The sequence below is a fragment of the Hyla sarda genome, chromosome 12 (genome assembly GCF_029499605.1).
Source record: "Hyla sarda isolate aHylSar1 chromosome 12, aHylSar1.hap1, whole genome shotgun sequence".
Lineage (NCBI taxonomy): Eukaryota > Metazoa > Chordata > Amphibia > Anura > Hylidae > Hyla > Hyla sarda.
The window spans coordinates 52,475,320-52,541,813 of record NC_079200.1 but is presented as its reverse complement, the minus strand read 5'-3'; the positions used below and the strand labels follow the sequence as shown (position 1 = coordinate 52,541,813).

The window sequence follows — 66,494 nt, the reverse complement described above, 5'->3', positions numbered from 1 at the left end:
ACCTTACTCCTATGCCTTCAGGGGGATCGGGGGTGTCTTAGACACCCCCGATCCTCCTTATTTTCCCGGTCACTGGAGACCCGTATGACCCGGAATCGTCGCATATCGCCGGTCTGAATTGAACTGATCGCTGACATGGGGGGGGGGGGGGGGGCATTCTCAGGACCCCCCAGGGGTTTGCACGTGATGCCTGCTGAGGCATGCTTTGGACACTTAAAAAAAAAAAAAATCACAATTTTTCACAGACAGAAATAAAATAAATGAGTCAAACAAGTCAAAGAACGGTTTAAAAACAGGGGAACTTTATTATTTATTAAAATGTTTGTGTAGGGATTTTTGTAACCTTCCATTACTCACAAAGAGCGTACAGTAACTAACTCAGGACAGGAAAAACCTCCAGAGGGGAGGAAACCTGTAGGGAATCCATGGCTACTGTATTGCCCTTCCTCTGGGCATACTAAAGGAGGTTACCTCTAGAATTTGGGCAAAGTGTCTGTGTATGTGCGTGATTCGAGGGTTTATGCCTTCATCCAACTTCTTGCTGTAAGTCCGGAAATATGTGCCTTATTACAACGTCTTGATAGTCCGGAAATGCTACTCCACATCCTGGAAATAGTGCATCTAAGATAGGAAAACAAAAGAGAGATTATTTACATGGTTATTATAGAAATGCACATGGAACTGCACTAAAGACCTTTTGGACACAACAATGTGACACTTACCAATCACAGTGATGTATTCAACTTCACATTCCCACGTGCCTACAGTGTCCAGCATCGGCCCCTCACTGATGAAGAATGAGCAGGAGCTGTGTTATTTCTGCTCAGTGCTGCTCTCTGGTGGACAATGGTTATGACATCACATGTGTGACACGCTGTTACCTCCTGGGAGTTCTATTTGAGCAGTGCTGCTCTCTGATTGGCTGAAACCTAAAAAGCTTTTTAACATATTCTGCATGACTGTTACCTAAGGGATTTTTTTTTTTAGCATTTTTTAAATAGAATGACACTACTCCCTGTGGGTGTGTTATATTTGTTTATAAACCCAGTGCGACAAATAGGATGCGACATAATAATAAATACCAGGGGAAAAATGCAGTCGGGTAAGAAAGCAAGATAGACTTACAACCCGATTTTCTAAGTAAATGAGGGCCAGTGTGTACCGCAGAGGTGGAGCGTACTATTACTAACTTTGTCCTCAGTCACTCGCAGGATACCACTTCCCCCGTGGTGAAGTGGGAGGCTGCCAAATGTGTCTTGTGCGGCGTTTTTATCAAACACGGCACTCGCCTTAAGAAAGAGAAAGCGTACACTCTGCGCCGCACGCTGCAGAAGGTTGCTGAGCTCGAACTGGCCCACAAGCCCGCACTCTCAGCCTCAACGTTGGGGGACCTCCTTGTTGCACATCAGGAGGCTCGGTGATTGCTTGATGCTTCCTCTAAACGTGTTTTACTGCTATGCCGTAGCAAGTTTTATGAGTTTGGGGACAAGAGTGGGCGAATGTTGGCCAGAGTGCTTAAGGAACACCTAGCGCGCTCGCACATACCATGCCTTAAGACCCCTACTGGCTCGGTGGCACACACTACTCCTGCCATAACTGATGTGCTTAGGGACTATTATACAACTTTGTACAATCTCCCCCCCGCCTCTTCCAGCCCTCACCCGGACTCCTTCCCCCGTTCTGATGTTCCTGGTATCCCAGAGGATGCGCAGGACTCTCTTGAGGCCCCTTTCTCCCTGAGTCAAATTCTGGGGGTTATTACCTCCCTTCCTGGGGGCAAAAGTCCAGGGCCAGATGGCTTTACCACGGCCTTCTACAAGGCGTTTGCGGAACGCCTCGCCCCTATGTTACTGTATTCCTTTAATGGGGTGTCTCTGGAAACTCCTTTCCCACAGCAATCTATCCTGGCCCATGTCACGGTCCTCCCTAAACCGGGCAAGGACCCGCAGGTCTGTGCCAGTTACAGACCTATTTCATTATTGAATGTGGATCTGAAGATATTTGCTAAATTGATTGCTCTTCAGTTGGGGCCTCTTTTACCAGGCCTTGTTCATCCGGATCAGGCGGGCTTTGTCCCGGGGAGGGAAGCCCGCGACAACACCCTTAAAACCCTGGACATTATTCATTATGCTAACTCACATAACAAAACCCCTTATGATTCTTTCCCTAGATGCCGAAAAGGCATTTGACCGCATATCCTGGTCTTCCCTGCAGCACACTCTGTCGGCCATTGGTCTTGGCCCAGTTCTCACTTTCAAGATTCTTTCACTCTACCAGACCCCCTTGGCGCGGCTAAAAATCAATGGTACCTTGTCCCGTCCTTTCAATATCCACAACGGGACTCGTCAGAGCTGTCCCCTGTCACCCCTACTGTATATATTGATTATGGAACATTTGTTATCTGCCATTCGCCAGAACCCTGATATCTCGGGCATAACTATTGGAGACCATGTGTATAAATGCTCAGCCTTTGTTGACGATCTGTTGGTGTATGTTGCCAACCCCCACGTGACTCTCCCGGTCCTGATGGCGGAGCTGGTTAAATTAAAAAATTAACATGGCCAAATCCGAGGTCTTAAATGTTTCCCTCCCTCACTCAGCAGTAGACCTTATTAAACATAACTTTTCCTTCGCCTGGCCCTCAAGAGGCCTTTCATACTTGGGCACGAAAATCCCGGCTAACCTGTCCCTCCTCTTTTATAGTAACTTCCCCCCTCTATTGTCTCAATTTGATGCCCTTTTACGGTCCTGGAACAGGAAACAGTTTTCCTGGTTTGGAAGGGTAAATATACTGAAAATGACCCTCCTACCTAAATTACTCTATCTTTTACAAACACTGCCGATTAGTATTCCTGCTCAGTTTTGGAGGGCCCTGCAGAGCCGTTTTGGGACTTTTGTCTGGGCCTCTGGCCGTCCTCGTATCCGGCGGGGCACGCTCATTTGCCCTAAGGGGGCTGGAGGTGTGGGCCTTCCTGACTGTCGCCTTTATTATATGGCGGCCATGCATGCTCGTTTACTGGATATTTTGCATAACTCAGCCTCTAAACTCTGGGTGCGCATTGCGCATGATGTTACCCCCCTCTCTTTAGTGGGGCTTCCTTGGTCTTGGCCCCCACCTCCATCCTCCTTGTCTCTCCTGTCGTTCACCTCCAGGCAAACCTTCTCTGCCCTCCATTGTTCTTCAGCTAGAGGGTCTTTGGTGGACCCCTCTGGTCCCTTACTGCCAATCACTGATCACCCGAAGTTTCCCCCGGGAGTTGCTTCCAGTGGATTCCTGGGTGGGGTTAAATCTGACCCACTCCGTTTTTTTCACGTGTTGTCTTCTGAGGGCTTATTGCCCCTTGCTGACATATGTCCAGTTGAATCTCCCCATCCCCGTAAGCCTTTTGAATACATACAACTAAAACATTTCTACTCTTCGGTGTCACGCTTGGCCCACCTGCATCGGGAGTTAACTCCCTTTGAGGGACTTTGCATGGCCCCCCCTTGCCCCCCCACACCATAGGGTTTCTGTACAGATTGTTGCTTTCTCAACACACCTCTTCTTTGCCCTCCTTCTGTAGCGCTTGGGAGGCGGACCTCGGCTCTCAGTTCTCCCCGGAGCAGTGGCAGAAATGCTTTCACCTTTCACATAAGTCAATCATACCTAACAGATCACAAGAGACGAACTACAAAATACTCTTCTGCTGGTATAGGACTCCGGAGCAGTTGCATCGATGGTACCCGTCAGTCTCTGACCTTTGTTGGCTTGCAGAGGTGAATTATTTTCAGCACATGGAGGAGTTAATTGCCTTGACCCCTGCAGAAAATGAAAGATGTACCAAAACTTGGTATGATTGGTCATCCTTCCAGTCTACCTCCGAGTACCATGACCTATTGGCCTTGGGATCCTCTGTGACGCCATGACCCTTTTGTGGCTACGCTTTCTCCCGTCTGTCTTGGTAACCTTCCCGCCCTACTTCCCTTGTTGTTTCTTGTCTGTCTGTAAGACCCTTGTCTCTGTATGTTGTCATGTTTGCCTGTTTCTGTGTTTTACATACCCTCTTATTTTTCTGTTCTTCACTTTTTATATATATCCCTCTATTCTTTCCCTTCTGAACCTTGCCGCTTTAGCATTGATGTGGTTATTACGGATTGCTTTGACATGATGTCCTTCCTGTCTGTTGCGCGAGTAACGGACTCCCTAGTGCTGACCGCACTTTCTGCCATGCACGGTCTTTATTACTTATTCTGTTTTTTTTATCTTGCATTGAGGCCATGCTTAACACCTTGTGCCTCTGTCACTGTCGTGCCTTGTTATTGTTTTTTTGTTTATTGAAAATTATTGAAAATTAATAAAGATTTTGAATAATAAAAAAATTTACTTTAGGGGTTAAGTAGCTGATCCATCTGCAGCCTCTCCCCCTGCCCCCTGTAACAGGAAGCCTCTGATTGGTTGATGCAGGTGCCTTTCCCAGGCTGCAGGACCAATGAGTGCTTCCTCTTAGCTCAGGGGAGATGACATGATAGAGCAGACACTCCATGATCTCCTGGGGCTTCGCTCTGTACTGTGAGTAGTGATCACACTGAGGCTCCGTGCATCACAGGAAATCACAGAAGCAGGACACGTCAGATCCGGGACGGTTGGGAGGTAAGTTTATTATCATAATAGTAATACACATTGGGGGACATGTATGAAAACTTGTGCAGAGGAAAATTGACCAGTGGCCCATAGCAACCAATCAGATCGCTTCTTTCACTTTTCATTTTTAAATGTGGTGTCCCGGTACAGGACTTGGTCCTGTCCCTGTCTAAAGTCCCCTCAGCCAGAGTTCCTTCACTCTCATAGGGCACTCTTGCAGGGCTTACCCCTGGTCGCCTCATGTAAATTGTGTTCATATATATATATTTAATGTATAGGAAATATTATTTATAGGACCTTAGCAGGTCACGTGCCTTTAATTATGATTGTACTATGGTTTAAGGACCTTACAGGGTCATGTGATGTACCCAGAGTTCACTGGGTCAGGACTTACAGGTTTGCCGGCCAATGAGCTTTGTCCAGCCTCCTTAATATATAAGGGGCTGTAGTCAATCAAATCACTCTCTTAGGTCTTGCCTCTCTTAGTTCCGGACTATCAAGCAGCACAAATCTCATCAGCATCAATTCAAGTCAGCTAGGCCAAAGCCTAAGATCCAGCAGCCACTAAAACGTGAGTTACCAAAGCTCAAACTACCTAATCCTGTGTGACTACTACCAGCTAAAATATTACAATTAGTAGCACAGTGGCTAGCATCAAAGCTCATTGCTTCAGAGTCCCAGCACAACCTGTGAGGAACCTGTATCCCGGTTCACTCTAGAGAGACTGTTATGTTTGAAGACTGTTGTATAAAATCCTCAAGTAAAGTTCTTCAGTTTATTCATAAAATCTGCTGTGGATATTCCGTTATTCTCCCTACCGTTTCTGGGACGGTTGGCGGTAGGACTATTAACACTAAGGAAACCTTGCCCTGGCATCATGACATCTGAGGGTTAATACCAACAGACCCTACACTACCACTACAACACCCTAGACACAATTACTCTCTCCTGCCCACCACATAAAAATGAAAGAAACTATCTGGTTGCTATGGGCAACCACTTTTCCTCTTTACAGGTTTTGATAAATTTCCTCCAGTGGTTTTGGCAAAAATTACACAAAGATGGCGTCTTGGGAGAATAGAAATGAGGACGCAGTTGTTGTGGTGTGTTTATTTTTATTTTTTACCAAATAAACCTCAAACAAAAATTGTGTCTGTTCCTAGACTTAGGCTGGGACTAAACACAATGTATCTGTGGCATTTTTCAAAGCCCACATTGCCTTATCATTGGTGGTCTCCCCCCCCCCCTTCCGACAGACGTCTGTCCAGCTGTTGCAAAACTACAACTCCAAGCATGCCCTGACAGCAAATGATATTACAAATACTGAGTATTAACAAATATAACACACCCACAGGGAGTAGTGTCATTTTATTTAAAAAATGCTAAAAAAAAAATCCCTTAGGTAACAGTCATGCAGAATATATTAAAAAGCTTTTTTAGGTTTCAGCCAATCAGAGAGCAGCACTGCTCAAATAGAACTCCCAGGAGGTAACAGCGTGTCACACATGTGATGTCATAACCATTGTCCACCAGAGAGCAGCACTGAGCAGAAATAACACAGCTCCTGCTCATTCTTCATCAGTGAGGGGCCGATGCTGGACACTGTAGGCACGCGGGAATGTGAAGTTGAATACATCACTGTGATTGGTAAGTGTCACATTGTTGTGTCCAAAAGGTCTTTAGTGCAGTTCCATGTGCATTTCTATACTAAACATGTAAATTATCTATCTTTTGTTTTCCTATCTTAGATGCACTATTTCCAGGATGTGGAGTAGCATTTCCGGACTATCAAGACGTTGTAATAAGGCACATATTTCCGGACTTACAGCAAGAAGTTGGATGAAGGCATAAACCCTCGAATCACGCACATACACAGACACTTTGCCCAAATTCTAGAGGTAACCTCCTTTAGTATGCCCAGAGGAAGGGCAATACAGTAGCCATGGATTCCCTACAGGTTTCCTCCCCTCTGGAGGTTTTTCCTGTCCTGAGTTAGTTACTGTTCGCTCTTTGTGAGTGATGGAAGGTTACAAAAATCCCTACACAAACATTTTAATAAATAATAAAGTTCCCCTGTTTTTGAACCGTTCTTTGACTTGTTTGACTAATTTATTTTATTTCTGTCTGTGAAAAATTGTGATTTTTTTTTTTAAGTGTCCAAAGCAGGCCTCAGCAGGCATCACGTGCAAACCCCTGGGGGGTCCTGAGAACCCCCCCCCCCATGTCAGCGATCAGTTCAATTCAGACCTGCGATCTGCGGCGATTCCGGGTCATACGGGTCTGCTATTCCTGCTATTGGTCGGTCAGAGACGACTGACCAATAGCAGTTTGGGGGTGGGGGAGTTAGAGTTCGGTTCCCCGCTCTGTCCACCGACTTTTGTCCTGGAAGAGTGAGGAAACTGGTGGTCATCGGCGCCAGAGGTCACTTACCGGGCGGGCAGCGATGAGATATGGCTCCCTGGTGCATCTCCCTGGTGCGCGATCCTATGGAAGCCAGTGAGTTGTTGCCTAGCAACATATGGAGGGCTACAGTTAGAAGACCACTATACAGTGGTCTCTAAACTGTAGCCCTTCAAATGTTGCAAAACTACAACTCCCAGCATGCCCAGACAGCTGTTTGGGCATGCTGGGATATGTAGTATTGCAAGATTTAGAGGGGTACAGTTTGGAGATCACTGTGCAGATCAGTACATGTTGAGAGTTGCAATTTTGCCACAGCTGGAGGCACACTGGTTGGAAAATACTGAGTTAGGTAACTGGAGGGGCAAGCTGTGCATAACTAGCTTGCCCCCTGACTGGTGAGCAGTTAAGGGGTTAAGAAATATACAGGCAAGGTTTTTAGCCCCCTCCCCCGCCTGTAAAAACTTGCTGGTAACTATAGTGGTATGTCCCATGGGTGGGGGGGAAGGAGTGCACCAATCAGGGGTGTAATAGTTTCCCGGGATTTCAGGCACCCTCCCCTGGGTATTTATAGCTGTGGTGCCTCCCTTCCCCCCTCAATCTGCCCAGGACCCGGAGTTTTGACTGCTGGCTGGTATGTGTCTTCCTTTTATTTGTGGCCCGGATGGAGCAGGAGGGTGAGGGCTGGCATGCTCCATTATGGCTGAGCTGGCCTCCCCTCCTGTTGCACCCGAGACGGGTTTGGGAGGCTGGCGGACCTCTCACAGTCCCGCTCTCCTACCCACTATAGTCCCTGTGAGCCCTGTCCCGCCCGTTCCTTTTGCCCTCTTCCCTGCCCGTGGCCAAAGCCCTCTCCCCTGCCTGTTCCTGTATCCCTCCCTATGGGCGTGCTCCTTATGAGCATGCTCTGCTGTTTTCCTTGTCCCCCCCCTGTCCCCCTCCGTCTCTTTTTCCTCTTTGCGGTCCCCTCCGTCTCTTCCCCCCTCCCCCCTGTTCCCCCCCCCCCCCTGGCTCTGGAGGCAGCGGCCCCTGGTGGGCTGCTGCTGTTTTAACTCCCTATGCGCAAATGGACGCTTATTAACGTCCATTTGCGCTCCTTCAGATATAATGCGCGCTCACAAGGTGAGCGCGCGTTATATCCGTGGGGTCCCGGTTGCTCTTAGCAACCAGGACCCATGCTACGCCAGACATCGCCGATCGGGCAGATGTCCGGCATTACATCTTTAGACGCGGCGATGAAGTTCATCGCCGCGTCTGAAGATGTACTTTCAAGCATCCCGGCTGCTCAGTCGGGCTGACCGGGACAATCGCGATCTAATCGCGTTGTCCTGATCAGCTGGGACGCAGCAGGAGGGTCACTTACCTGCCTCCTGCGCGTCCGCTCGTTGATTGATTGCTCCAAGCCTGAAATTCAGGCTTGAGCAATCAATCGTTGATGGCACCGATCATTGCCATGTTGATACATGGCAAGTGATCAGTGTTAGGAGCAGTGTGTGGAGGGTTATGGCTCCTATGGAGCTATAACATTGCAAAAAAAAAAAAAAAAAAAGAATTAAGTCAATAAAGGTCATTTAACCCTTCAATAATAAAAGTTTGGTTTGCCCCCTTTTTCCATCAAAAAAAATAAAAAATAAATAAATAAATTAATAATACAAAAAATATATATATATATATATATATATATATGTATATAAATAAATGAAAAAAAAATAAAAATAAAAAAATCGATAAATAAATAAATAAAAGTGTATATATGTGTATGTACGATATATAGGTATAACTAAAAAAATAAAAAAAAATAAAAAATAAAAAAAAAATATGTGTGTTGCAGACATGCATGTATGTGGTATCTCCTCATGCGTGCATGTCTGGGGTATAACAATATGTCGTCGTTTGAAGTGTTCCGTCTATGGCGTGCACGCAAATATAAATAAATTAATAATTCAAATAAAATAATTTTTAATTAGAAGAAATAAATAAATATTAAATTTCATTATACACGTGATATACATAATAAATAATATTGGTAATTTAATACACATATTGCATTTCTGTTTAGCATATTCGGTCAATTTTTCTACTGTATGTATTAATAAACGGCGTTCACAAAAAAAAAAATAAAAAAAATAAAAAAAAAACAATCCGAGAAAATGGCAAGGGTACTGCGGGCTCTTTCGGATTACGGCGCAAACTATTTGAGCTCTCCTATCGTCCCCTCTCATTTACCCAGCTTCTCACTCCGCCCACGCTGGCACCTCTCCCCTTACCACACCCCCCTGCCCACTGCATCTGCCCCCCCCATCACCTCTCCTGTTCCCAGATCTCACCCCCCCCCTTCTTCCTCCTGCCTCTCCAATGCCCCCCGTGGAGGGGTAGTGAGTGTGGTGGCGGAGTGCCCGCGACCCGGCGGTCTCCGACTTGCCTTGTCCCACGCCTGCGGCGGTGGTGAAGTGGATCTTCCAGCTGTTGGCTTCTCCATCTTCTGGAATTGGTGGGTGTTCTGATGCGGGGCTTGGCCCCTTCCCCGGTTAGTGTGCTTATGGCTGCGTTCTGTGCAGTGTTCGTCCTTTTGTTTCTGTGTGTATGTTGAGTTTGGTCTCTGGTTGGGAGTTGAGTACGTCTCTTCTTGGGTTCTGTTGGTAGGTCAGTGGTCTGAGCAGCCATCAGTTGAATGTGTATTGTGTGGGAGACCAGAGTTCTAATCCTGCTTTCCTCCTCTATTTCAGGGTGCTTTGGTAGGGTATCATAAAAAAGTAAAAAAATAAATAAAAATGTTTTCTGCGGTGAGTGCTCTTTTGGCCTTAAGCTCTGGGTGGCCGGGGTTTGGCAGACTTGGCTCCTGCGGCTTGTTCCTTTTCCTGATTCGGTGGGTGCCGCCCAGTTACGGTTTTGTTTCTTTTGGTTTTCTCCCCCTTTTTGTTTGGTTTATCTCTCCTTATTTTCCCAATCTCTGGTAGGCATGGGACTTCTGTGTTCGGTGGGTAGGTTTCGCTTGAGTCTCCGAGGGTAGGTTCGCTTGAGTCTCTGTTTGCCTTGCCTTGTGAGTTTTTCTGTTCATGGTGGTATTCCGGAGGGCGATTCTCCTGTGCTCTGCGCTTGTGGGGGTGTGGTTTGTTGTTGCAAGGCTGACATGCAAATTGTGAGGCGTTCCATATTTGGTGCTCGCTTCGGCAGCACATATGTTAAAATTGGAACAATACTGAGTAGATTAGCATGGGTTCCGCATGCCGCGTTGGCGTTGGTCTGCTGCTTTCCTGTGGTCAGGGTGTGATTGCGTTTTCTCTGTTTTGGTTTCTTCGGGGCTCGCTAGGTGCCCTGGTTACGGTCCTTGCTGGTTTCCTGATTGTTCCACGTGGAATATGGTTCCGGGCGGAGTTTTTTCCTCCAGGTTGTCTCTGGCCGGCGAGGGTGTGTGGTATCTGTCCCCCCACATATGTGCCCCGGGTGCACTAAGGGCTGACGTTTTGGCTGGTTGGGGTTTTTTCATGTGTCGTGCAGTGGGTGAGTCTGAGAGATGTGTTCGCACAAGAGTTATTAAAAAATTTTTACAAAAAAAAAGGGGCTGAAGGGGCCCCAGGTGTTGGCTATCCAGTATCTCTTGGGTGGGGGTCGGAGCCCAGTGTAGGGCTAGCTGGTCTCCTCCGTGGCGGTAAGAAGACGGTGAGAGCGGGGTCAACCCGGGGTAGACCTCCACACAGGACAGTGTGGCAGCACCTCTCGGGTTGGCAAGAAGCCAATCGGTGTCTTTGTTACAGTTAAATTGTTATTTATATTAGTAATTTTATAAATAAAGCTATGGCCGATCCCCACCCATAAAAAGTTGAATTGTTGTTGTGTCAGTTATTATTTAATTAATTATTGTAATAAGGGGGAGGGGTAGTTATAGCCTGCTAGAAGCTAATTGGGTCTCAACAGTCTGGAGGGGCAAGCTGTGCTTAACTAGCTTGCCCCCTGACTGGTGAGCAGTTAAGGGGTTAAGAAATATACAGGCATGGTTTTTAGCCCCCTCCTCCGTCTGTAAAAACTTGTTGGTAACTATAGTGGTATGTCCCATGGGTGGGGGGGAAGGAGTGCACCAATCAGGGGTGTAATAGTTTCCCGGGCTTTCAGGGGCCCTCCCCTGGGTATTTATAGCTGTGGTGCCTCCCTTCCCCCCTCAATCTGCCCAGGACCCGGAGTTTTGCCCTTCCTCCCTCCCTTTTTGTATCTCTGTTTATTGTAAGTCACAGCTTGGCGGTAAGAAGACGGTGAAAGCGGGGTCAACCCGGGGAAGACCTCCACACAGGACGGTGTGGCAGCACCTCTGGGGTTGGCAAGAAGCCAATCGGTGTCTTTGTTACAGTTAAATTGTTATTAATATAAGTAATTTTATAAATAAAGCTGTGGCCGATCCCCACCCATAAAAAGTTGAATTGTTGTTGTGTCAGTTATTATTTAATTAATTATTGTAATAAGGGGGAGTGGTAGTTATAGCCTGCTAGGAGCTAATTGGGTCTAAACAGTCAGAACCTAACTAAAGGTTTTCCAACCAGTGTGCCTCCAGATGTTGCAAAAGTACAACTCCCAGCATGCAATGTCTGTCAGTGCATGCTGGGAGTTGTAGTTTTGCAACAGCTGGAGGTTTGCCCCCCCCCCCCCCCCACACACACACACACACATGTTTTTCTCCTTTTACCCCTTATGAAAAGGAAAAGTTGGGGTCTACACCAGCCTGTATGTGTAAAAAATTTTACATTTTTACACTAACATGCTGGTGTTGCCCCATACTTTTTATTTTCACAAGAGGTAAAAGGAAAAAAAGACCCCCAAAATTTGTAACACAATTTCTCCTGAGAGGGCGTAAAATGCTCTGCCGACACACAACAAGGCTCAAGAGTTAAAGTGTACTATGTACATTTGAGGCCTAAATTGGTGATTTGCACAGGGGTGGCTGATTTTATAGTGGTTCTGACATAAACGCAAAATAAATAAATAAATACCCACGTGTGACCCCATTTTGGAAACTACACCCCTCACGGGTGCTTGACAGTTTTTCATTAAAGTTGGATAAGAAAATGAAAAAAAAAATTTTTTAACTAAAATGCTGGTGTTACCCTAAATTTTTCATTCCCACAATGGAAAATGGGAAAAAAAAGCCCCCCAAAATTTGTAACCCCATTTCTTCTGAGTAAGAGCATGCCCCATATGTGGATGTATAGTGCTCTGCGGGCGTACTACACTGCTCAGAAGGAAGGGAGCGCCATTGGGATTTTGGAGGGAAAATTTGTCCGGAATTGAAGGCCTCATGTGTCTACAAAGCCCCCATAGTGCCAGAACAATGGACCCCCCCACATGTGACTCCATTTTGGAAACTAAACCCCTCACGGAATGAAATAAAGGGAGCAGTGAGCATTTACGCCCCACAGGTGTCTGACAGATTTTTGGAACAGTGGTCCGTGAAAATGAAAAATTAAATACCCCTTTTAGGAATTAGGAAGTGAGTGTAGGCATGCGTTAATAGGGGATAAGATTTCTAGGGGCGGAGTACCCCTTTAACCCCTTCCCGACCCATGGCATACATGTATGCCATGGGTCAGCTCCCATTCTATAACGTGGGGCCACGGCATGGCCCCTCGTCATAGCGGGTCGGGCCTGGCACATAGCAATGACCAGGACCCGTGGCTAATAGCGCGCGGCAGTGATCGCGGTACCGCACGCTATTAACCCTTTAGACGCGGTGTTCAAATTTGAATGCTGCATCTAAAGTGAAAGTAAACTAATGCCGGTTAGCTCAGGGAGCTGCTCGAGATCGCCGCGGCAAAATCGTGGCATCCCGAACAGCTTACATGACAGTCGGAGGATCCCTACCTGCCTCCATGCTGTCCGATCGCCGAATGACTGCTCCGTGCCTGAGATCCAGGCAATAGCAGTCAAGCGGCAGAATCATTGATCACTGGTTTCCTATGAGAAACCAGTGATCAATGTGAAAGATCAGTGTGTGCAGTGTTGGATGCCACCCCACCACTTTTCCGCTCCTTATGCATTGTGATGTGTTAGTGCCTCCTGCCATTGCGGCCTCTGCTCCTATAACTCTGGCCGACCTACAGTCGTTGGTACAGTCTCTCCCAACTAAAGATGATATCTCTACACTGACCCGACAGGTGGTCCTCGAATGCAAACAAGAATTTGCACAACTACGTTCAGAACTTTCCTCTGTGTCCGCCAGGGTGGAGACCGTGGAGGCGGCACAGGACTCTACCTTTACCTCCCTTCAGGCTTTGCAGGCTGTAGTAAGTGGCCACACTGACCAATTGTTCCCCTGAGGCAGTCCTGCTCTTCATGTTTGACATTTCTGCTACTTCCTTCCGGAAATCTCTCTTACGCTATTTTCTGCAGGCTGCTAAGTCAGTTATTCCCCGTACATGGAGGTTTTCCACGCCCCCGACTGTTGGGGAATGGCTTGCAGAGGTGAATTATTTTCAGCACATGGAGGAGTTAATTGCCTTGACCCCTGCAGAAAATGAAAGATGTACCAAAACGTGGTATGATTGGTCATCCTTCCAGTCTACCTCCGAGTACCGTGACCTATTGGCCTTGGGATCCTCTATGACGCCATGACCCTTTTTGGCTACGCTTTCTCTCGTCTGTCTTGGTAACCTTCCCGCCCTACTTCCCTTGTTGTTTCTTGTCTGTCTGTAAGACCCTTGTCTCTGTATGTTGTCATGTCTGCCTGTTTCTGTGTTTTACATACCCTCTTATTTTTCTGTTCTTCACTTTTTATCTATATCCCTCTATTCTTTCCCTTCTGAACCTTGCCGCTTTAGCATTGATGTGGTTATTACATATTCTAAGTTGGTGTTCCTTGTTGAGTATACTGATTGCTTTGACATGATGTCCTTCCTGTCTGTTGCGCGAGTAACGGACTCCCTAGTGCTGACCGCACTTTCTGCCATGCACGGTCTTTATGACTTATTCTGTTTTTTTATCTTGCATTGAGGCCATGCTTAACACCTTGTGCCTCTGTCACTGTCGTGCCTTGTTATTGTTTTTTTGTTTATTGAAAATTATTGAAAATTAATAAAGATTTTGAATAAGAAAAAAATTTACTTTAGGGGTTAAGTAGCTGATCCATCTGCAGCATCTCCCCCTGCCCCCTGTAACAGGAAGCCTCTGATTGGTTGATGCAGGTGCCTTTCCCAGGCTGCAGGACCAATGAGTGCTTCCTCTTAGCTCAGGGGAGATGACATGATAGAGCAGACACTCCATGATCTCCTGGGGCTTCGCTCTGTACTGTGAGTAGTGATCACACTGAGGCTCCGTGCATCACAGGAAATCACAGAAGCAGGACACGTCAGATCCGGGACGGTTGGGAGGTAAGTCTATTATGATAATAGTAATACACATTGGGGGACATGTATGAAAACTTGTGCAGAGGAAAATTGACCAGTTGCCCATAGCAACCAATCAGATCGCTTCTTTCACTTTTCATTTTTAAATGTGGTGTCCCGGTACAGGACTTGGTCCTGTCCCTGTCTAAAGTCCCCTCAGCCAGGGTTCCTTCACTCTCATAGGGCACTCTTGCAGGGCTTACCCCTGGTCGCCTCATGTAAATTGTGTTCATATATATATATTTAATGTATAGGAAATATTATGTATAGGACCTTAGCAGGTCACGTGCCTTTAATTATGATTGTACTATGGTTTAAGGACCTTACAGGGTCATGTGATGTACCCAGAGTTCCCTGGGTCAGGACTTACAGGTTTGCTGTCCAATGAGCTTTGTCCAGCCTCCTTAATATATAAGGGGCTGTAGTCAATCAATTCACTCTCTTAGCTCTTGCCTCTAGGGACCTATAACACTGCACACACTGATCTTATACCCTGATCCCTGCAAAGCAATAGCTTTGCAGTGATCAGGGTTATCGGTGGTCGATTGCTCAAGCCTGAATCTCAGTCTTGGAGCAATCAATCGAAGAGGGGACTCACCGGAGGCAGGTAAGAGGACCTCCGCTCGTGTCCCAGCTGATCGGGACACCGCATTATCACTGCGATGGTCCCGATCAGCCCCGCTGAGCAGCCGGGCAGGTTTAATAGCGATCGCTGCTGCGCGCTATTAGCCCCGGGTCCCGGCTTCAGATACATGCCGGGACCGACCCGATATGACGCGGGGTCACCACGTGACGCCGCGTTATATTGCGGGAGCCAGCCAAGGATGTACATATACGTCCTTGGTCGTTAAGGAGTTAAATACAATTTTTATTTTTTGGGGGGGGGGGGTGGGGGGGTCTTCTCAAAGGGGTTTATTAAAACAATACATGACCATCCAATGAAAATAAAGACACAGACACAAAGATGTAAAAGGAAAAAAGGACTTTTTATTTATAGGAAGGGTATACTGGGGATACTGCGAGGCATAGAAATGTGTGTTATGTTCTATTTTGCTATGTGTGAAATATAAATGTATAGGTAAAGCATTTTTATATACTGTGTTGATCCAAAGGAAGACAAAAACCCCCTTGAGGAAAGAGCCAATTATCCTTATGTAAGGGGGGAAAATTTCTTCCTGACCCCAAATATGGCGATCGGAACAAGTCCCAGGATCAAAAGCCAGTACCTGACCTATCTAATATGGAAAACTATATGTTATAAATACTTTATATGCTATACCTTTTTTTTATAATTTATTTTTATATTATTTTATTTGTGGGAATATTTAGTAATAAATTAAAGATTTATCATACTTGACCTATTTATGGCTGAGAAGATCCCAAGGAAGGCAAAAAACTCTTGAGGAATAAGCCAATTGTCCTCAAAGGGGAAAAATTCCTTCCTGACCCCAAATATGGCGATCGGAACAAGTCCCAGGATCAGAGCCGATATCTACCCCTATCTGTTGTGTGTGTGTCTGTGTGTATGTGTCTATACTATCTATATATGTACCTGTGTGTATATTTCTATCTACCTGTATGTGTGTGATCCTAATGTATGTGTGATGATGTGTGATACTTACCGGCCTGTGCTGAGGTGTTACAAGCACAGGCCGCTCCTGGGTGCAGCACTCAGATGGTACAGAGCTCTGGGCCGTGGGCTGATCTTACCATTCCCAGCTTGGAGCTATGAAAGAGAATCCTTCCAAGGGATGAAGAGCTGTCTCTACCTCTGACCACCGCAGGTCTCCCTTCTTCAGAGCTGCCTCGAATGGTGTAAATGGCGGCTGTGCTCTCTTCTGCTCCAGTTCCTCCCAGTTGATGGTGGTGAAGAATGGATGGTCTCTGATGTTCCTGTTCACACCCAGCCGCTTCTCAGGATTCTTGTGCAGCAGTTGTTGGATCAGATGTTTCAGGTCAGCAGGGAGCCAAGATGGAATATTAGGCTTCTCTCTGGTGATGGAATCGTGAGCCATTTCTCTGTTGCAGCCAAAGTAGAATGGGGAACGTCCTGCTGACATCCGGGATACAACAATCCCCAGGCTCCACCAGTCAACCGCTGCATGGTAACTCTTCCTCTGGAGCACCTCTGGGGCCATGTAAAGTAATGTGCCCGTCACTCCTTGGATCTTGTTGGAGGAGGTGACGCCATCTTGGGCAAGTCCGAGGTCTATGATGCAGATGTGTCCATCTCGATCCAGCATGATGTTATCTGGCTTGATATCTCTGCAATTAAAGAAGAAAAAAGATTGATAAATAAAAAATAATAGTAAAATTATTCAAAATTCACTGATGGAAAGTTGGGTGGATTATTTACAATAAAGAAGGAAAAATGATTTTTTTACAGCTCACCACTTAGATGTAACCGGTTAATGGGATGTCCAAGGGAGGTCTTGTGGATATTAAAAATGGATACTAGAATTCCCAATGGTCTTAAACTAGTACTCCGGCCCTAAGACATCTTATCCCATATCCAAAGAATAGGGGATAAGATGTCTGATCGCGGGGGTCCCACCGCTGCGGGGGTCCCATCTCGCATGCACCTTTGGGAGCTGCATGTAGCGCTGCAGCCTCCGAGTCTGCTGGGTCACGACTATGGGGCCGGAGTATTGTAATGTCCCAACTCCGCCCCCATCTGATGTCCCGCCCCGCCCCCACAATGCAAGTCTGTGGGAGGGGGGCGTGACATAATGTATTTCTATTAAACCTCCTCGCTGGATCTCTCTTGTGTGATGCCTTTTTACTCCTGCCACTATACTACAGGATTTATAACATTAGTTCATATGGTGGGATTTATGTTATCTATGTATACTATTATTATCATTTAAATGATTATTAATATCATGGTATCCCATTATATTATACTTATCTATTGTTTATCTTTATTGTGTACACCCCTTGCAAAATGATGTTAGTCAATAAGGAGTTATTTTTTTGTATCTTTGAAAGTGTTGGTGATTACACAGGTGCACAAACAAAAAGGTTTTTCTTTTTTCTTATATACTATTTATATCGTGTCGAGGGCCATTACTTTAAAACGTACCTGTCATTGTGCCAAAAAAATAAAAAATGTTACTCAGTACCTAATCCTGATAATAAACATATATAAATTTTATGTGTCTAGGACCTATATATCCCTAACAAGTAGCATTCATATCTTGCTCACTTCCTTTGTCTTCTTGCCTCTCACTGTGGATGAGGCATCTGCTCTGAGTCTGGGAGCAGCCTGGCAGTAACCCTTTCCTCTCTGGTTTCATGCTGTACATGTTACACAGAGAGGAAGATTATTGGAGTTTGCCTGCAGTATTCCTAAGACATTATGGTGAGTATATACAATATTAAATGTGTAAATATAAAAATACATCTTTATAAATTAGTGCAAGAATTTCAACGATAAAAGCACAGTAGTTTTTATGCACATATGTTCTATCTGTTCCTAATAAAGCTGGATGCTAATCAACATAGCTGTTACTATATGTGTCATTCAGCTTTCACATACTCATGAATGTATGATCAGCCTCTTTGTCATTCAGGAGTCAGAAAAAAGCTTTGGGTGTTCAAGCATGCTGGGAGTCGTTGTTTTACAACAGCTGGAGCTTTAGTGTTTGTAAAGCACTGTGTTAGAGCAGTGGTGCCTTCAGCTGTTGCAAAACTACAAATTCGATCATGGGAGTTGTAGTTTCAGAACAGCTGAAGGCTGCAGTGGTGCAGCAGTGATCTCCTATACTGGATACCAACATGCTTTATGGTATTTAGTATGCTGCAAAATACAGAGTAGTCTGTCTGCATAAAGATAGATGACCTCTAGTAGCGGCTATGTTAATTTTTTATTTTTTAGTAAAATTTTTATTTTTTTTAAATAAATGTATTTTTAATAAAAGTCATTTTATCAGTAGTACTACAAAATATAAAAAGTTTTTTTAAATGACAGTGCCCCTTTAAGCCTTGAAAAAGACATCAGCGAATCGCGTTGGTTTTTATTTAATTTGTAGCCCACTGGACATTTCAATATATTCAAAATAAAGCTGGAAGATTTTTAACCCATACCTGAGTGCTGGATCTTCTCTGGTATTGGAGGCCTCTTTCCTATTCATTATTCACAACATGACAAGGAAGTTATACTTACCGGTGGACGACGTTCTGTCTGTGAAGGAAATGGAGGCCACATGCAATCTCTGCTGTGTAGAATCTTACTATTTCGATGTTTAGACTGCTGCACATTGTGAGTAAAGCCTCCAAGCTGCCGCCGGACAGGTACTCGGTGATGAAGTAGGCATGGTCCTGAGACTGCTGTGCAGCATACAGGTGACACAGGAACGGGCAGTCTCGGGCCAGCATGAGTATCCGTCGCTCTCTCTGTAGGATTCCTGCATTGTCCGCTGTTTTGGTGATACCTTTGATGGCGACGTAGTTGTTTCGGCCGGGGACTGATGCTAGGCCCACCTGAAAGAAAGCAAAGGGAGCAATTGAGCAAATGGAAGACTATGGGAAATATTATGTATTTCCAATACCACATAGGTTAATTTACAACGAGAATATCTATGGAATCTCCAACCTAGCATAAATGTACGCCCTACAGCGTTAAGTGACTTTGAAGCGAGCACAGGAGCTGCGCTCATTTTATAGTGTCGAGTGTCAGCTACTATGAGCACCAGACACTCAACACTAGTGACTCCGGGATCAAATAATTAAATCGTACATTCTGGCTAGTTCAGTTGGCTCTTCGGTCCGATCAGCTAAAATGGCAGAAGAGGGTCCCCTTACCTGCCTCCTGCCACATCACACTGCACAATGCTTTGCAATAGGCATAGCATTGTACATTGAAATCAGTCTAGTGATGGTAAATAAAAGTCATACCGATTTGGGTGAACTGGACCCCGTAATGCAAACTCGGTGTCCTGATGGTAGCCATGGCAACCAGAGAGAAAGTCCCCTAGTGGGACAGTTAAAAAGCTAAAAATGTAATAAACAAATAAATAAATACATGTTAAAATAAACTGCACATATAAATACAAAATACATAAACATACACAAGTTACATTCTGCCCAAAATGAATTATGTGTTTAGTAAAAAAATAATGAATAGATAGATAGATAGATAGATAGATAGATAGATAGATAGAGAGACACATTTAGTATGGCCACATTCGTAACAACCCAATAAATAAAATGTTCATGTTATTTAACACTAATGATGAACGCTATAAAAAATTGATTAAAAAAACTTGCCAAATGTACTGCTTTATGTTAATATCGCCTCTGTAAAACTAAAATAAAAAATCATCAAAATATGACATGTACCCAAAAGTAGTACCATAAAAATAAACCAATAAAAAAATGGCTCTCAGAAAATGGTGATTGGTAAACATAGTTTTTTTTGTAATCAAAAATTGTTTTTATAGTATAAATATAATAAAACATAAAATAAAGTTCGTAAATAAGGTATCACCATAATCGTATTGAGCTACAGAATCAAATAATCATGTAATTTATACTGCATGGTGAACACCGAAAAATAGTGGCTTTGAAAACCGCAACTTACCCTGCAAAAAACAAGCCCTCACACAACTGTATTGGGAAAAAAAAAGTTACAGTTACAGAATATAGTGACATACATGGGATAAACCATGAAAAAAGTATATAAATGAGGTATCACTGTAATCCTACAAACCACAGAATAAAGATAACATGCCTTTTATATTGTATTGGGAATGACAGTGAAAAACTAAATAAAAAAATAGTGTCAGAACAGATTTTTTTATTCATACCACCTAATAAAAAATTGCATAAAAGAGATCAGAGTGTTACGTGTACACCAAAATTGTACCAATGAAAACATCAATTTGTCTTGCAAAAATATTTTGGGACCCCAAGGCCTCTGTATCTTGATATGATGCCTATAAAATATCCCAAATAAAAGGAAAAAACTAAATCCAATAGGTGCTCAGTCATGTCTGAGGCCTGTGTGAGTCACGTAACGCTCTAGGGCCACATATGGGATATTTTTACCAGCTCAGGATGCAGGGCATACAGGTACGTTCCTTAACCCGAGTCCTTAAGGATTCAGGGCGTACATGTATGCCCTGAGTCCCTTTACCGGGGTTTAAAGCATTCTCATGAGCGGAGGACGCTTCAAACCCAGTGGGTCCCAACTGCTATCAGTTTTATTAATAAAAAGCGATCAAAAAGTCCCTTCAAAACAAAAATGGTACCAATAAAAATTACAGACCACGGCACAAAAATGAGCCCTCATATAGCCCCATATGCAGAAAAATAAAAAAGTTATAGGGGTCAAAATATGACAATTTTAAACATTCTAATTTTGGTGCATGTAGGTATAATTTTTTTTAAAGTAGTAAAATAAAATAAAACCTACATATATTGGGTATCCTTGTAACCGTATGGACCTATAGAATAAAGATTAGGTGTATTTTTACCGAAAAGTGCACTGCATAGAATTGGAAGCCCTAATAAGTTGCAAAATGGCATTTTTTTATTTCACCCCACTTATTTTTAAATAAAGTGTGTGTTTAACTTTTTTTTCTACTTTTTTTTTTTTTTTACATTTTTTAGGTAGTACTACTACTCCCAGCATGGAACAGACTGTTCAATGATGGGAGTAGTAGTACCTGTACTATAGACATATCGCCCCAGGTGTCAGTGCTGACACCCGATGCGATCGTCCATAATATAGCAGAGATGGAGCGGCTCTATACAGCGCTCGCATCTCTGTTCTGTACTCCGGCCAGTGATGTGAATAGAACATCATTCATATTTTCCCCCCAGAGTGGGGTTTGGCTGGATGATTGCAGCCAATCACAGGTCTCAGAGGGAAATATGAATGAGTGAGTGGCCGAGTATAGTGCAGAGATGCAAGCACTGTATACAGCCGCTCCATCTCTGCTATAGACAGGACGATCGCAGCGGGTGTCAGTAGTGATACCCGCTGTGATCTGTTCTTACCTGCAAGTACTACTACTCTCAACATGGAGCACACTCTTCTCCATGCTGGGAGCAGTAGTACTTGCATTAATAGACACATCGCAACGAGTGTAACTTCTGACACCCGCTGCGATCTGTCTATTAATGCAGGTACTACAGCTCCCAGCATTGAGCAGATTGTGCTTCATGTTGGGAGTAGTAGTACCTGCAGGTAAGGAAAGATCACAGCGGATGTCACTACTGACACCTGCTGTGATCCTCCTGTATAATGTATAGATGCGGCAGCTCTTCTATGGTCCCCTGCACTGACGTTTATATACACATGTTCCTATTTCCCATGGAGAGCTGTGATTGGCTGGAACCATCTGGCCAATCACAACTCTCTGCAGGAAATATGAATATGTGTATATATATGTCAGTGCAGGGGACCATAGAAAAGCGACTGCATCTATACATTATACACGAGGATCGCAACGGCGATCTGTCAATTAGTACAGGTACTACTAAGCCTATCGTGGAACAGTATGTTCCATGCTGGGAGTAGGAGTACTACCTAAAAAAATGGAAAAAATAAAGAAAAAAAGTGAAAAACACACACAGACTACAGTTTTATTATTGTCAGCTACATTTTTAGGTCCCCATCCGCCCACATAAATTGATCCCTGTTTAAAAAGTAATAAAAATGTTGTTATAAAAAAGATACATTTCATTAGATACAATTTTTTCCTTCACTACTGTATCTTTTTTTTTTGTGGTACCCTACGAAATTTTATTAAAAAAGGTATTTCCATCACTTTTTTGGATCGCTAAAGTCCAAAAAAGAATGAAAACTGCCTGCAAAAACGCCAAAGTTAAAACTAGTGTTGCTCGCGAATATTCGCAATGCGAATTTTATACGCGATTATCGCATATTCGCGAATTCACGAATATTCGCGAATATAGCACTATATATTCATAATTACGAATATATATATTTTTTTTCACAGTACACATCACAGTGATCATCCCTCTCTGCTTCCAGCTTGTGTGGTGTAAAGAAGGCTCTAATACTACTGTGTGAGACTGTTGTGCGAATTTTCGCTTATACTAATTTTGTATATGCTAATTTTCGCATATGTTAATTTTCGCATACGCGAATCTTCGCATATGCGGAAATAAAACTAGAATATTACGATTATGCGATTATTCGCGAATATATGACGAATATTCATCCATATATTTGCGAATATTCGCGAATTCGAATATGGCCTATGCCGCTCAACACTAGTTAAAACCCCCATATGGTTTTTCTTGGCGTTTTTTCACTCTCATAGACTTCTATGGGAGAAAAACGCCACGATTTTGACAAAAAAAATCGCCAGTGGCTCAACATGCTGCGAATACTGAGGATCTGAAAAACGCCAAAAAAGAGTGAAAAAACGCCAAAAGCATAAAAAAAAAACACCAAAGTGAAAAACACCAAGTGGAATAAGAATTTTGCGATTTCTCATTGATTTACAGCTAACATTTGGCTGCAGCGTTTTTTGGCCGAAAAAACGCCATGCGGCAGAATTGACGTTTTTCTTGGCGTTTTCACAAAAAAAAAGCAGAAACTTAGCCTTAGGCTGCGATCGTCCTGTCTATAGCAGAGATGCAGAGTGGCTGTATACAGCGCTCGCATCTCTGCTCTGTACTCCGGCCAGTGATATGAATAGAACATCATTCATATTTCCCTCAGAGCTGTGATTGGCTGCCACCATCCGGCTACAGCTCTTTGCGGAAAATATGAATGATGTTCTATTCACATCACTGGCCGGAGTACAGAGCAGAGATGTGAGCGCTGTATAGAGCCGCTCTGCATCTCTACTATATTATGGACGATCGTATCGGGTGTCAGGACTGACACCCGGGGCGATATGTCTATTAGTACAGGTACTACTACTCCCATAATGGAACAGTGTGTTCCATGCTGGGAGTAGTACTACCTAAAAAAAAAAAAAAAAAATAGAGAAAAAAGTGAAACACACACACACTATATTAAAAAATAATAAAAATATTGTTATAAAATATATACATTTCATTTAATAAAAATTTTCCATCACTGCTGCATCCTTTTTTTTTTTTCTTTTTTTTTTTTTTGTGCTGAACAAATTTTTGGTACCAGAAAAAACTGCCAAGGTGCAACTTCCACACAAATGAAAAAACGCAAGAAAAAACGCCAAAAAAACACCAGACGCAGGACATTGCACTGGCGCTTTTTCAGGCATTTTTTTCCAACCCAAAAGACGCAGCACAAAAAAACAAGAAGAAACTTAGTCTTAAGGTGTTAAATATGTCAGAACAAAATAGCATCTGTCAAAAAAAAATTATTACATTTTGAATTCCACTTCCACTTTGATTTAATTTCTGTGAAACAAACAGGGCTCGAGTCCTGCAGGAACGGCGTTCCTTTGTTTTTTCCACAGGAGGAATGCCGTCCCTGTTACTTTAGTCCTGCAGGACCGACCTCTCTGTTCTTACCCTCCCTCTGTCTCCTCCCCTGGCCCGGACTGCTAGATGCTGGAGGTGTAGGACCTGTGATGATGTCACCATCACATGTGGGGGCGGAGCTTAGCTGTGGAGGAGAGAAAAGATCATGGTTGAAGGACCTGTGTGATGCTGTGGAGGAGGCGGGGCTGAGCTGGAGGAGAGGTCACATGTCACATGTAATTACCTGGAAGGAGATTTGTTACAGTGTGCCACCCCAGTAGTAAGGAGATTACATGTGGAGGAGGTTTGTTGCAGTGTCTCACCCCAGTAGTAAGGAGATTACATGTGGAGGAGGTTTGTTACAGTGTGTCATCCCAGTAGTAAGGATGTTACATGATGAGGAGGTTTGTTACAGTGTGTCACCCCAGTAGTAAGGAGATTACATGATGAGGAGGTTTGTTACAGTGTGTCACCCCAGTAGTAAGGAGATTACATAAGGAGGAGGTTTGTTACAGTGTGTCACCCCAGTAGTAAGGAGATTACATGAGAAGGAGGTTTGTTACAGTGTGTCACCCCAGTAGTAAGGAGATTACATGAGGAGAGGGATTGTTTCAGTGTGTCACCCCAGTAGTAAGGAGATTACATGAGGAGGAGGTTTGTTACAGTATGTCACCCCAGTAGTAAGGAAATTACATGATGGGGAGGTTTGTTACAGTGTGTCACACCAGTAGTAAGGAGATTACATGAGGAGGAGGTTTGTTACAGTGTGTCACCCCAGTAGTAAGGTTATTACATGAGGAGGAGGTTTGTTACAGTGTGTTATCCTGATGATAGGGACATAAGGAGGTTTTTGTTACAGTGTATTATCAGAATGATAACCCCTTAAGAACATTGGGGGAGATGTATAAAGACCTGTGCAGAGGAAAAGTGGAGCAGTTGCCCATAGCAACCAATCAGATCGCTGCTTTCATTTAAAAAAATAAAATAAAGAAGCGATCTGATTGGTTGCTATGGGCAACTGGTCAACTTATCCTCTGCACAGGTTTTAATAAATCTCTCCCATTAGAGGTAAATATACATCTTGGTGCCCTGGTACTTAAAGGGGTACTCCTACCCTAGACATCTTATCCTCTATCCAAAGGGATAAGATGTCTGATCGCGGGGGTCCCGCTGCTGGGGACCCCCGCGATCTCGGCTGTGGCACCCCGCTGTCATCACTGCACAGAGCAAACTCGCTCTGTGCGTAATGACTGGCGATACAGGGGCCGGAGTATCATGACTTCACGGCTAATAGTCATTTTTATTACTTTGAGGGGTACAGTTCATATAATGAGTGGGTTCTAACACGTAGGCCCCTCAGATCCACTTCTGAACTGAATTGGTCTCTAAAAATATAAAATTTACAAAATTGTTGCCAAATTTCTAAACCCCGTCAATGTCCTAAAAAAGTAAAATAACATTTAACAAATGATGTCAACAAAGAGTAGACATAGATGCACATAAATACCTAATGTATGTGGCATAAATTATATATATAATCCTATATCTTTCTTACAAGTAAAGAATCTGGAATAAAAAAAAAATCCTAACTTTTCACACAATTATTTCAGAGTATTTCACACAAAACTGCAGAATGTAGTTGCCCATAGCAACCAATCATATCACTTCTTTCATTTTGAAAAGGCCTTTGCAAAATTAAAAAAAAGTGATCTGATGGACGGGTTTTTATCAATCTCCCCTAAGGGAAAAAGAAAAAAAACTTTTTTTTATATATCAAATGGATCCGGAAAGTTAAACAGATTTGTAAATTACTTCTATTAAAAAAAATCTTAATCCTTCCAATAGTTATTAGCTTCTGAAGTTGAGTTGCTGCTTTCTGTCTAACTGCTTTCTGATGACTCACGTCTCGGGAGCTGTCCAGCTCCTATGGGGATATTCTTCCATCATGCACAGCTCCCGGGACGTGACATCATCATTGAGCAGTATTATCTGAAGATAACTATTGGAAGGATTAAGGAACCAGTTGATATATAAAAAAAAAGTTTTTGCCTGGAATACCCCTTTAACCTCTTAAGGACCCAGGACGTACGGGGACGTCCCCGCACCCTGGGCTTTAAGGACCCAGGACGTCCCCATACGTCCTGGTGTTTTCCGGTCCCTGCCGCGTGCCGGGCAGAGATCGGAACCGGATGCCGAGGGGGGCCATGTAGGCCCCCCATGTCGGCGATCGCCGCAAATCGCGAGGGAAATCACCCTTGCGATCTGCGGCGATACCGGGCTGATCGTGTCTCTGGGACCCTACCGCCTGGTAATTTTGCATGATCCTGGCTGTCACAGACAGCCAGGACCATGCTAAAGTATAGGAGCGAGGTGGCAAGCCTGTCACCTCCTCCGATCCCCTGCGATCCGTTGGTTAGTTAACCGACCAATCGCAGGGGGAGGGGCGGTTACTTCCTCCCGCCATGCCCAGCCCCTTGAAGTCCGGAGAGGATGGGAGGAAGACCGGAGGATGCGGCGGGGGACAGGGGAGTGCTGGGGCCCGGCCTCGGTACTTACCTCATCCCTGAAGACCCGGATCCCGGCGATGAAGACGGCGGCGGCGGCGACAGTTGAGTTCCTCTTCAGCCGCGGTCGGGCCCTTTACAGCAATGCACATCGCCGTAAAGCGAGGTGCATTGCTGTATTGGGACCCTGTATACTACAACTCCCAGCATGCCCAGACAGCCCTTGGCGTCTGGGCATGCTGGGAGTTGCAGTTTTGCAACTTCTGGAGGTCCACAGTTTTGGGACCACTGTGCCCTTCCAGATGTTGCAAAACTACACATCCTCAGCATGCCCTTACTGTCCAGGCATGCTGGGAGTTGTAGTTCTGTAACATTTGGCCCTTCAGATGTTGCAGAACTACAAATCCCAGCATGCCTGGACAGTTTTGGCATACTGGGAGTTGTAGTTTTGCAACATCTGGAAGGGCACAGATTGGGAACCACTGTATTAGTGGTCTGCAAACTGCAGTCCTCCAGATGTTGCAAAACTACAACTCCAAGCATGCTGGGAGTTGTAGTTTGGCAACATCTGGCTCTAAAGATGTTGCCAAACTACTACTCCCAGCATGCCTGAGAACATTTTCTGTTTCCTAACTCAGTGTTTCCCAACCCGTGTGCCTCCAGCTGTTGCAAAACTATAACTACCAGCATGCACTGATAGACTGTGCATGCTGGGAGTTGTAGTTTTGCAACAGCTGGAGGTCCCCCCCCCCCCCTGTGACACATGGGCAGGGGGCTTACAGTGAGTATCAGGCTGCAAGTTTGCAATGCAGCAAATTTTGCGCGGCAGCTCAAACTCGCAGCGGGAAACTCGCTGTAATCCCCCGCCCATGTGACTGTACCCTAAAAACACTACACTACACTACACACAATAAAATAAAAAGTAAAAAACACTACATATACACATACCCCTACACAGCCCCCCTCCCCAATAAAAATGAAAAACGTCCGTTACGCCACTCTTTCCAAAATGGAGCCTCCAGCTGTTGCAAAACAACAACTCCCAGTATTGTCGGACAGCCGTTGACTGTCAAAGCATGCTGGGAGTTTTACAACAGCTGGAGGCACCCTGTTTGGGAATCACTGGCGTAGAATACCCCTATGTCCACCCCTATTCAAATCACTAATTCAGGCCTCAAATGCGCATGGCGCTCTCACTTCGGAGCCCTGTCGTATTTCAAGGCAACAGTATAGGGTCACATATGGGGTATCGCCGTACTCGGGAGAAATTGCCTAACAAATATTGGGGGTCTTTTTCTCCTTTCACCACTTATGAAAAGGTGAAGTTGGGGTCTACACCAGCATGTTAGTGTAAAAAAATAATTTGTTTACACTAACATGCTGGTGTTGCCCTATACTTTTCATTTTGACAAGAGGTAAAGGGGAAAAAAGCCCCCCAAAATTTGTAATGCAATTTCTCCTGACTACGGAGATACCCCATATGTGGGCACAAAGTGCTCTGGGGGCGCACAACAAGGCCCAGAAGGGAGAGTGCGCCATGTACATTTGAGGTGATTTGCACAGGGGTGGCCGATTGTTACAGCGGTTTTGACAAACGCAAAAAAACCAAAACCCCACATGTGACCCCATTTCGGAAACTACACCCCTCACGGAATGTAATGAGGGGTGCAGTGAAAATTTACACCCCACAGGTGTCTGACAGATCTTTGGAACAGTGGGCTGTGCAAATGAAAAATTTTCCACAGCCCACTGTTCCAAAGATCTGACAGACACCAGTGGGGGGTAAATGCTCACTTTACACCTTGTTATGTTCCTCAAGGGGTCTAGTTTCCAAAATGGTATGCCATGTGTGGGTTATTTTGCTGTCCTGGCACCATATGGGCTTCCTAAATGCGACATGCCCCCCCGAGCAAAATTTGCTCTCAAAAAGCCAAATATGACTCCTTCTCTTCTGAGCTTTGTAGTTCGCCCGTAGTGCACTTCAGGTCAACTTATGGGGTATCTCCATACTCAGAAGAGATGGGGTTACAAATTTTGGGGGGTATTTTCTGCTATTAACCCTTGCAAAAATGTGAAATTTGGGGGGGAAACACACCTTTTAGTGACTTTTTTTTTTTTTTTTTTTTACGTATGCAAAAGTCGTGAAACCCCTGTGGGGTATTAAAGCTCACTTTATTTCTTGTTATGTTCCTGAAGGGGTCTAGTTTCCAAAATGGTATGCCATGTGTTTTTTTTTGCTGTCCTGGCACCACAGGGGCTTCCTAAATGCGACATGCCCCCGAGCAAAATTTGCTCTCAAAAAGCCAAATATGACTCCTTCTCTTCTGAGAAATTGGGCTACAAATATAAGTATAAATTTTCTCCTTTTACCCTTTGTAAAATTGGGTCTACAAGAACATGGGAGTGTAAAAAATGGAGATTGTGAATTTTCTCCTTCACTTTGCTGCTATTCCTGTGAAACACCTAAAGGGTTAAAACGCTGACTGAATGTCATTTTGAATACTTTGGGGGGTGCAGTTTTTATAATGGGGTCATTTGTGGGGTATTTCCAATATGAAGACCCTTCAAATCCACTTCAAACCTGACCTGGTCCCTGAAAAATTGTGAGTTTGGAAATTGTGAAAAATTGGAAAATTGCTGCTGAACTTTGAAGCCCTCTGATGTCTTCCAAAAGTAAAAAAAAAACTTAAATTTTATGATGCAAACATAAAGTGGACATATTGTATATGTGAATAAAAAAAAAATAGCAGGACGCAGCAGGAGCCAGAAGTAGCGTGGACCTTGGCTCCCGGGAACAGGTAATTATAAAACCGGGGATGGGGGAGGCAATTGCCCAAAATCGTGATTATCTGCCGATAATATCGGCCAAACCAATAATCGGTCGATCCCTACTCGAGAATAATAGAATTTTTGAAGGTTTGCTCATCTCTAACTATAACCTGAACTTTGATCCTTTTTTCTTCACAGTTAGAAAAGGAGAAATTGATAAAAAGAAGTGAAATCCAGATTGACATGGTGACCTTGTATCTGCAGGAGGTGAGATCACATACATGACATTCACTAGAAGAGCAGCTGATAAGTACTAATAACGCTTGTCTATATATTATATTCGGAGTAAGGCTAGTTTTCTACACAGGTTTTACTGGCATTTTATATGGAGAACCGCCACTGCAGTTTTTGAGCCAAAGCCAGAAGTGGATTCAAAAGGAATAGGACATATAAAGGAAGGACTTACAGTGACCCCCCGACATACGATCATTTCAACATTTCAATTTTCCTCCGTCTGGAGAAAAAAAAGTTTAGTCTCAAGGGGCGACACGCCTTCTTTACCGTGAGGACTGTGAATTTATGGAACGGTCTACCTCAGGAACTGGTCACAGCAGGAACAATTAACAGCTTTAAAACAGGATTAGATACATTCCTGGAACAAAATAAGATTAATGCTTATGAAGAAATATAAAATCTCATCCCTTCCCCAATATCGCGCCACACCCCTACCCCTTAATTCCCTGGTTGAACTTGATGGACATATGTCTTTTTTCGACCGTACTAACTATGTAACATACGATGCTTTTCTATGTCGGGGCCATCGCACAAACGGCTATCCGGCAGCGCAGACTGCTTCAGCTGCCGCCGGATAGCCATTTACGGTGCCCCATGTGGTCCGCTGACGATCACTTACCTGTCCTCGGGGCTCCGGCACGTCCTGCATCGTCGGCACTCTCCATCGTCATCATCACGTCGCCGCGCACGTCGTCCCGTCATCCAATAGTCGACGTAGAGCAAGGATGACTGGGAAGCAGAGGCCTTGCCGGAGCGTCGGGGACACCCCGGGGATGCGGCGAAAGCGATGGAAGGCGACATCCAGGGCAGCGGTGACGTGCGATGACGATCCGGAGCGGTGGGGACAGGTGATTACAACTTCTTATACCAGTGGTCTTCAACCTGCGTTGGCTGTCCGGGCATGTTGGGTGTTGTAGTTTTGCAACATCTGGAGGTCTGCAGGTTGAAGACCACTGTCCTATACTTTACATTGCACGATGGTCCATTTGGAACGGATTACCATCGTATTTTGAGGGACCACTGTATACTTCTCTGTTTTACTGGATCCACTTCTAGCTGAAAAAATGCAGTGGAAGTTATCCAAAAAACGCCATAAAAAATCTGTGTAGAAACCAACCTTAAATGTGCTGTTATGCAACATTTTCCCACCTTGAGGTATAGCTAACACAATGAATTTCTGACTCCAGATCAGCCATATTAACCAACCTTTTCTTTGTAGTTGGGACAAGACTGTCAATCTTTCATTCTCTGTTGAACAAGATAATAAAGTCGAGGACCTGAAACCAGCCATAGTGAAAATCTACGATTACTATGAGACAGGTAAGATGGGATTAGAAAACTGTAAGACAGTGGTCTCAAACTGTGGCCCTCCAGATGTTGCAAAACTTCAACTTCCAGCATGCCCGGACAGCCAACGGACAGCTCTCTGCTGACACCTCTGTCCATGTCAGGAACTGTCCAAAGCAGGAGAGGTTTGCTATGGGGATTTGCTCCTACTCTGGACAGTTCCTAAAACGGACAGAGGTGTCAGCAGTGAGCACCTTGGTCAGACAAAAAAGAAATTCAAAGAAAAAAGAACTTCATCTGGAGTATACAGCAGTATTGTAAGGATTAAGATTTTTAAATAGAAGTAATTTACAAATCTGTTTAACTTTCTGGCACCAGTTGACTTAAAAAAAATATATATATTTTCCACTGGAGTGCCCCTTTAAGCCAAACCCTTATAGCAGCAAAAAGTTGAATGTCCAAATGGGCTTTATATGGGCACCTCATTAAAACCAGTCCCTGCTATTGCACTCCTTATGATGAATAAAAAATCTTTCTAAATCTTTTCTACATTGTTTTAAAAAAATGAAGTTTTCTATGTTTTATTTTGTGTTTAGAAAAGCTGCCACTAGGTGTCTCCATACTTGTCCAAAGCACATCCCCCCCCCCCCCCCTTCTCATGCACAAAGTTGGGACTTCTGTTGGCCTGACAGAAGTCCAAAATCAGAAAATGCCGTCTGGAATGCTGAGGGGGGTGTGTGTAGCCTTATCCAATCATAGCCCATCTCACACTGAACTGCTCTGGGCTGTGTGTAGCAGAGTGAGGGAGGAAGTTCTCCCCTGTATGGCTTCATATGATGTCACGCCTGCTGGGGAACACCCCTTCCCAGTCTGTGAATCTGACTGAGACTGAGCAGAAAATACAGAGGAATATCAAGGTGGAAAACTAACAAATAATAAAAATAAAGGCAGGGGGTGGTTTATCATGATGGGGGCAGAGAACTGGGGGGATTATAAAATTTAACAAGATCGTGGGACATACTCTATAACTCGTGAAGAACGTTCAGAAGAACCCTTCAATTTCTTCTATTCATCTTGTTGGTTCTTGTACATTTCATGTGGATCCTTACATGGATAAACACTTTCTAGGCTCACACTGACTGTTGTGCTCTGACTGGTTCAGGGTCTGCTCGGGTTTTTTTTATTTTATTTTTGCGTAAAATGGACCCTAAACGGGCCGGAGCACAACTGACACCACCAGGTCCACATTTATCCCATTAAGTAGAATGGGGTCCATCAGATGTACTGTATTTTAGGGGAGTTGAGCGGAATAAAAAGATTGGTCATGCAGTATTTTTTCTCCACTAAACCCCCGTCTTTCCAATGGAGCAACCCTTTAACTCCCTGTGAACCGAGTATACAGAAATATATGAGATCTATAGGTTTCCCAGCCTATGTGGCAAGTCACATTTAGCACAACCGCAGCAGGTTTCTCGCAGCCAAAATTCCACTTGCGTTTTTCCATGGAGGAAATTCTGCTTACGTAATTTCGCAAACAAAAAAATTTGCAAGCAAAATTTAAGCTACGGGAAACCTGCTGTGATGTGCTATGTGTGACCCTACCCTAAAGGAAAGCAAGCGTGTGTTATACAAAGTCCTACAGTGTCTTAGGCTATGTTCACACACTATGCCAGAAAAATGTCTGAAGGTTTCATACTCATTTTTGCCTGTAAAAATTTACTTTTCCAAAGCCAAACGAGTCTCAAAATACTGTGTGTGCACATAGCCTTAAAGGGCAGACATATGTATACATGATATTAAAAACAAATTCTAGTTTGGTTCATCTAAGGGACCAAGAAATGGCAGAATTGTTTATTTTCTCTGGATTGCCCTTATAGTAAAAGTTCATTTTAATGAAATACTTGTGTGTATTGAAAAATGTCAGCAAAACATTTAATAAAGTTTTATATTTATGTAAAAATAAAAGATAAAATATTGGCAGTGAAAGGGTTAAATTAGTGGTAGTCTCACTGGTTCCTTGCTTAAAATTGGAAGAATAACAGGAAAATATATGTAATTTTTACAAAGGTACAAGTATGCCATATGTGAACCTCAGTGGTGTACGGTAATCTATTAGGATTTGAATGTACTTGAGGCATAAAAGGGGCCTACACTGGTCATTGGGAATCCAAAGATGCCTTGTATATGTTGAGCATGAGCATCTTATAACCTCTGGGAAATCAGAGGGAGGAATCTTAACCCCTTAAGGACCAAGGACGTACCTGTACGTCATTGGTCCTGCTCTTCTGATATAACGCGGGGTTACACAGTAACCCCGCGTTATATCATGGCGGGCCCGGCGTCATAGTGAAGCCGGGACCCGCCTCTAATAGCGCGCAGCGCCGATCGCGGCGCCGCGCGCTATTAACCCTTTAGCCGCGCGCTCAAAGCTGAGCCGCGCGGCTAAAAGTGAAAGTGAAAGTTCCCGGCTAGCTCAGTCGGGCTGTTCGGGATAGCCGCGGCTAATCGCGGCATCCCGAACAGCTGACAGGACAGCGGGAGGGCCCCTACCTGCCTCCTCGCTGTCCGATCGCCGAATGACTGCTTAGTGCCTGAGATCCAGGCATGAGCAGTCATGCGGCAGAATCGTTGATCACTGGTTTCTTATGAGAAACCAGTGATCAACATAGAAGATCAGTGTGTGCAGTGTTATAGGTCCCTATGGGACCTATAACACTGCAAAAAAAAAAGTTTAAAAAAAAAGTGAATAAAGATCATTTAACTCCTCCCCTATTAAAAGTTTGAATCACCCCCCTTTTCCAATAAAAAAAAAAAACAGTGTAAATAAAAATAAAAATAAACATATGTGGTATCACCGCGTGCGGAAATGTCCGAATTATAAAAATATATCATTAATTAAACCGCTCGGTCAATGGCGTGCGCGCAAAAAAATTCCAAAGTCCAAAATAGTGCATTTTTGGTCACTTTTTATATCATTTAAAAATGAATAAAAAGTGATCAATAAGTCCTATCAATGCAAAAATGGTACCGTTAAAAACTTCAGATCACGGCGCAAAAAATGAGCCCTCATACCGCCCCATACACGGAAAAATAAAAAAGTTATAGGGGTCAGAAGATGACAATTTTAAACGTATAAATTTTCCTGCATGTAGTTATGATTTTTTCCAAAAGTCCGACAAAATCAAACCTATATAAGTAGGGTATCATTTTAATCGTATGGACCTACAGAATACATATCAGGTGTCATTTTTACCGAAAAATGTACTACGTAGAAACGGAAGCCCCCAAAAGTTACAAAACAGCGTTTTTTTTTCAATTTTGTCGCACAATGATTTTTTTTCCCGCTTCACCATAGATTTTTGGGCAAAATGACTGATGTCATTACAAAGTAGAATTGGTGGCGCAAAAAATAAGCCATCATATGGATTTTTAGGTGTAAATTTGAAAGAGTTATGATTTTTTAAAGGCAAGGAGCAAAAAACAAAAATGCAAAAACGGAAAAACTGAAGGGGTACTCCGGTGGAAAACTTTTTTTTTTTTTTTTTTTTTTTTTTTAAATCAACTGGTGCCAGAAAGTTAAACAGATTTATAAATTACTTCTATTAAAAAATATGAATCCTTCCAGTACTTATTAGCTGCTGAATACTACAGAGGAAATTATTTTCTTTTTGGAACACGGAGCTCTCTGCTGACATCATGACCACAGTACTCTCTGCTGACACCTCTGTCCATTTTAGGAACTGTCCAGAGCAGCATATGTTTTCTATGGGGATTTTCTCCTACTCTGGACAGTTCTTAAAATGGGCAGAGATGTCAGCAGAGAGCACTGTGCTAGTGATGTCAGCAGAGAACTCTGTGTTCCAAAAAGAAAATGATTTCCTCTGTAGTATTCAGCAGCTAATAAGAACTGGAAGGATTAAGATTTTTTAATAGAAGTAATTTAAAAATTTAAGAAGAAATGTGCAAAAAGACAGCGGTATGTAGAACTTCACCTTTATTGTATTCCTAGATAAAACCTCGACATGGAAACGTCTCAAATAACAATCGATAAAACCTCCTGGATAAGCAACATGATGCATTTCAGGTCCTGTCACCCTTCATCATGCATCTGATGAAGGGTCACATGACTTGAAACGCGTCATGTTGCTTGTCCAGGAGGTTTTATCGATTGTTATTTGAGACGTTTCCATGTCGAGGTTTTATCTTGGAATTCAATAAAGGGGAAGTTTTGCATACCGCTGGCTTTTTGCACATTTCTTCTTAAGTTGGAGGCTTCATATTGCCGTGCGGAGGATCGGGTGAGCTGACATCTCTCGGAATCACATAATTTACAAATCTGTTTAACTTTCTGGCACCAGTTGATCAAAAAAATTAAAAAAAGTTTTCCACCGGAGTACCCCTTTAACATTTGGCAATGACTCACTGACTACTTTATTAGGTACACCTTGCTAGTCCCGGGTTGGAGCCCCTTTTGCCTTCATTCTTTATGGCATACTTTCTACAAGGTACTGGAAACATTCCTCAGAGATTTAGCTTCACACAGACAAGATGACATCACACATTGCTACAGATTTGTCGGCTTTAAAGGGGTACTCCAGTGGAAACTAAATGTTTAAAATCAACTGGTGCCAAAACGTTAAACAGATTTGTAAATTACTTATATTTAAAAATCTTAATCCTTTCAGTATTTATCAGCTGCTGTATGCTCCACAGGAAGTTCTTTTCTTTTTGAATTTCCTTTCTGTCTGACCACAGTGCTCTCTGCTGACACCTCTGTCCATGTTGGGAACTGTTTAGAGCTGGAGAGATTTGCTATGGGGATTTGCTTGTACTCTGGACAGTTCCTGACATGGACAGAGGTGTCAGCAGAGAGCACAGTGGCCAGACATAAAACAACAATATAACTTCCTGTGGAGCATACAGCAGCTAATAAATAGAAGTCATTTACAAATCTGTTTATTTTTCTGGGACCAGTTGATTTAAAAAAAAAATTCGACCAAAGTGTACCCCTTTAATAAACGTAAGTTATTCATTTGTTTTCTTGTCTTTCAGATGAACATGCAGTTGCAGAATACAATTCCCCTTGCATTGGACATAACTAATACAAATCAAGGAAACAAAAACAATCAAAACTCATTATATGTGCACGTTTGTTAGCATTTTTACTGGGCCAGTGTATCTAGAAAGAAAACGATGCAAAAAAAACTATGTAACTCTGGACAGTTCCTGACTGGACAGAGGTGTCAGCAGAGAGCACTGTGGTCAGACAGAAAAGAAATTCAAAAAGAAAAGAACTTGCTGTGGAGCATACAGCAGCTGATAGGTACTGGAAGGATTAAGATGTTTAAATAGAAGTATGAATTCGGATAGAAAACAGACATGGTGCACATCTACAATCTTGTATAATGATCTGATTGCTTCTCAGCATAATATCAAAAACTAAAAGGTTGTTAGTATACATTTCTGATCAAAAAGTACAACCACTCGCCACGTCAAGGCCACCTATCCAGAGTGGGTCCCCAACGTCCCTAGCATAAAATGGCGCAGCACTGGGCGGCGACCACCACCGCCGCGACACCAGTGCCCACGGGGGGGAATGACCCACTGGCAGAGCAGCCCCAACGCCACTCAAACCAGTCTATGGGTCGCACCTCCCCGCAGACACGGCGCCACAGCAGCAACGGACACCGCACAGCACCACACCAATGGGAACAGGATGTTATAGCTCACTTACCATACTCTCCCAGTCAGACTGGGAGGCAGCTAGGAAAGAAATGGCCCATGTGCAGCTAACTACTACTTATATAGGGTTGGGCTGAGGGGGTGGGGAAGAGTGCAGCACATGTTCAAACAAAAAAATGAGGGGATAGAAAACACAGTGGTGCCGTGTCTGCGGGGAGGTGCGACCCATAGACTGGTTTGAGTGGCATTGGGGCCGCTCTTCCAGTGGGTCGTTCCCCCTGTGGGCACTGGTGTCGCAGCGGTGGTGGCCGCCGCCCAGTGCTACGCCATTTTATGCTAGGGACGTTAGGGACCCACTCTAAATAGGTGGCCTTGACGTGGCGAGGGGGCTTTGTACTTTTTGATCAAAACGTATACTAACAACCTGTTAGTTTTTGATATTATGCTGAGAAGCAATTGGATCATTGCACAAGATTGTAGATGTGCGACCATGTCTGTTTTCTACCTGACTACACTTTAAATAGAAGTAATTTACAAATCTGTTTAACTTTCTGGCACCAGTTGATTAAAAAAAAATGTTTTCCACTGGAGTTTTCCTTTAAGAACAGATGGGGAGAAGAATGTGTTTATGTGCTTCACTCCTCAGATTGCCGTGGTCTCTGTTCAGTTGCACTAGACAGGCTCCATAGACCAGTGTTTCTCAGCCAGGGTGCCTCCAGCTGTTGCAAAACAACAACTCCCAGCATGTCCTGACAGCCAAAGGTGTACTATAGTGGTACATGCACTTTATTGTGTTACTGCCCCTTTTGCATTGCTGGTAGTTATCATTGCCTGCTGGGAGTTTTACTCCTTCCCCAGCTACAGAGCCACAGGTTGCATATTATTGATCTATAGCAAAACCTGCTGGGAGATTTGGGTCAGTTTTGGTTTCAGTTTTCAGGCAAGCACTTCCTAAATTTTCGGTTTCGGCCCAGAATTTTAATTTTGGGTGCACTACTACTCTTTATGTAACTCCAGTGCTGCTGGTGGGGCTATGTTGTATACATAATTCCCAATAAAGTCAATGAAGGTTACGCAAATTCATTGCTTTGGCTTTCCTGACCACCTCCAGTGGCTGCAGACCTGCCAGGGGTGGACAGAAAACCCAATTGATGAGATGGGAATATGCCTTTAAAGGGGTACTCTGCTGCTCAGTGTTTGGAACAAATTGTTCCGAATGGTTAGAGCCAGCGCCGGGAGCTCATGACATCATGGCCCTGCCCCTCATGACATCACACCCCACTCCCTCAATGCAAGTATATAGGCTGTCACGCCCCCTCCCATAGACTTGCATTGAGGGGGCGGGGGGTGACTTCATGAGGGGCGGGGCTTTGACGTCACAAGCTCCCGGTGCCGACTCTAAGCATTCGGAACATTTTGTTCCAAACGCTGAGCAGCGGAGAACCCCTTTAATGTGTCTGAAACTAAAGACTGAGATGCTTTAGCCAATTCTCTGTATACATTCATATATTGTATACCAGCTTGTCGGTCATCGTACCTTGCAGATATTGACGTCATTCTAGGGTAAATAAAAAGTGGGAGAATTTGGGATGCAATGTGACAATGCTGAGGAAAAATGTTATGTTACTTAACATCTAAATCTTATATTATTTCCTCTTATTCCAGGTAACCGACTATATGTGCAATGTCGGCACGTCTACAGGCTTCAGAGCAGAAGTTCAATACCAGATTCATAAAAACCTAAATAAATAAAACATTTAGTTATATATGCAAAAGATGTCATGTCTTTTGTCTTACCTAAAACAATTCTTACTACACTCCAAAGGCACCATAGTGTCCCTCCACAATATGTCATTAGATATGGCCACAAGTTAGAAAGTACAAAGGATGAATTATGAGGTTAGGATATGAGGACGGGATATGAGGACGGGATATGAGGACGGGATGTGAGGACGGGATGTGAGGATGGGATGTGAGGACGGGATGTGAGGATGGGATGTGAGGACGGGATATGAGGACGGGATATGAGGACGGGATGTGAGGACGGGATGTGAGGACGGGATGTGAGGACGGGATGTGAGGACGGGATATGAGGACAGGATATGAGGTTGAGATATGAGGACGGAATATGAAGACGGGATATGAGGACGGGATGTGAGGACGGGATATGAGGATGGGATATGAGGACGGGATATGAGGATGAGATATGAGGACGGGATATGAGGACGGGATATGAGGACGGGATATGAGGACGGGATATGAGGACGGGATATGAGGACGGGATATGAGGACGGGATATGAGGTTGAGATATGAGGACGGGATATGAGGACAGGATATGAGGACGGAATATGGAGACGGTATATGAGGATGGAATATGAGGTTGGGATATAAGGACGGGCTAGGAGGTCAAGAGCGGCTAGTAAAAAGCTGGAACTGAAGCTACATAACCTGATGCAGCTACAGTCAAGCTCAACTATGAGTAAATGCACTTTGGCTTTGACCCAAACAAAAAACATTGATACCCATAATGCAAAAAGTCTGCTTTTATTTTATATAAAGAAAAGACATCGCAAATACAAATTTATCTTAGGTCGGATTCATAATATTCTGGTCAGTATTTTTAGCCAAGACCAAGTGTAGAACCAATGCAGAAAAAACTAGAATGGGAAGATTGGCACTTTTTTTGTATTTTGGATCCACTCCTAGTTTTGGTTATAAAGACTCACCAAAATACTGTGTGTGAACCCGGCCTATAGATGTGTGGAGACAAACTGAAGATTATGGAGGTGATGATTATGAAGGTCACGTGGATTACAATTACTTTTTGCTGTCTGTTTTGGTTTGTCTATTTATCTACGTAAAAATGGATATAGGAACAAAAAAATATAGTTCTAGACATAAGCTGTGGTTATTTCTCAGTATCCACGGATTATATTCCCTAATTACTCCTAACACCCCTCCTGCTCTTAAAAAAATCCAGTGTTTTAAAAAGCTCTGCATCATACCTTTCCCCTTGCTCACTTGCTCGGCGTCACTGAAGCTTGCGAGAGCTGTGCCTCGCCATACCCCGCATACACTTCCTGAGTTTGGTCTCCTGCCAGGCCGGGAGGAGACCAAACTAACTGTTTGACTTGCGGCAGGGAACAGAACAGAGCCACCTAGTGGCTGTTTTATGAATCACACGAAAAAACATATAAAGGTTGAGAATTTTAACAGCAAGTAAATAGCAAAGTGTCTTATAATTACATAAGGAACAATATATTAAAAGTTTTGTTTGGTGACAGGTTCTCTTTAACAAATATTAGTTTTAACAGTAGTTTTATAGGCCTGAGGATCGCCTAAACATGTGCACAAGATCAGAAGGTAAGGGACTCATAGGAAGAATCTACCAAGGCTTGCATGCCCATTTTCTGGTGTAAAAAAAAAAGCAAGACATTTTGTGCAAGCAAACAATATTTGTTTAAAAAAAAAAAAAAAAAAATTTGTTTTTTCTGTGTCTTTGCAAGATTTCCGGTGTAAGCATTGATAAATTCTCCCCCCCCAAGAGGTGCTGTCTTTTTGTCATTTTAGTTGCTGATCAACTTTATATATAAAGTTCTTGCCCTCCAGGGAAAGTGCAGATAGTCACCCAAATAGTAAAATCCCTATATCTCGAGAATTGTGAAGTATAGTAACAAAATGGAAACAGCTTTATATTTGGGGCTCCCAAGGCTACAAACTCTTAGAAATAAATAGATTTTTGTAAACTGACCCTGAGACTTTTTTTAAGCAGGTAACACATGTAAGAAGGAACGGGTAATGTTTTCTATGAAAACTTGGTCTGAAAATCAATGTTATGTGAGTTTAGTGACTCCCGATTTAGACTACAGGAAAACTAAACTACATGCAGAAAAAAGGTTTAATGCACACATACAGTGGCGTTGCGACCCGGGTGCGGGGGTTGCGGCCCGCACCGGGTGACACCAACCTAATGGGGTGACACCAAGACGCTGCGCAGCACCCCCCCAGCCTTCACCTGCGCTGTGCGCCCGTCCGACAGCACTCCCCCCCCCGGCATTCACCTGCGCTGTGCGCCTGTCAGCAACCACCCCCCCCCCGCCCTTCATCGCCGCTGTGCGCACGTCCGTCAGCTGCCCCCCGGCCCTCATCGCCGCTGTGCGCCCGCATGGGACGTCAGTGACGTCACTCGCAGGGCGCCAGGAGAGAAGGAGTGCTGCGCTGGATGGGTGAGTGTGTGTGTCTGTCTCTCTGTCTGTCGCTGTCTCTGTCTGTGTGTGACTGTCTGTGTGTGACTGTGTGTGACTGTCTGTGTGTGACTGTCTGTGTGTGACTCTGTGTGTCTGTATGTATGTGACTGTGTGTGACTCTGTATGTGTGTGTGTGTATGCATGTGACTGTGTGTGACTCTGTGTGTATGTATGTGACTGTGTGTGACTCTGTGTGTGTGTATGTATGTGACTGTGTGTGACTCTGTGTGTGTGTATGTATGTGACTGTGTGACTCTGTGTGTGTGTGTGTGTGTGTATGTATGTGACTGTGTGTGACTCTGTGTGTATGTATGTGACTGTGTGTGACTCTGTGTGTGTGTATGTATGTGACTGTGTGTGACTCTGTGTGTGTGTATGTATGTGACTGTGTGTGACTCTGTGTGTGTGTATGTATGTGACTGTGTGTGACTCTGTGTGTGTGTGCGTGACTGTGTGTGACTCTGTGTGTGTGTATGTATGTGACTGTGTGTGACTCTGTGTGTGTGTATGTATGTGACTGTGTGTGACTGTGTGTGTATGTATGTGACTGTGTGACTGTGTCTGTGTGTGTGTATGTATGTGACTGTGTGTGACTCTGTGTGTATGTATGTGACTGTGTGTGACTGTGTGTGTGTGTATGTATGTGACTGTGTGTGACTCTGTGTGTGTGTGTATGTATGTGACTGTGTGTGTGTGTATGTATGTGACTGTGTGTGACTCTGTGTGTGTGTGTATGTATGTGACTGTGTGTGACTCTGTGTGTGTGTGTGTATGTATGTGACTATGTGTGACTCTGTGTGTGTGTATGTATGTGACTATGTGTGACTGTGTGTGTGTGTATGTATGTGACAATGTGTGACTCTGTGTGTGTGTATGTGACTGTGTGTGTGTGTTGCAGGGGGACCCAGGAGCGCTACACCCCTGCCCACAATCATTTCTTGTATTGGAATTATGTAGGAGGCCTTCTGGTGTGCCAAGTATGCCTTATTTTCTGTGTGTGTGACTCTGACTCTGTGTGTGTGTGACTCTGTGTGTGTGTGACTGTGTGACTCTGTGTGTGTGTGTATCTATGTGACTGTGTGTGACTCTGTGTGTGTGTATGTATGTGACTGTGTGTGACTCTGTGTGTGTGTGTATGTGACTGTGTGTGACTGTGTGTGTGTGTATGTGACTGTGTGTGACTCTGTGTGTGTGTATGTATGTGACTGTGTGACTGTGTTAGTGTGTGTGTATGTATGTGACTGTGTGTGACTGTGTGTGTGTGTATGTATGTGACTGTGTGTGACTGTGTGTGTGTATGTATGTGACTGTGTGTGACTCTGTGTGTGTGTATGTATGTGACTGTGTGTGTGTGTATGTATGTGACTGTGTGTGACTCTGTGTGTGTGTGTGTGTGTGTGTATGTATGTGACTGTGAGACTCTGTGTGTGTATGTATGTGACTATGTGTGACTCTGTGTGTGTGTATGTATGTGACAATGTGTGACTCTGTGTGTGTGTATGTGACTGTGTGTGTGTGTGTTGCAGGGGGACCCAGGAGCGCTACACCCCTGCCCACAATAATTTCTTGTATTGGAATTATGTAGGAGGCCTTCTGGTGTGCCAAGTATGCCTTATTTTCTGTGTGTGTGTGACTCTGACTCTGTGTGTGTGTGAGTGTGTGACTCTGTGTGTGTGTGTGTGTGTGACTCTGTGTGTGTGACTGTGTGTGACTCTGTGTGTGTGACTGTGACTCTGTGTGTGTGTCTGTCTGTGAGTGTGTGTCTCTCTGACTGTGTGTGTGTTTGTGTGTGTGTCTCTCTGTGTTGTATGTGTTTTTTTTTTGTGGGGGGGGGGGTGTTAAACAGCGATCTAATGTGGGGATTCTATGCTACCTAATGTGGGGAGTCTATGCTACCTAATGTGGGGAAACTGCTACCTAATGTGGGGAATCTGTGCTACCGAATGTGGGGAATCTATGCTACCTAATGTGGGGAAACTGCTACCTAATGTGGGGAATCTGTGCTACCTAATGTGGGGAAATTGCTACCTAATGTGGGGGAACATGTACCAAATGTGGGGAATCTATGCTGCCTAATGTGGGGAAAATATGCTACCTAATGTGGGGGAACTGCTGCCTACCTAAAGTGGGGGAACTGCTGCCAACCTAATGCTCCCCCCTGGCAGTAGCACCCTCATCATCCACCAACACCCCCCCCCCCCCCACCAGCAGTAGCACCACCATCTGCAGATCCTGATGGTGGATGATGGCGGTGCTCCTGCCAGGAGGATGATGCTGTGGATGGATGATGGGGGTGATACTGCCAGGGGGGATGGCCAGTTGCACCCTCATCATCCTCCAGCAACACCCCCTCAGTAGTAGCACCCCCATCATCCACTAGCAACACCACCAAAACCCCCCTCCCGTGGTAATAGCATCAGCTAACGGATTTTGAGGGGTGTTACTGCAGTTGTGGTATTATATTCAGAGGGTGCACTGTATGGCAACGTTAAATTCAGAGGGCGCAGTTTGTGGTAGTATTATATTCAGAGGGTACAGTGGGTGGTAGTATTATATTCAGGGGTACAGTGTGTGGCGGTATTATATTCAGGGGTACAGTATGTGGTAGATTTATATTCAGAGGGTACAGTATGTGATGGTATTATATTCAGAATATACAGTGTGTGGTAGTATTATATTCAGAATGTACAGTGTGTGGTAGTATTATATTCAGGGGTACAGTATGTGGCAGATTTATAGTCAGAGTGTACAGTATGTGTTGGTATTATATTCAGAATGCACAGTGTGTGGTAGTATTATATTCAGTGGGTATGGTGTATGGAAGGTTTATAATCAAAGAATATAGTGTATAGTAGTATTATATTTAGAGGATACAGTGTCTGGCAGGTTTATAATAATACTTGTTTTCATATAGAGGATGAGAATGCGCTGACATAGTGAGGAGACGTCTGGGCGTCACATTCTACAGACAGAAGTTTTAGCTGGACCAGGCGGTATGTACCATCTGAATTAGATAAGAAAAGACTATAGAGAAGACGTCACCTGTAATCACTGATATCATTGTACATTCTCCTCTCTGTGTCCTATCAGAGCTGTAGTCGCTTGTAAGTTCTACAGTTATGGTGAGTGAAACTACAACTCCCAGCATAACCTCACCACTGCTCAAAGGGGTACTCTACTGGAAAACATTTTTTTTTATCAATTGGTGCTACAAAGTTAAACAGATTTGTAAATTACTTCTATTTAAAAATCTTAATCCTTCCAGTACTTATTAGCTGCTGTATAAGTGATTCACAGGAAGTTCTTTTCTTTTTTAATTTATTTTCTGTCTGACCACAGTGCTCTGTGCTGACACCTCTGTCCATGTCAAGAACTATCAATAGTAGGAGCAAATCCCCATAGCAAACCTATCCTGCTCTGGACAGTTCCTGACATGGACAGAGGTGTCAGCAAATAGCACTGTGGTCAGACTGGAAAGAACTACACAACTTCCTGTGGAGCATACAGCAGCTGATAAGTACTGTAAGGATTAAGATTTTAAATAGAAGTAATTTAAAAATCTGTTTAACTTTCTGGCACCAGTTGATATAAAAGTAAATGTTTTCCAGTGGAGTACCCCTTTAAGTAATTCTGGGAGCTGTATATTTAAATGGTGAAAACTTCTTTAACCCCTTAACGACGCAGGACGTATATTTACGTCCTGCGCCGGCTGCCGCAATATGAAGCGGGATCGTGCCGCGATCCTGCATCATATCGCGGCGGTCCCGGCGCTCATCAACGGCCGGGACCCGCGGCTAATACCACACATCGCCGATCGCGAAAGTTGACCGCAACTTCTAAAGTGAAAGTGAAAGTGACCCGGCTGCTCAGTCGGGCTGTTCGGGACCGCCGCGGTGAAATCGCGGCGTCCCGAACAGCTGATCGGACACCGGGAGGGCCCTTACCTGCCTCCTCGGTGTCCGATCGACGAATGACTGCTCCGTTCCTGAAATCCAGACAGGAGCAGTCAAGCGCCGATAATGCTGATCACAGGCGTGTTAATACACGCCAGTGATCAGCATAAGAGATCAGTGTGTGCAGTGTTATAGGTCCCTATGGGTGGTGGAGGATTTTTTTGGGCGGTATAATGGGCGCTCTGTGGTGATGGGGAGGTCGGTATCGAGCGTTGACCTGGATCTGTATACCGATGCGGCTGGGGCCTGCGGGTTTGGGGCTTACCTTCAGGGTCAGTGGTGTGTGGGGCAATGGCCGGAGGTATGGCGGGAGACGGGGCTGACTAGGAACCTTGCGTTCCTGGAATTGTTCCCGATCGTGGTTGCAGTGTTTGTATGGGGGGAGCTGTTTCGCAATAGGAAGGTGTGCTTCCATTGTGACAACCTGGGGGTGGTTTTGGCTATCAACAACCAGACGGCGAGTTCTCCCCCAGTGGTCACGTTGCTGAGGCGATTAGTGTTGAGGGTGCTAGAGCTTAATTCTCAGGTGGTGGCGTTGCATGTGCCGGGGGTGGATAATTCGGTGGCTGACGCTCTCTCTCGCTTACAGTGGGACCATTTCCGGGAACTGACGCCGGAGGCCGAGGTGACCGGCCTTCCGTGTCCGGAATGGCTGTGGCGTCTGGTTTAGAGGTGGCGCTCGCTTTAGTCTGTCGGTCAGTAAGCCAGGCTACTTGGGCTTCTTATCGACGCTGGTGGTCGGACTGGGAGACGCTACTGGTACAGTTGTCGTTTACGGGCGCCCCTGCAGATTGGGAGGCGGCCCTATTATATTATGTTGGTAGGGCGTTTTGCGAGGGCGTGTCTCCGGCAGGGATTAGCCATCGGATGTCGGCTTTTGCGTTCTGGTTCAAAGTTCGTGGTTTGCCGGACGTCTCTAAGTCGTTTTTGGTGCGTCAGGCACTGCGTGGGTTTCGGAGGGGGGCGGTGTCCAGGGATTTGAAGCGTCCGGTGACTTTTCCGCTTTTGTGTCGGTTGGGGGCGGTGTTGGAAGGGATTTGTTTTTCGGATTACGAGCGTTGTTTGTTTTGATTGGCGTTTGTCTTGGCGTTTTTTGGGGCATTTCGGATTTCGGAGTTGGTGGCCCCCAGTAGGCAGCGTGTTGTAGGCTTGCTTTTTTCGGATGTTAGTTTGGAAGGTGGGGTTTTGCGTTGTTTTCTGCGCCGTTCAAAAACGGATCAGGAGGGTCGTGGGGTTACTGTGCATTTGGCGGCCTTACAGGGCTCGGATATGTGTCCGTTTTTTTGCTATACGGCTTTTTTGGAGGTGAGGGTTGTGGGTCCTTTATTGGTTCATGCAGACGGGAGTTTTTTATCGCGTTTTCAATTCGTGGGGGTTTTTCGGAAATGTTTGGCTGCGGTGGGTTGTGTGGCACGGGATTATAGCTCGCATTCGTTCCGCATTGGGGCGGCTACCGAGGCGTCTTGTTGGGGCTTGGGACCCGAGATCATTAGGCGGATTGGGAGGTGGGAGTCGGAGAGGTTTCAGTTGTATGTTCGTCCTCATTTGCTGTGATTGTTGTGTGTTGGGGGAGTGCGGTTTGTATTTTGTTATTGTTTTTTGTCTTTCAGGTGGTGGCCCGGGACTTGTGTGGATTATCGGCCACTCCTATGTGGTGAGGGGTGGGGTGCGGGCTGGTGTTCGTCCGGCGGGCCGGCAGTTGGGCTTGGCGAGTTCGGCAGGTCAGGTCCACTGGTTGGGGAAGAGTGGAATGCGGTGGGCGGAGTTGTTGGCCAGGGTTCAGTTTTTTGTACACTTGGACAGAGCCCCCAACGTCCTTGTCATACACCTAGGGGGGAATGATTTGGGTGTGAGGAGATCCCGGAATCTGACCCGAGACATCAAGCTGGACTTGCTGCGATTGTGGTCGTCCTTTCCGGGCCTGATCATCGTGTGGTCTGAAAGGGTGGCCAGGAGGAAATGGAGGCAGGCCAGGTCTGTGGTTGCCATAAATAGAGCACGGATTAAACTCAATAAGGCGGTGGGCAAATTCGTGGCCCGTAATGGTGGCCTGGTGGTGTGTCATAGAGAATTGGAGGGGAGCTCTTCGGAGTTCTTGGATGATGATGGCGTTCATCTGAATATTTTTGGTATGGATCTGTGGATCTTGGAGATTCGGGAGGTGGTGGAGCGAGCACTTAGTCTGTGGCGGAACGGGGACAAGTGAGGAGTCACTTGTCGCCGTTGTGGCGGTGGCAGGAGAGAGACCTGGAGGTAAAAGTGGATGGCATGGAGGTGATGGGATACAGTGTGGAGGTGGGCTGGGAGCGGTCCCAGCCCGATGGAAAATTCTGCAAGGGAACATGGGTTCCCAGGATGGTTGGGGGGCCTCACAAAATGGTGCTCCTGTGCAGGCGCTAACGGCTAGGAGCAAGTGAGGCCCCATTCTAGCTTGGGCTCGGTAACAGTGCCTTCAGGTCCTCCTCCTGTATTAGGGACATGTTAATTGGTTAACTTATGTTAAGAATGTTTTATTCAATGTTATGTATGATGTTCATACAAGGTTGCCTTACAATGTTTTATTGTTATTTATGGTTTGATATTTAATAAAGGGGCTGCTGTGGCCTTGTTACCACCAACACTGTGTCTGTCATGTTTAAGGTAAGGGATTCCTCGTTACAAAGGGGGGCTTTGGGGGGTTGGTGGATGGTAGGCTTTAGTAGCTATAATATCCCCTAGTCAAGACCAATATGGCTGCATTCGCACTACGTTTTGTCCATACGGGGACCAGATCAAACTTGGGGATGGGAAAACCGGGCGCTCTCGTATCCCAGACCCGACCCCTATCTCATTCATTTGAATGAGCCGACTGGAGTCAGATAGTGACTCCGGTCGGCTCATTTATGCCCCGTATCCGGTTTTCATACCACGCAGTCCAGCCCGAAAACTGGATATGGGGCAAAAATGAGCCGACCGGAGTCACTATCTGACTCCGGTCGGCTCATTCCAATTAATGATATGGGGTCCAGCTGTGATATGGGAGTGCCCGGTTTTCCCATCCCCCAGCTGGATTCGGTCCCCATATGGACGAAACGTAGTGTAAATGCAGCCTAAATGAGAGTGGGACTAGCACTACTCTGTGCTCACTCCTGTCCTATCAGACTGCAACATGAAAAACAGAGAGGAGGGGCTTACAGAGCAGCCTGCAGTGATTGGATGAAGAGACACAGAACAGCAGGAAGTGAATTCATGGTGAGTGAGGGCAGGCTCAGTGCTTGCCTCAGACATGCCCCTTCCTGAGAAGTGGATGTCAGAATAAGTGAGCAGCAGTTCAGAGGGATTTGTTTGCCAAACACAGAAGCTAGACACATGAAAAAGACATGTAAAGAATCTGAATCGAAAATTAACAATGAGATTTACCTGGGGTTTTGTTGGTTGAGAACCAGCGGCTGTGAGGGAAAAGAACAAAAATGATTCTAACCGGACAGTATACATTATAGTTGTGCCACCAAACATTGGAAACCACCTGACAATATTCCATGCAATATTTTTATTCTGGTCTACCACTTGCGACATTTCAAAGGGTGACAACTACTAATGGCAGCCATTATACTGTATAAACAACTGGACAGATTTGCCATTAAAATGTATCTAAATATGTCACCTTATCTACAGGCCGCACATTTACAGGTCCTAACTTTAAAAAGTCAAAATGGCCTAGGAATTGTGCTGTTCAGCTGATAGAGCCATGAAAGAGTAGAGTGCAGTGTTTCCCAACCAGGGTGCCTCCAACTGTTGCAAAACTACAACTCCCAGCAAGCCTTTGGCTGTCCAAGCTTGCTGGTAGTTGTAGTTTTGCAACAGCAGGAGGCACCCTGGTTGGGAAACGCTGGTACAACGAGTCATAGTATTCCAGATTAAGCTAAATAATGTTTAGTGGTTTCACTCTGGGATCGTCCTTTGCTGTAGCCAAAGGACATGTTTTTTCGCAATAAACCAGCAAACAGCAAGTCCTTTCTGCAATTCTGGCTCCTCGCCAGGTTTATTAAGCAGGTAGCAGGATAAACAAAAATAAACAAAACATAAAAATAACCCCTAGGCCGTCTAGCCACTTCACTACACATGAAGCATGCCCTGACTATTAACTAGGGGGCTTTTCCTCGCCAGTTTAAACACAATGGGGAGATTTATCAAAACCTGTCTAGAGGAAAAGTTTCTAAGTTGCCCATAGCAACCAATCAGATCGCTTCTTTCATTTTTGAAAAGGCCTCTGAAAAATGAAAGAAGCGATCTGATTGGTTTCTATGGGCAACTCAGGAACTTTTCCTCTAGAAAGGTTTTGAGAAATCTCCCCCAATTTATCAATTTTGCCTGTTGACAGTTTCTTTTTACCCTTTTTTTTCACTTTGGTTTTCGTGGACATGCACCAAATTTATCATTTGGTGCAAGTTGTTAGTAATTTTGGCTCAAATGTTGGAATCAGCCGTTCACAGCGCCTTTTACACAGAACTTACCGCCACAGAGGACGCGTATATTACCCTGTAGAGCAGCCATTTCGGAGTCCCTCCTGCAGTATATCAGCAAGCGACATGAGGTATTTTCTTTTGTGGGGTTTATAGCCACCATGTGAAATAGATTTTATTTTCAACTTGGGCAGTTTTTAAAAATGAAAGTGTAGACCCTTTAAAAAACGATAAAGAAGAAATTATAAACAGGGATCAGGAAAAAGCAAATATATTAACCTGTTAAGGACCCAGGGTGTACCTGTACGCCCTGTGTCCGCTCCCAACCTATAATCTACCGTCATAGAGGGTCGGGCCTGGCCTCTAACAACGGCCGGGCCCCGTGGCTAATAGCGTGCGGCATTGATCGCGCTGCCACGCGCTATTAACCCTTTAGACGCGGTGTTCAAAGTTGAATGCCGCGTCTAAAATTAAAGTGAAACCCTGCCGGTGAGCTCAGGGAGCTGTTCGGGATAGCCGCAGTGAAATCGCGGCAACCCGAACAGCTTACAGGACAGCAGGAGGGTCCCTACCTGCCTCCTCGCTGTCTGATCGCCGAATGACTGCTCAATGCCGGCAGAATCATCGATCAGTGGTTTCTTATGAGAAACCAGTGATCAATGATAAAGATCAGTGTGTGCAGTGTTATAGGTCCCTATGGGACCTATAACACTGCAAAAAAAAAAGTGAAAAAAAAGTGAATAAAGATCATTTAACCCCTTCCCTATTAAAAGTTTGAATCACCCCCCTTTTTTTGGGAGAGTGAGTTTTTCTGAAATGGTTTTTGGGGGGCATGTCACATTTAGGAAGCCCCTATGGTGCCAGAACAGTGGACCCCCCCACATGTGACCCCATTTTGGAAACTACACCCCTCACAGAATTTAATAAGGGGTGCAGTGAGTATTTACACCCCACTGACGTTTGACAGATCTTTGGAACAGTGGGCTGTGCAAATGAAAAATTACATTTTTCATTTTCACGTACCACTGTTCCAAAAATCTGTCAGACACCTGTGGGGTGTAAATGGTCACTGTACCCCTTATTACATTCTGTGAGGGGTGTAGTTTCCAAAATGGGGTCACATGTGGGTATTTATTTTTTTGCGTTTATGTCAAAACTAGAGATGAGCGAACTTACAGTAAATTCGATTTGTCACGAACTTCTCGGCTCGGCAGTTGATGACTTTTCCTGCATAAATTAGTTCAGCTTTCAGGTGCTCCCGTGGGCTGGAAAAGGTGGATACAGTCCTAGGAGAACTAATTTATGCAGGAAAAGTCATCAACTGCCGAGCCGAGAAGTTCGTGACAAATCGAATTTACGGTAAGTTCGCTCATCTCTAGTCAGAACTGCTGTAAAATCGGCCACCCCTGTGCAAATCACCAATTTAGGCCTGAAATGTACATGGTGCGCTCTCACTCCTGAGCCTTGATGTGCGTCCGCAGAGCATTTTACGCCCACATATGGGGTATTTCCGTACTCAGGAGAAATTGCGTTACAAATTTTGGGGGTCTTTTTTTTCCTTTTAACGCTTGTAAAAATAGAAAGTAAAGGGCAACACCAGCATGTTAGTGTAATTTTTTTTAATTTTTTTACACTAACAGGCAGGTGTAGACCCCAACTTTTCCTTTATTTGGCCCTAAACTGTTTCCTTGAAATACGACAAGGCTCCAAAGTGAGAGCGCCATGCGCATTTGAGGACTAAATTAGGGATTGCATAGGGGTGGACATAGGGGTATTCTACGCCAGTGATTCACAAACAGGGTGCCTCCAGCTGTTGCTAAACCCCCAGCATGCCTGGACAGTCAGTGGCTGTCCATAAATGCTGGGAGTTGTTGTTTTGCAACAGCTGGAGGCTCTGTTTTGGAAACACTGCCGTACAATACATTTTTAATTTTTATTGTGGGGGATCGTGTAAGGGGGTGTATATGTAGCATTTTACTCTTTATTACAGATAAACAGATATAACAGATGGGGAGAGAACTCCCACAATATTAGGATAATGTACACAGCAGTACATAGATGCCCATAGTCAGCTCTCTATGTTCTGAAAAAACCACAATGCCCTACGCGTTTCGGCACACTGTAACATGTGACCTCCTCAGGGGCTAAACAAGTGGTACATATCTCATAATAGTAAACAATAAAAGTATCTGAGCCCACAAACATTGGGACTCAGAAGATGGAGTTCTTCTTTAACCCAATAGACCGGGTCCACGGTTCTATCAGAAGCATAGTACGACACGGTTGCGGCGTCTTAATTGCGAGTAGAAAGCTCCAGGGACGTGTGTTACCCGCAGTGGCGGGGAGTCGAACTGTTAGCCGGCTGCTCACACACGTCTGAAGTATTTAGGCCTCTGCCATTCCTCTGTGCACGTCCTGGCGCTTCTCTGCCTGACATACTTAGTGCATTTATGAAGGTATAACAATACGCTACACTACTCTTTAAACAGTATTTGTCTAGAACAGCAGCAGGCGATTACTTACGGCTGTCCTTGAACAGTATGTAGGCCCTTGACAGCTTAACAGGTACTAAATGGTACAATACTTGGATGTACCTATGCGGTATGCAATGATGAGGGCAGTAATATGCCTATTAGTAGAAAAAACTCTGTATTTTTGTAAAACACCAGCCGGTGGATACTATTGTTTTGACTTTGACGGTATGGAGCACCTTGACAGCTTAACAGGTACTAAATGGTACAATACTTCAATGTACGTATGCCGTATGTACTGATGAGGGCAGTTATATATGCGTAACTATACGCAGAAAAAACTGTTTAAAAAAACAAACAGCCGTGAATAGTATTGTTTGGACTTACACAGTATGTAGCCAGGCCCTTGACAGGTTAACAGGTACAAAATGGTACAAATGCACTACAGTCCACTGAACAATCACGTATTTCTGAACAGCAGCAGGACCCAACAGTGCAGCACCACAAAAAAAAAATTCAGGGATTAAACCCTAAATTGCACTCTGTCACACAATTCTGAGCACCAGAAGATTTGTGGTGCAAAAAAAAATAAACTCAATTGGGCTGAGAAATGAGGAGATAAGATGCTTCAGAAAGTTCCGGCAGCTTGGAGATCTGTATGAGGCAGCTGACAGCTATCTGCCCCTCTCTGCTGCAATGCTCAATAACGTGAATAGGAGGTTTAGCAATCAATGATCCTTCTCAGAGTAACAGCACAGCACTCTGCACTCCTGCCTTTCCCTAATGCTGATGTGACTAGCAGTTGCAGTGTAATGCTGTGGTATGAGCTATTCACACACACACACAGTCCCGTCCTCTCTATCTGAGTGCATAGATGAAATGAAGAGAGGCAAGATGGCCGCCGATTATATAGGGGCTGTGACATTACAGGGGTCAGTGAACACTGATAGGCTGCATCTCACATGTGATTCAGGGTCAGCCCGCCTACCTTCATTCCCGCTGCTGTTTCCCGCCCTCCCATAATCCCCTGCCCCATGTACTCACATGTGAATCCGCCATCTTAGGTCCCCAATAGCCTGGAACGCTGTAAAATGGAGTTTAATGAAGCGATTCGTGCGATAGAATCGCAGCGATATTTGTATTCTTTGCGAATCCAATTTTTCATGAAATTCGTAACGAATTCGGGTTCGTCAACTTCGATTCGCTCATCTCTAGCTATTGGTTGGTCACCACTGACTGACCAATAGCAGGGAAAGGAGGGGTGGCACCCCTACCACCTCACTCCTATCCCTTCAGGGGGAACAATGCTGTCTTGTCAGCCCCGATCCTCCTTATTTTCCTGGTCACCGGGTCACTGGAGACCCGTTTTACCCGGGATCTTCGCAGATCGCGATCGCTGACGCGGGGGGGGGGGGGGGGGGGGTGGGGGAGGGTGGTCATGTTCCGTTCAACGTCCTGTTACCGGTGGTGAACACAAACGCCGGGAGCCCTTAAAGGGGTATTCCAGGCAAAACCTTTTTTTATATATATCAACTGGCTCCGGAAAGTTAAACAGATTTGTAAATTACTTCTATTAAAAAATCTTAATCCTTCCAATAGTTATTAGCTTCTGAAGTGTTCTGTCTAACTGCTCAATGATGATGTCCCGTCCCGGGAGCTGTGCAGTTCCTATGGGGATATTCTCCCGGGATGTGAGTCATCAGAGAGCAGTTAGACAGAAAACAACAACTCAACTTCAGAAGCTAATAACTATTGGAATGATTAAGATTTTTTAATAGAAGTAATTTACAAATCTGTTTAACTTTCCGGAGCCAGTTGATATATATAAAAAAGTTTTGGCCTGGAATACCCCTTTATGTCCCAGGAGGCCCTTGGTCCTAGTGGGGTTAAAAGGTCAAAAGATTAAAATACATAAACTAAGAAGACACTGTGAAGTACGGGGATATACATGGCAGGCCTGGAGAAATATTTTTCTAAAATATGTTTTTATGTACTTGATGTATTTCTAGGTGTATATATATATTTATATATATATATATATATATATATATATATATATATACATATATATATAAATGGATATAGGCCGCACACCAAAATAGATGAAAAAAAACAAGTGCTTTATTCCAAGGAAAATTGACAACGTTTCAGCGATCTCTCACCGCCATTTTCAAGAGGACTGGAGCACCGAGGTTCAAGGGCCTGTACCCAACCATCTGGATACAAGGAGGTGCTGCTTCATATGATAGTTTATATATATATATATATATATATATATATATGTCAAAGAAGAAAGCAGCACTCCTAAAGCGTGAGTAGGTGCCTCCAGCTAGGATCCGGGTCCAGGATCCTGCTTACGTAGTTCCAAGGAAAATGTTGTGGCACTCAAGGTATGGTGAAAAAATGAAAACTATTTATTCATCCCAAATGTGCACAGAGCGACGTATCGATGGTCTCATACCATCATTATCAAGCCACGTGATAATGATGGTGTGAGACCATTGTAACGTTGCTCTTTGCACATTTGGGATGAACAAATAGTTGTCATTTTTTCACCATACCTTGAGTGCCACAGCATTTTCCTTGGAACTATATATATACATATATATATATATATAATACCCAAACGGACAACTAAAACCTGGAAGTGAAAAATTATTATTATGACTGAGCAGTATGTAAGTGACCAAGCACTATCGGTTAATCCAGGTACTGGTGTTGGCTATAGGTATGTGAACTCCAAACAGAATTAGCAAATAACAAGAAAGAGAAAAACGGAGTCACTTGTAAAACGTATATCATTTTATTAATTCCGTGGAATGTAAGTACATAAAGATTGTATATATATTAGTTAAAAATATTATTTTTCAAGGAGGAATAAGGCTAAAAGGTGGTGTCACCGGCTCTGCAATGAAGGCTGGGTATAGTGTATATATTACTGGATCCACCACAATGAGATAGTAAAGATACAATAATCTTGTACACAAATTTGCAAAAACAGGATGTTTAGCAGCATGTAGGAAACATGTATATAAATCTCACAGTGAGAGCAAAAAAATTATATATATATAACATGCAAAATAAAGTGCAATGTGCATGTAAACAAACATAACATTGTAGGGATACAAATCAGTTTAGCGATATACCAGAGTACAGCAGTAATCAGCAGAGACCGGGACAGCACCACTCCAACGTACATTTCGGTACGCAACCTTCGTCTGGAGTGGTTGCGTACCGAAACGTACGTTGGAGTGGTGCTGTCCCGGTCTCTGCTGATTGCTGCTGTACTCTGGTATATCGCTAAACTGATTTGTATCCCTACAATGTTATGTTTGTTTACATGCACATTGCACTTTATTTTGCATGTTATATATATATAATTTTTTTGCTCTCACTGTGAGATTTATATACATGTTTCCTACATGCTGCTAAACATCCTGTTTTTGCAAATTTGTGTACAAGATTATTGTATCTTTTCTATCTCATTGTGGTGGATCCAGTAATATATACACTATACCCAGCCTTCATTGCAGAGCCGGTGACACCACCTTTTAGCCTTATTCCTCCTTGAAAAATAATATTTTTAACTAATATATATACAATCTTTATGTACTTACATTCCACGGAATTAATAAAATGATATACGTTTTACAAGTGACTCCGTTTTTCTCTTTCTTGTTATTTTATATATATATATATATATATATATATATATATATATATATATACACACACAAATCAAAAATATGTTGCAGTCTCTTGTAATACCTTTTTTTTTTGGACTAACAGAATTTTGTAGAGACAAGCTTTCAGGATTCCGCCCTTTATCAAGTCCAATAGTCAAGGACTAATGATCAAAGGACTTGATAAATTATCAGAGAGGAATCCCGAAAGTTTGTCTCTACAAAATTCTGTTAGTCCAATAAAAAAGGTATTACAATCTGCATCACTGGACTAATACGGCTCCTCACATTTACTATACAGATATACACATACCTGAAGATGGTTTAGAACCCTGTGATGTCACACATGCTTGTGATGATGTCACCGTAAGCTGTACAAGGAGGTGCGCGCCGGCTGCAGTCTCTTCAGTGTGTTTTGCATTCACAACCTGTGGTGCAAAGTGTTTGTTAGAGAGTTTCTATTTGCGATAGAGAATTCGAGATTTTGATCGTTCCTTGTCTGAAGAGAGAACCACAAGGTAAGTCTCAGCCTCTTCTATTCATACATACACAGGGCATTTTGTTTGTCAGGGTTTTTTTTTTATTGTTGTTGCTTTATTTTAGAGCAAAAAAAACAAGAAATTAATTTCCAAAAGAAATAACAAAAGTTATATTCCTCATAGCATTGTGACAATACTTGGCTTAGGCATTAAACATAATAAAACGCACAAATAATATCATGACCAGAGCTTTTTCTTGCAAAACTGCTAAAATGCAATTATGCCCAAAAAAGCCCCCAAGAAAAAGAGTCCTAATTCATGATGTTCTAAAAGATATAAGTCTATGAGAAAGATTTGGTGGTGTAGTAAAAGAATGACAGAAAGATTAGGGCAGAAATATAATAGTATATAATAGAATTCTGTGTGTACTAACAATAGAAATACTCCGGGTACTCCGAAAGGGAAAACATTTTTCAAATCAACTAGTGGCAGAAAGTCATATAGGGAACGGATAGATCCCAATGAGGTGGGGTAGGTTCATTATTAGTAAATGTATATAGCGGGATAGCCCTATTGTATCTACAGTATGAAGTTCACATGGCCCAGTGACCATACAGCCAAGCCCCTATAATCCGCCATTACTAGGACAGATTCAAGGTTGTCAGATATTACTAGGACCGGAGAGGTTTAGGGTTATCAGATATTACTAGGACCGGACAGGTTTAGGGTTATCAGATATTACTAGGACCGGACAGGTTCAGGGTTATCAGATATTACTAGGACTGGACAGGTTCAGGGTTATCAGATATTACTAGGACAGAACAGGTTCATGGTTATCAGATATTACTAGGACCGGACAGGTTCAGGGTTATCAGATATTACTAGGACCGGACAGGTTCAGGGTTATCAGATATTACTAGGACCGGACAGGTGCAGGGTTATCAGATATTACTAGGACCGGACAGGATCAGGGTTATCAGATATTACTAGGACCGGACAGGTGCAGGGTTATCAGATATTACTAGGACCGGACAGGTTCAGGGTTATCAGACATTGGAAACCTCAGGGAAGACGTCTCCATATAAAACACTTATAGAGAAGCGTCTTCTTCTGAGGCTGCGATGGTCTTAGTGTTATCTTGTGGTTTTGTGCTGGACATTTCTGCTCTGTATGAAGGATCTATTGTATAATGACAGGAATGATGACATGTTGTCTAATGTCTTCACTTATCTCTCTCTCTCTAGTGTTTTCAGGCTCTGACCTGTGACCATGGCCTCTCCACAAGACCCATTGCTGAAGGAGGAGGAAGAAGCAATGGAGGACCATAGTGATATGGATGTAGAAAAGGGCGATATCCCTGAGAGGCAGAACCTGCCATCTCTAAGCGTGATGTCCACCGCACGTTCCATCATCACCGTAGTGATCCTCGCCTTTGTTAATTTGCTCATCTATGCAAATCGCTCCAGCGTGGCGGGGGTGCTGCCTTATATACAGAAAGCATATGACACCAATGCTAGTCTGTCCGGCTTATTGAATACATTGTTCATTGGAAGCTACGTGCTGGTCGCACCAATTGCCGGATATTTGGGCGACCACTGTAATAAGAAATATACTGTTTGCGCAGGAGTCATCGTTTGGATGAGCATGACACTTACCCTGTCATTCATCCCTGACGGGTATTTCCTGCTCTTCCTGCTGACGAGTGGACTGGTGGGAGCCGGAGAGGCGACTTTCTGCACCATCGCCCCCTCCATCATTGCAGACCTTTTTACAAGTGACCAGCGGACCCGCATGCTGAACGTGTTTTACTCCGTCATACCTGTAGGCTGCGGACTAGGATACATCATCGGGCCCAAAGTGACTGATGCAGCAAGGGGCGATTGGCACTGGGCGTTTCGGGTCACCCCTGGCCTGGGCCTCATAGCTGTGTCTTTGATGATTTTGGTCACGAAGGAGCTTCCAAGAACGACTACAAACGGGAAGAAGAACAACAAATCCCAGAAGTTTGCCAAATGGGCGACAGATCTGAAAAAACTATTTAAAAATCGAAGCTTCATGTTAACCACCATGGGATCGACGGCGGTATCCTTCATAGTGGGAGCCATAGGTGTATGGGGTCCGTCATACCTGACCCACGCACGAACACTCCTACAAGAGAAGGACCCTTGCCGTGCTGAACCGTGTGACTATCACGACATCCTAATATTTGGTGTGGTTACAGTCGTTTCCGGCATTCTGGGAGTTGTAGCAGGGACGGAGATAAGTAAAAGATATCGCAAATCCAACCCACGGGCGGACCCGCTTGTGTGTGGCTGCGCGATGATGCTTTCTGCCCCTTTTCTTCTGTTGGCATTGACTTTTGGCAACATCAGCCTCGTTGCCACCAACATCTTCATCTTCATCGGAGAGACGCTTCTGTCAGTAAATTTCACCCTCATATCTGACATTATACTAAAAGTAGTAACTCCGTGGAGGAGATCTTCAGCCCTGGCCGTGCAGATGACAATCTATCACCTCCTAGGTGACGCCGGCAGCCCGTACCTCATCGGCCTGATATCTGACACCTACGAACGAGGATATGCCAAATCCCCTCTTCTGAAATACCGCAGCCTGGAGTATGCCCTCATGACCTGCACCATAATGGCAGTCATCGGAGGGGCCTTCTTCATGGCCACGGCCCTATTTATAGAGAGGGACGAAAAAGAAGCAGAGATGGAATCAGAACCTCCGTCATCCTCCTCCTCCTCACTGCTTCCTGCCGATGAGGACCGCGCTTCAGACTGAGGAAAAGTCATTGCTAACCTTTATCTCGTTTACTTCATTAAAAAAAATTAAGAAAAAAATTGCTGCATTTGTTCTATGTTCCACTTTACCCCATAGAAATATTCTCTACCGACCCAACTGTGTCCAAACCCCAAATAGAACAATGTAAATCTCCTCCCAAGACCTAAAAAAAGACTATTAATAACAAGAGGGATGTATATGAGTGTGTTTGTGTATATGTGCGTGTGTATCTACATGTGTGTATGTGTTTGTGTGTATATGTGTGTATGTGTTTGTGTGTATATGTGTGTATGTGTATGTGTATGTGTATGTACATGTGTTTATGTGTTTGTGTGTATATGTGTGTATGTGTTTGTGTGTATATGTGTGTATGTGTTTGTGTGTATATGTGTGTATGTGTTTGTGTGTATATGTGTGTATGTGTTTGTGTGTGTATATGTGTGTATATGTGTTTGTGTATGTACATGTGTGTATGTGTGTGTATTAGGGCTGCACAATATGTGTGATTGTCTTTATGGAGGTAAATATTGTGATTTCGATATTATAAACAAATGGTGAAGTTCCCCCCTATTTAATGTCCAATCCCCCTATTTTATATAGCCATCTCCCCCCAATTTCATGTTCACTAACTAAACATAAAATGTAGGGAATTGGATATGAAATGGGGAGAAATTTGCTTAAAGGAGTACTCTGCCCCTAGACATGTTATCTCCTCTCCAAAGAATCAGGGATGTCTGATCTAGGAGTAGCCGGCCCCTAGTACACAGCCGTCACGCCTCCTCCCATAGACATGAATGGAGGGGGTGTGGTGGCTGTGATCGCCAGTGATCTGGCATGGAGTGGAATTCGTTCCGTCCACCGGATGGCTGGGGTGCTGCGGTGGAGATTGCAGGTGTCCCCAGCAGCCGGACCCCATGATCAGACATGTTATTCCCTATCCTTTGAATAGGAGATAATGTCTAGCGGGGGAGTACCTGCCTGGTCTAGTGTAGTCTCCACCCGCTCCGGTGTTGTTGCGTTGCTCTGTGGTGCAGCACAGCGAAATAGGAGGGAGCAGGAAGGGAGGAGGGGGTGTAGTTTTTTTCCACCTCACCTTCTCATAGCCATAACACTTTTATACTTTTTTATGACCTGACTCACTTTAACACCAAATAAATCTAGAGTGAAACAAAAGATAATTTTTATCAATATAATTTTGGGGTGAAATTGGAAAAAAAGGCAATTTAGCAACTTTTTTGGGGGGGGGGGGGGTAGATTCCAGGCAGTGTACTTTTTGATAAAAAATGACATTATCTTTATTCTTTATTCTGTTTTTATGTACTACCTAAAAATGTTATCTTTTGTGAAAAAATAAATTTGTATGATTAAAATTGTGCTCTTCTGACCCCCATAATACTTATTTTTCTACATCAAGGGATGTATGAGGCTCATTTTTTGCTCCGCGATCTGCAGTTTTAATCAGTGCCATTTTTGTTTTTATGGGACTTTTTTTTTACCACTTTTTAATATATATTTTTTAACATTTACGCCATTGACCGTGTGGTTTCATTAATGTTGAAATTTAACTCCAGAAGACGCGGGGCGTACCTGTACACCTTGCGCCCACTCCTCTTACATGACACAGGCTCAGGAGCTGACCCTGTGTCATAGTGGGGTGGTCCTGGCGGCTAACACCTGCTAGGACCTGTGTCTAATGCTGGACATCACCGGCATCTTTGAAATAAAAGTAATACAGTCCTGACAACTCAGTGGAGCTGATGTGGACCATTGGGGTAAAACCGCGGTGTCCCGATCATCTGAGAGTATGGTGGGAGGGCCCTTACCTGCCTCCTTGCCGTCCGATCAATGATCTCATGCTCCAGCCATGACAGGTGAAAGCAACAGAGCACCAATAACACTGATCAATGCTATGCTATGGCATAGCATTGAACGGTGTATGCAATGCAAGTAGTGTAAAAAAAAAAGTTAATAAAAGTGAATCAACCCTTTACCTAATAAAAGTTTGAATTACCTCCCTTTTTCCATAAAATATATATGTACAGAAAATGAAAGGGGTACTCAGGTGGAAAAAACAAATCTAAATAAACTGGTTCCAGTAAATTAAACAGATTTGTAAATTACTTCTATTTAAAAAATCTTAATTGTTCCAGTACTTATCAGCTGCTGTATGCTCCAGAGGAAGTTGAGTTGTTCTTTTCCGTCTGACCACAGAGCTCTCTGCTGATACCTCTGTCGATGTCAGGAACTGTCCAGAGCAGGATAGTTTTGCTATGGGGATTTGTATCTACTCTGGACAGTTCCTTACATGGACAGAGGTGGCAGGAGAGAGCACTGTGGTGAGACAGAAAAGAACTACACAAATTCATTTGGAGCATACAGCAGCTGATAAGTACTGGAAGGATTAAGATTTATTTAGTAGAATAATTTACAAATCTCTTTAATTTTCTGGCACCAGTTGATATGAAAAAAATTGATTTCCACCAGAGTTCCTCTTTAAACATAAACGTATGTGATATTGGCGTATACATAAAAAAATATCAAAGTCCAAAATTGCATATTTATACTTTGTATGCCAGAAAAAAATTATAAAAAGCGATCAAAAAGTCCCATCAAAGCAAAAATTGTACTGATGAAAACAACAGATCACGGCGCAAAAAATGAGCCTTCACATAGCCCAAATGGAAAAAAGTGGGTGAGTTAAACTTATTTTGGGAGGGGCTTATTAACATTTATTACCTTTTTTTTTTATTTACAATTTTTTTCATATGTTTTGTCCCCTTAGGGCAGTGTTTTCCAAACAGTTTGTCTCTAGTTGCATAATTGGGAGTTGGGATTTTGCAACAGCTGGAGGCACCCTGGTTGGGAAACACTGCTATGGAGACTACTACTTGCAATCTTGTGGTTGCAGACACTGATCAATGCTGTGCCATAGGAGACATAGCACAGCACTGATCAGTTTTATAGGTGCTCCAGTACTACAAGCTGCTGAGGCTGCCTGCATTATTGGAGCGCCTATTGGATGGGAGGGAGGAAGGTAGGGAACCTCCGCCCATCCTTTCAGCTGATCGGGACCATGCAGCATTTTGCCACGAGTGTCATGATCAGCTCCACTGAGCTACCAGCACTTGTTTTCAGCATTTTAGACACCACAATCAACTTTGATTGTGGTGTCCAAATGGCTAATGCCGGACATCACCCTGATCGGTGATGTCTGGCATTAGCCAGTATGAAGAGAGCTCAGCTCCTGAGCTCGCTTCATAGACCCGACGCATGGCTGCGCCGTGTACCTATAGAGACCAGTCATGGAGGGTTTAATTCACCTACTCCCAGTGCTAGGCACTGCTGGAAGGAGAGACAGTGAGGTGCACAATGGATATGATATATGTGGGTATGTATAATGTGTGTATGTATGGTTTATGTATGATAGATGTTTGTGTATGTTTTTGATGGATTTGTGTGTGATAGATGTGTGTATGTATGATAGATGTGTGTAAGTATGTGAGATCATACATCTATAATACATACACACATTTATACATATGCACATGTCATACATACACATTCATCAATTATACATACACATATCTATCATGCAGACACACAGCTATCGTATATACATCATACACACAACTATCATATACACATACATCTGTCATACACATATACACATCAATCATACATACTCACATCTATCATACATACACACACATCTATTATACAAATACACACATCTATCACGCATGCACATTTATTATACATACACACATTTATTATACATACACACATCTATCATACACGCACATCTATAACACACATCTATCATGTACATCCATCTATCATACATACATCATTCATATACACACACTCATCTATCATACATGCACACATCTACCATACATACGTCATATAAACACATCTATCGTACACACACATCTTGTGCACAGACATACTTGGACTATAGTGATCATGTGTGTTGACTGCAAAAAAAAACAAGACAATCATAAAGAGGAAAGAACAAGCAGTCATAGAATATCACACACCAACCAAGTTACAAAAATAAAAAAAAATCTTTATTTTACACAGGAACACAAACATTTCAAATAGAATGTATGCAGTGAAGGCTCACACATCTCCAGCCTGCTACACTCTCTGCTGCAGGGATTTTAAGGATCCTCAGTTGTCATCTATCCCACAGCGGAGAGTGTAGAAGGCTACAGTTGTGTGAGTTGTGTGAGGTCGGGATAGGAGGTTGAGATAGGAGGACGAGATAGGAGGACGGGATAGGAGGTCGAGATAGGAGGTCGGGATATGAGGTCGGGATATGAGGACGGGATATGAGCTCGGGAAATGAGGACGGGATATGAGGTTGAGATATGAGGATGGGATATGGGGTTGGGATAGGACAACAATATATGAGGACGGGATAAGAAGTCAAAAGCTTCCTCCTTGATTTTCCTCCCCAACAAGGATTAGGAAGGGAAAACTGGGCAACGCCAGGTACTCAGCTAGTATATATATATATATATATATATATATATATATATATATATGCACACAGTGCGGAGAACAAGTATTTAATACACTGCCGATTTTCCAGGTTTTCCTACTTACAAAGCATGTAGAGTTCTCTAAGTTTTATCACTGGTATCTTCAACTGTGAGAGACCAAATCTAAAACAAAAATCCAGACAAATTTACAATTTATTGCATGACATAAGAGTTTGATATATCAGAAAAGCATACTGTAACTTCATATTTGGTACAGAAACTTGTTTGCAATTACAGAGATCATACATTTCCTGTAGTTCTTGACCAGGTTTGCACACACTGCAGCAGGGATTTTGGCCCACTCCTCCACACAGACTTTCTCTAGATCCTTCAGGTTTTGGGGCTGTCGCTGGACAATACGGACTTTCAGCTTCCTCCAAAGATTTTCTATTGGGTTTAGGTCTGGAGACTGGCTAGGCAACTCCAGGACCTTGAGATGCTTCTTACTGATCCACTGCTTAGTTGCCCTGGCTGTGTGTTTGGGTCGTTGTGATGCTGGAAGACCCAGCCATGACCCATCTTCATTGCTCATACTGAGGGAAGGAGGTTCTTGCGATACTTGGCCCCATTCATCCTCCCCTCAATTCGGTGCAGCCGTCCTGTCCCCTTTGCAGAAAAGCAGTCCCAAAGAATGATGCTTCCACCTCCATGCTTCATGGTTGGGATGGTGTTCTTGAGGTTGTAATTGTCCTCCTTCTTCTTCCAAACAAGACTAGTGCAGTTTAGACCTAAAAGCTCTATTTTTGTTTCATCAGACCACATGACCTCCCATTATAATTCTGGATCATCCAGATAGTCATTGGCAAACTTCAGAGGGGCCTGGACATGCACTGACTTGAGCAGGGGGATCTTGCGTGCACCTCAGAATTTAAATCCATGGTTGGTATGTGATCAAATACTTATGTCATGCAATAAAATGCTAATAAATTTTTAAAGAAATGATACAATGTGATTTTCTGGATTTTTGTTTTAGATTCCATCTCTCACAGTTGAGGGGTACCTATGATAAAAATTACAGACCTCTGCATGAAAACCTGTAAAATCGGAAGTGTATCAAATACTTGTTCTTCCCACTGTATTTCAATGTAGCAGAGATGACTGTGTTCTGCTTCCCTAATGTAGTAAAGGCGAGTTCCGGTTCCCTTTTTCTGGCCATGTTTCTTTTCTAGCCATGTTCCTTGATCCTTGGCAGGTTGCGTTTCTTCCAGTGAATCCAGTGTCTTGTCCTTATCTTGATCTTAGGTTGTATCCTGTATCCTGATTTCCATCATGTTGTTCCTGATGGAGTTTTGTAGGTGGTGAAGTCCTAATCCGGGCCTTTGCTTTGGTCATGGTCTTATTCCTTTTCTGTTTTAGATATGCAATAATCCGGTTCCATTGACCCCACAAGGCCACTGTGATTGGGTTACCTGCAGTCACCTGGCTGCATCCCTCTTGCAGGTCGACAACTCTCTCGGTAGCTCTCCACTTTGGAGTAATTTCCTCCTTCTCCTCTTTTGTTCTCTCCTTTCCTCCTATGTAGATGTCTTCTTCTTTCTCTTCCTACTACAGCCCATGTTGAGTCCGAGTCTTCAGCTGGGCACTAACAAAAGAAATCAATCATCATTAATCTGGCAAAAAATAAAACATTATTTGACCTTTCGCTCTAGGAGCTATCTTCTATCTTCAGAGCTGCTGCTCACGGTGCGGAGGCCTCGCTGATCATGAGTCTGGGGGGGTGCAGGCGCGGCATTCCGGGCAGCTCCGCTGGCTGTCTTATCTGGGGATGCTGTGTCTCACTCTGATTATAAGGTAATATTGGGAAGGTATGGTTCTGGCTGGCTCGGCCCGCAGCGGTAGTGGGGGCCAGGAGCGGCAAGCAGGTGAGTTAAATCGGTGCTGGGGCTGGTGCGGCCTCAGCATTTCGCACAGCCCGCTAGCTGCCTCATGGCGACATGTGGACCGCCCGCCACCCTCACAGCTACAATTGTCTATGCCCTTGGGACAGGTTGCGGCAGCTGCCCAGTCCTCGTTAGGCGGACCTGTCAGCTTTTCTGCTATCGTTAATCTAAAGTATAGTGTAATGCTCTGCGGAGGGTTGTATCAATATAACGTTTGCTGTATACAGTGTGGTGAAATGCTCTGCAATGAGTCGTTTCAATATAACTTTTGCTGTGTGCTGCTGTGCTCTACGGGGTATACGGTACAGTGTAATGCTCTGCAAAGGGTCTCGTTACAATATAACATGTACTGTATAACGGTATAGTGCAGTGCTCTGCAGATGGTCTCGTTACAATATAGTATACATGATATACAGTTATCTTGTAATACTCTGCAGATGGTCTCGTTATAATATAGTATACATGATATACAGTTATGGTGCAATAATCTGCAGATGGTCTCGTTACAATATAGTATACATGATATACAGTTATCTTGTAATACTCTGCAGATGGTCTCGTTATAATATAGTATACATGATATACAGTTATGGTGCAATAATCTGCAGATGGTCTCGTTACAATATAGTATACATGATATACAGCTATGGTGATATGCTCTGCAGATGGTCTCGTTACAATATAGTATACATGATATATGATATGGCGTTTCTGCTACGATTTTCTTTCCCCCCCCCCCCTCTTTTTGTTCACTCACTTTTTAATGGCTTGAATTAAAATTTTGGATTTTATTCGTTTTTCCTGGGAGCTGGACCTTGCTCTTTTTCTTCATCCCAAAAAAAATACATGATATATAGTTAAGGTGCAATGCTCTGCAGATGGTCTTGTTACAATATAGTATACATGATATACAGCTATGGTGATATGCTCTCGTTACAATATAGTATACATGATATATAGTTAAGGTGCAATGCTCTGCAGATAGTCTCATTACAATATAGTATACATGATATACAGCTATGGTGCTATGCTCTGCAGATGGTCTTGTTACAATATAATATATACTATATACAGTATAGTGCTATACTCTGCAGATGGTCTCATTATAAACAAACTTTATACAGTTAGTGCAATTCTCTGCAGATGGGATGGTTTCAATATAACATATTATATAGGGCACAGTGCAATGCTCTGCAGAGGGTCTTTACAGTTAGCATGTGCAGTGTGGTGCAATGCTCTGCGAAGGGTCTCGTTGCAACACAGGGTGGCATTTACTGCTTGGTGTGGTGCAATACTCTGCAGAGAATCACGTTGCAGGGTAGCATATGCTGTGTCTTGTTTCAGTATAGTATACAGTAGGGTGCAATGCTCTGTAGAGATATAACATAGGCTACATCTAATTAAATCATAGTATACACAGTGTAATACTCGTTATTTACACGATCATGGTATCCATACGGTTCATACGCTTGGTTTATAATGGGCATACACGCATTACTGGTACAAGGGGCACACGAGTAGAGCATCTTCACGGTTTGATAACTCCATGAGTTTCTTATCATCCTTACACTTATGGTTAATTCTTACGCTTATGGCACACTGCTCGTACGCGCATAGTATGTATACAGTTTAATGTGCTAATATCATTATATAC

The 66,494-nt window shown here is 43.9% G+C and overlaps 2 protein-coding genes and 1 long non-coding RNA gene across 9 annotated transcripts; 2 read left to right on the top strand and 1 right to left on the bottom strand.

Annotated features, from left to right (window-relative positions):
* Positions 1-16,002: 16,002 nt before the first annotated feature.
* On the bottom strand, positions 16,003-49,194 carry LOC130296354 (protein kinase C delta type-like). 6 transcript variants are annotated; one of them, XM_056547787.1, is made up of 4 exons: positions 49,048-49,194; positions 47,954-47,982; positions 18,554-18,870; positions 16,003-16,653 (listed from the first exon to the last, which is right to left on the bottom strand). In XM_056547787.1, the coding sequence occupies exons 1-4, from the start codon at positions 49,157-49,159 to the stop codon at positions 16,095-16,097; spliced, it is 1,017 nt and encodes a 338-aa protein (XP_056403762.1). In that variant the 5' UTR covers positions 49,160-49,194; the 3' UTR covers positions 16,003-16,094. The 6 variants fall into 6 exon arrangements, with proteins under 6 accessions (XP_056403762.1, XP_056403763.1, XP_056403767.1 ...); XM_056547788.1 differs by having other exon boundaries at positions 49,072-49,135; XM_056547792.1 differs by lacking the exons at positions 47,954-47,982; positions 49,048-49,194 and adding exons at positions 19,970-19,995; positions 23,869-24,008.
* Positions 24,019-38,128, top strand: LOC130296359 (uncharacterized). 2 transcript variants are annotated; one of them, XR_008849194.1, is made up of 5 exons: positions 24,019-24,121; positions 29,289-29,357; positions 30,604-30,704; positions 35,724-35,994; positions 38,019-38,128. It is a non-coding gene; the product is annotated as an uncharacterized LOC130296359 (long non-coding RNA). The 2 variants fall into 2 exon arrangements; XR_008849193.1 differs by having other exon boundaries at positions 24,073-24,171.
* Positions 49,195-55,498: 6,304 nt separating the features above from the next.
* Positions 55,499-58,453, top strand: LOC130296353 (protein spinster homolog 1-like). The gene is made up of 2 exons (XM_056547786.1): positions 55,499-55,668; positions 56,874-58,453. The coding sequence occupies exon 2, from the start codon at positions 56,899-56,901 to the stop codon at positions 58,411-58,413; it is 1,515 nt and encodes a 504-aa protein (XP_056403761.1). The 5' UTR covers positions 55,499-55,668; positions 56,874-56,898; the 3' UTR covers positions 58,414-58,453.
* Positions 58,454-66,494: the final 8,041 nt, after the last annotated feature.

What these genes read in the sequence shown, in the direction of transcription:
- LOC130296354 (XM_056547787.1), bottom strand. Translation starts at nt 49,159, where the DNA reads ATGGTGGCTATAAACCCCACAAAAGAAAATACCTCATGTCGCTTGCTG. An exon ending in TATACGCGTCCTCTGTGGCG is followed by an intron (nt 47,983 to 49,047) that starts GTAAGTTCTGTG and finishes TTTCCCTCACAG; the next exon opens with CCGCTGGTTCTCAACCAACA. An exon ending in CTCAACCAACAAAACCCCAG is followed by an intron (nt 18,871 to 47,953) that starts GTAAATCTCATT and finishes GCTTTCTTTCAG; the next exon opens with GTGGGCCTAGCATCAGTCCC.
- LOC130296353 (XM_056547786.1), top strand. Translation starts at nt 56,899, where the DNA reads ATGGCCTCTCCACAAGACCCATTGCTGAAGGAGGAGGAAGAAGCAATG.